The 72,089-nt window shown below is 43.6% G+C and overlaps 1 protein-coding gene across 1 annotated transcript; it reads left to right on the forward strand.

Moving 5' to 3' along the window:
* Positions 1-2,398: 2,398 nt before the first annotated feature.
* PTCHD1 (patched domain containing 1) lies at positions 2,399-57,160 on the forward strand. Its single transcript, XM_038587069.1, has 3 exons — positions 2,399-2,750; positions 39,254-39,914; positions 51,828-57,160. The coding sequence occupies exons 1-3, from the start codon at positions 2,400-2,402 to the stop codon at positions 53,480-53,482; spliced, it is 2,667 nt and encodes an 888-aa protein (XP_038442997.1). The 5' UTR covers position 2,399; the 3' UTR covers positions 53,483-57,160.
* Positions 57,161-72,089: the final 14,929 nt, after the last annotated feature.

Consider the following 72,089-nt stretch of genomic DNA (forward strand, 5'->3'; position numbering starts at 1 on the left):
GTGGAGTGTTGCCGGAGAATTTCCAGCCCCTCCCAACATGTCCCTCTCTGGGACGAAGATATGGGGCGGGGGTGGGGGAGGTGTTGGCTGGATGCTGCCGGTTGAACCTAGGCGCCAGGGGGGAGCCTTTGGAAACAGAGACCCGTGTGGGGAATGGCAGGGGTGAGCCGACAAAGTGGACTAGAGTACGGATGGGTAGAAGGACCTAGGGAGCAGGGGGAGCTGAGCGGGTGCGCCCCCGGGGTGGGCAGCTCAGCAGTTGCAGGTGTTGCTGAGGGAATGTGGGAAGGAGGGTCTGGTGTGGGGGAAGGGAGGAGAAAAACCTAAAAAGGAGGATTTCCCAGCCCAAGACTTCCAGTTTCGAACATGCAAGTTCCCAAGTTCAGTTTGAGAAGTGAAGGGCCGCTTGGCATTGGGGAGTCTTGGAATGGGAACGTTAGGGGAATACCTCCCGGAATCGCGTTCTCCCACCCATTGCTGTCTCCCTCTCCTCTTCCTCCTCCTCCCCGTCCTCTTCCTCCTCTTCCTCTCCCCATTCCGCCTTCCTTCAGCTTCAGTACGCTTGTCCACGCTCTGTAGTGCGGACTCCCCTCCAGGGCCCGCGCCTCCAGTCGCCACCGCCTCTCCTTTGACCCTTGGCACTAGGAGGCCAAGCGGGACAGACGGGAGGCGCGGAACGGGAAAACCGAGCGCTCAGAGCGCAAAACCTCGGGACCCTTCACGGCGCACCGGTCCCCACCCCGTTAGCCGGACTGAGCGCCTCAGTGGCCCAGACTCCGAGATCCGGCTCGGTTTGAGTTGCAATGGATGGACCCCGGGGCTTAGAGCGCACAACGAAACGCGCTAAATTGTACCTGTGCGTGGCCGTTCCCGCCGCCGCCGCAGGTCTATCCCGGGCCCGAAGCCGGCGCCCGCCTTCTCGGGAAATTCTCTGGAGGGGGAGTGCGAGGGGAAACCACAGTGGCTGCCTGCTAGCTCAGGGCTGGCGCGCACACGCACACGCCCAACTTTGCCGAGACGTCGGCGCCCCCCGGGCTCCCCCGCGCCCCCTGCGGCTCGGCATGCTCGGAGACCAGGATCTCTCCAGGTCTGAGATAAGGTGTCCCCCACTCCCACACTTGCGTCTTTGAGAACGAGAGGGCGGGGTGTTGGAGAGAAGGGGAGTAACGCTACGGATTCCCGGTTCACAAACACTCTACGCCCTCCCGCAGGGGCGCCCGCTCCAGCCCCGCCGCACCAGGTCCCCCAGACCCGCCAGTGACGACACAGGGAGGAGGAGGAGGAGGCAGGGCGGAGAGCCGGGAGTCCGGGAGCTCCACCGACTGACCAGCAGTACCCGCACTTTTGTTACTGGGGGACCGGGGGGCGCGGGTTGAGGGGCGCGCAGCAGAACTGCCCAACCCCAATACACTCTGGAGCGACCCTAGATAAGGGCAAGAAGAAAGGTTCTCCACGGACGCCTTCTGGGTGGACGTGCCCCAGACGCACACTCGGACCCCGTGGTCCCGCAGCAGCTGCAGTGTTGGGGATAATTTAAATGGCTCTTACTTGAGAGGAGGCGTGATTTCCACGTTCGAGCGTCTTCGCTCCCCACCCCCTCTCCGCACCAGCCAGTGCGCGCCACCACCTGAGCCTGGCGAGAGCCGGGGCGCACGCAGTCTTCAGCCTCCTCCTTTCCGCCTCTGGGGGTACTTGGCTCTGAGCGGGTCCACCCGACGCCCCCCGGGAGAACTCTTTACTTTTTGTTTGGAAAATCAGGGCCATTTCTTTATTCATCTCTGGGTCTCCCCGGAGGAGGACAGGGGAGGGGAGGGCGTGCGAGGCGGGCCGGGCCGGGGGAGGGGAGCGCGGGGAGGGGAGGGGACTGGGTGTAGCCTGGAATTCTCCGTCCTCGTGTTCCTAGGCTGGCGCGCAGAGTCTCCCCGAGATAGCGCCGCCGCCGCTCCCCGCGCCACCCCGTCGTTGGCCTTGGGGGTCGGGTGAGTGGGGTCATGACGCGCCGCGGGGGCAGCTCCGGGCCCCTCCCGCGCTGAGCCGGGACGCGGCCCCGCCGCGCGGAGCCCCTCGGGCTGGGAGGCGGCGGGGGGTGGGGAGGGCGCACGGGGTAGGGCGGGGTGGGGGCGGCGCGGAGGCCGCCAGGCTGGGGGGCTCTCTGGGCCGGCGCGGCCGCGGGCAGGAGGGCGTGTCTCCGGCCCGAGGGGACCCTCCCGAGGCGCGGCGCGGGACTCCCCGATGGTGGTGCCGCGGCTCCGGGAGAGCTCCGGGTCTCGCCTCCGCCGCCGCCGCCGCCGCCGCCGTCGCCGCCGCGGGCGCCACCACCGCCGCCGCCGCCGCCGCCGCCGCCCGAGCCCGCGCCGAGCGTGCGCCTCGCCCTCCTCCCGCGCCCGCTCTGCTCTAGGATGCTGCGGCAGGTTCTGCACAGGGGCTTGAGGACGTGTTTCTCCCGGCTTGGCCACTTCATTGCCAGTCACCCGGTCTTCTTCGCCTCGGCGCCCGTGCTCATCTCCATCCTGCTCGGCGCCAGCTTCAGCCGCTACCAGGTCGAGGAGAGCGTGGAGCACCTGCTGGCGCCCCAGCACAGCCTCGCCAAGATCGAGCGCAACCTCGTCAACAGCCTCTTCCCGGTCAACCGCTCCAAGCACCGACTCTACTCGGACCTGCAGACCCCCGGGCGCTACGGCCGGGTCATCGTCACCTCCTTCCAGAAAGCCAACATGCTGGACCAGCATCACACCGACCTGATCTTAAAGGTGAGAGGGGGGCGGGCGCGGGCAGCCTCCACGGGCGCCGCTGCCGCGGCTGGGCTGGCTCCGCGCGGGGGTCCGAGCAGGGAGCGCCGCCTCTCCCATCCCAGGCGGCTGCCGCAGGGGCTCCCCTGCACCGCGCGCCCCTCGGAGGCCGCCCGGAGCCTCCTAGACTCCTGGGCGGGGAGCGTCCGGGTCCGGGCCCGGCCCTGCCCTCGCCACTGTCGCCGCCACCCCGGCAGCTGCTGCAACAGTTGGGGCGGCGGCAGCCACGGTGCTGTGGTCGGTGCGCTTGTTTTGGTTGCAGTGGTCTTGCGGGTGGGGAGGCTTGGGGGGTTACTGGGCCAGGAAGGAGCGCAACAAGAGAAGACATTCTAGAAAGTCCTGGTACTTGGAAACAAAATATTACGCTTGGGGGGGGGCGGTATTCAGACACCCTCCTCTCCCTTCTCCCCATTTCTTTACTCCCTTCCTGTGGCCTTTGGAGTGATTTCGGAAAGGCTGCTTTGAGGGGCCGTGAGGGGGCAAAGGAATGTGGGGCGGGATGGTGAGGAAGAGGCCTCATGCCCAGCCAGAAAGAAGTGTGGTCCCCGGCGAGGATGTGGGGCTGCCCCGCCGCCCTCTTCCCCAGAGCGAGGTGGCCATCTCTGTCTTCCCGGGGTAGGAAATGATGTCTGTCATTCGCAGTTATTTCGCCTTGCACAGTAGCTCCCTTCTTCTGAAATGCCCAAACTTCTTTGGGAAGACAGAGATTTGGTTAATCCACTTTTATTTGGGTGCATTTGGGCGTCAGGGTGAGGGGCAGAGCTAGAAGGGTGAGGACAGAAGCCAGGCTATGTGGCCCTACGGGGAGAGCACAAGAAACCAAGCAGCTGGTTAGAGGGTGACACTCTTGGAAACAGGTTGTGCCGTCAGCCCGAGGTGGAAATTTGATGTGAAAAGTGAGGCTAATGGTGATAACTTTCAAGAAGTTCCTTAGAAAAGCAGAGGAATGAGGACTAGAGATGGTAAAGTGGAGACCTTCAGAGAGGAAAGCAAAATTAGGTGAGAATGTTCCATCCAAGTCCCCAGTGGGAATTGTGGGGCTTGTTTACTCACGGTGCCCCTCTGCGGAGGACTGGTGAGAACCAGTCCCAGCTGGAGCCCTGGGGCAGAGGCACAAAAGGTGCTGGTTTTGTCAGGGTCTCAGTCCAGATATGGGATTAGACGACACTTAGACTTCTAGTCCGTTTGTGCCAAGGGGAGGCAGCCAGGGAACCTGGGGAACTGTCTCCTCTTTCCTCTACAGGTAACCCTCTATCCCTGGAGACATGCTCATTTTCCTGTGTTATTTCCTTGCCTCTCTCTGTTGAGGTGATACCAATCAGCAATTAGGAATGAGGGGAACCTGAAGAGGGACTCAGTGGAATTAGGACCTTCCCACGTCCAGGTGGCTTGTGGTATTTTCAGTGGCACACACATCATCACAGAACCTTAGTAACAGTAGTCCGGAAATACTTGCTTTTCTCATGATTATGCTTCTAACCTCGAAGTGTTTTTTTTTTTTGGGGGGGGGGGGTCCCAATACTTCAGTGAACATATTCTGACACACAGTAAAATACTGCCCCAAATGCTTCCTCAAGAAAACACGTAGTAGTTTCATCACAGGCTTAAGGAAACTATAATTTAGCCAGTCCTGACAGTTGGAAAGCTGCCCCATGTTTTGATAGATGATCTACTAAATGATGTTTCTCTTTGTATTTTTTTTCCCCGAGGTGATGTTTCCACTGGCTTTTTTTCCCCCCTAACAAACCGTCACGCCACTGTGACGGGCAGTCACCAGTTACATTCACTCTCAAGGTTAATGAGACATCAACAGGCACATCAGACCTCTTTTCAACATGACTGTTTCTCTCCTATTTGATTTGGATCTGTCCAGGACACAAAACCATATTATCAGAGAAAGTTGGGTCTGGAGAGAGGGAGGCTGTCTTTGCCTCCATGGCTAAAGGGCAACTTTAAAGGACAGCGGTCTTGTCAGTAAATTGTTTTCAGATTTGAGATGGTTTTTCATGTGCGAGGTGTCTGGGGAAAATCAAAAGCAAGTCAAATAGTGGTCAGAAGCCATTTCAAGCTGATGGCTCTCTGGTCAAATGAATTCATACAGTTTATAAAAACTCAGACCTAGGAAACTGAGGGAATTGCCTCAATTTCACATATCCATTTTGCCTTTCCACTTCCAACTCCTATATCTGGTGGGTGTGGAGCTGGGGTCCAGGAAAACTCCAGCAGTCATGGTGATTTAATTGGGGGGTGGGGTGGAGAGCACTTATCATTATTTTCCTTTCTTTCCATTAGATGAAGATTTGTCCTTTATAAAAGGTGTTTGTAGTCAAACAGTCCCTGTTTCTGCCCGTACTAGTGTTATACTGATACTCTGCTGCTGGCATCGAGGATGGCCCTGACAGCTAACACTGCACACAGCACCATCCGGCTCCTGCCCATTTGATGGCATCACATTTGAAACAAGGTGGACAGAGCATAAGCAGGGTTTTATAAGGCTTCCTCAGGCCCCGTTACGAAACCAGAGGAAGGACCTTGCAGGGCTGTGTCATTTACTCCTCCCAGTGCTCTGCAGTTGTACCCATTTTATGAAGGAGATCCTTCTTGGGACATTAGTCCAGGTACTTTCTGAGCAAAAATAGACTGGGAAGCGATGACGACAAAACCCAGGTAGATTATTTTTTTAATATAATTGAGTATCACAAAGAAAAAAAAATGTCCACATTTGAAAATCCAGCTGATCTCACTTGGAGAAGCTTTCTCAGATTTGTGCAAGTGACATAGTTGCCATCCTCAGACTCTGCAGCATAGATTTCCACCCCAAACTATGAGGGGGTGACTGTCCTTAGCAGTGGTTTCCTCTGAAGTCTGTGGGACAAAGATGTAATTTGGGGTGAAGGTGGGTGAGACACGATGGTGCTGGTGAAGGATCAACGATTAATTTCTGGACATCCTTAAAAGTCTTCGTTTCACTAGAAGATTAAATTTAGTTCATTATTGTATTTTAGCAGAAAATCCATGATGTTCATCCCAGAGCAAATTTCAGAGCAGCGCCTAATGAGCTTTTATAAATATGTTTCTTCTTGATCACCGAAAATGAAGTGTAAGAAGGTCTTATTGGTAATTGATCAGGGCTGTGACCAAGACAATACTTGATATATCCCAGAATCATCCGTGTAGAATGAAGAACCAGTTTAGCCCAGTCCTTATAATAACGATATCACCTTTATGCCACTCTGTAAGTTAGAAACACATAGTATGTTTAAATACAGCAAGAGCCTCAGGGTAAAAGTGCTGTGATCCCATTTTACAGATGAGAAGTCTGCTCCTTAGAAATTAACTGATTTGTCCATGAAAAGAAGATGAGGACAGAAACAGGACCTGACAGGGTTCTGACACCCAGTCCAGTACTCTTCACTATAATTTACTGCCTCCCATTTGATAAACTACTCGAATAACTTAAAATGTACATTTTCTAAGTCCAAATGAAATATATTTGACTGAAGTCTCATTCTGATCTCATAATGTTGTCTTAACAGTGGTAACTGAGCCATGAGGACATTTTCTTGACTGATTCTGTCCAGTGTCAGTGAAAATCCACATAGAGAAACTCTAAATGCCCAAAGTGAAGTGTAAGATATCTGGAATTAGCAATACACAAGAGAGAAAGATAGATAAAATTTTCCTGGAAAAATCTCTGGGTGAAGCTGTTTCCTCTTTGAGCCCTGCTCACCGTCCAGGTGGATTTGACTCCAGCGCCTGACACAGTCCCTGGCACATTGTAAACCCTCAATAAATACTTGTCAGATGGACCTGCCCTAGTTTATTCAGACATTTTTGTGATGGGTGAAGACAACTCCATAGAAACTACTTTGAAATGTATTTTCAAAATGACATGTCCTTATTTTTGCAGCTTTACAGGCAGTTTCTAGGCTTCTCTTTTGCCATGATACCATTCTTCCTTCCTTGATATCCTCTGTTATCCTATTAAAACATCTTTCAGTTTTGAAATTGTGTGTGGGGGGTGCATTTCCTTTATACAACTTCTTCTTCTTCGAAGGAACCTCATAGGATATTGTATTCCAAACCAGTGGAAGGACACATCCTCACTATGCAGACATTCTTCCACTTACAGGAGAATCTCATTTTGTTCAAATATTGAGTTCCTATTTTTTTTTACTTTTTATGTTTGAATACATTAAATAGAACTAAGTTGTAAAACAAGATTAACAGAATTTAACTTGGAACTAATTAATTCAGGCTTTCCAAGAAGGGCAGCAGAACTGCTAGCTCACGGTCCTAGAGACTTGGTAGCTGGATCCAGATCCCAGGCGTTTCCAGATACTGTCTCAGCACTTGTAGTCACTGCAGGAAGGGCCATCACTCCTCTCTCTATAGGCTGAGGATGGGCCCATTCCAGCCTACTTTTTGAGTTCAGGGGATGTTTTTATATTTTTTTAAATATTGTAACAAAAAGAAACAAAAACAAAGAATATGAGGCAGAGATAGCATGTGGCTCTCAAAGCCTAAAAATGTTACTCTCTGGTCCTTTACATCAAGAAGTTCCCATACTGTCTTCCAACCCCCTTTACTGGAGCAGTTTCTGGACGAGAACACTGTTAAATAACCTGGAGGGCAGCGGTTCTCACCAAGGGGTGGTTTTGGCCCCCAGGGGACACTTGGCAATATTTTTCACCATCACAACCTGGGGTGGGCTGCTGCTGGCATCTGGTGGGTGGAGGTCATGGATGCTGTTAAACATCCCACGGGCATAGGACAGCGCCCTGTGGAAAAGAATAATCTGGCCCCAAACCCTGCTGGAAAGGGGTTCCTTTGTGTTCTCTGGTTTTATTAGGGTTTTTTTTTTCCAGCTGCATTGATTACGTAAAATGAAAAAATGCCAAAGAGAAGTTCACATCTTATAGAACTTTGGCTGAAGACAAATACTATGACCTCTGAGGAGATGCTTTTTTGGGCGGTTGGGCAGAGATCTGATTCTCCGTAATCCTCCCCAAGATGGAGTTCTCTTGCTTTCTCTCACACCTCTGTCCTTTATAGTCTAAACCCTGCTGGAGAGGAACCCAAGAAACCGAATGCAGTCTAGTTGCCTGCACGGCAGAGCTGCTCAATGCACCCTGGGCTTGAGACTTGTCAGAGCATCACCAGCAGGCCTGACCCTCAGTCTGTAGCAGTCACCCACTATGCTAGGCTTCTCCTGACAGCAGGTAAGACCCCACTGTGAGCGGCAACCTGCACAGGAGGCAGGAGGCAGTGCTTTGTTGCCTGGTCCAACTGCTTGCCTTTTCTGAACACGAAATGAAAAAAGAAAGAGCCCACATCCAAGGAACAGTGGACCAAAGACTCCTGGGTTTGGAGGCCATCGTAAAGATCCTCTCTGCAGATGCTGACACTGGAATCTGCTCTTAGTATCTGAGGGTGCTTTTTCTGGTGACAAGTACTATGGTGACTGGAGCGGCCCAGTCCCTTCGGTGAATGATCTGAGTGGCAGATACTCTTAGAAAAGATTAAGCACGAGCCTGAGAGGGCAGCATCTATGCATCTCCTGGGCCAGCCAATTGCCTTTTGCATTTTCATTTTGCACTAGGGGAAAATCACGGAAAGACTGAGATCACTATTCGTTGTCCTTTCATGTCATAGGAGGAGCATCACAATAATCCAAGTACGGTGTCATCCTGGGGTTGTCTGACTTCTAAGCATATTTCTGTGGTGTGAGGAGTATCCTCAAATACCCACCCTGCCTGTCTCATTTAGATTTGGGGAGCAATCTCTCACTTCCCCATGCAGGTGAGCACTGGGGACAAATCTGGATAAACTGCTCATTTAAACTGAAATGTAAAAATAAAGCTATAGTGCTAGAGGAAGCCAACCTTTCTAATGACTCATAGTATCTTAATAGATGCCCCATTTGAGTAAGAGAAACATGATTTTGAAAAATTAACACAAAAACTGAACCTCTCAGGACTCACCAGACTTGCAAGCCTCACAGAACAGCTGAGCATCTGACTGGTGACTCCGTCCACTAGCTAGGAGATGGAGAAGTAAGCCAAAAGGAGTGATTTGTCTCCTGCCTGACAGGGTACAGCAACCTTCGGCACAGGAGCTAGGGAGGTGCAGGGTGCTGGGGAATCTGATCAACTTTGACTTTGTGAGATGTGCCATCTGGTAGCTGACTTTGGGGCTCAGTGTGAGCCCCAAGTGATACTTGAGATAGGCTCAAAGCAGACCTTTGAAGTCACCTGCTTGCTAGCACATCACAGCAAGCAGGGCTGTCTGCACACATGCCCGGAAGGCCACAGAACTTCCGAGGATTCCTGCCAGACTGATTTAATGACCAGCAGGGGAGGTGAGTAATCTCTAACCTTTAAAAGACAAAAAAAAAAGAAAAGAAAGAAAGAAAGAAAGAAAAGAAAGAAAGAAAGAAAGAAAGAAAGAAAGAAAGAAAGAAAGAAAGAAAGAAGAAAGAAAAGAAAAAAGGAAATCAACACAGTTGTTATTTGATATGGGAAGCCCTGAATAATATGTCATGCCTTCAACTTCAGAATTCATATTTTGAACAAAAGGAGGCAATGAGGGAAGAGGGAAGCTATTTTTATCTTCTTGCTCTCTAAGAAATCCTCTTGAGAATGTTGTCTCTGGTATTTTGAAAGATCCCCATTGTGAGGTCTTCCACTTTAAGTTTAACTTGCAGGTTCCAAGTATAGTCGAGATGAGGATTTTAATGTAGGCACATACGAAATCTTGGGAGGTGATAGCCAAAAATCCCTGTGAAAAAGTGGGGGCACGAAACAGGGAGTAGCAGGCAGCCAATCAGGGGAGCCAAGGGTCCACTGTGGGCACCTGGGGCTCAGTGTCCCTGGGGAACTCTGGGAGACCCTGTAGAATAGACGTCCAGATTAGCGCACCTGTGGGTGAAGAAGCTGGATATTTGTTCCTAACTGGCTAGCCACTGTCAATTGATTAGCTGCGGGGTGGGGGGAGGCACTAAAGAAGTTTCTGACCATTCCAGATGCTGTATGTGTCCCTAGAATCAGAATTGTTGCTCTAGAAAAGCCTCAGGCAAAGAGCTGCAGTGTTTACAGTAAGAGGACTTGGGATGTGGAGGTGAGAATGAGCTGAGAGAGTCTGGCCCAAGGGTCTTATGCCCATCTAGAGTTACAGGCCTCAGGAGCTGAGGGCTCACTTTCTAGGGGATGTTCATCCCTTCACTCAACAAAATGGCCTGTGACCCCATCTTAATGAAGCTTGTGGGCAAGAATGATCCAGCATAGCTGTTTTTTCTTGGATTTGAAAACCCAGTCATTTTCATTTTCAGTTCTGTCACTGGATGGTGATAAAGATGATTCCCAACAGGGCCTGGATGCCACCAGGACTTGGGGTTTTCTATGCCAAACCCCCAGGTCTGAGTGGCCCGGATCCAGCCCTTCTTCCCTTCATGAATACAAGAGAAGTCTGCAGGCCTCCTTCTCATAACCCCGTCTCCATACATCCACTTTTGTTGTTCTGCTCCCTAGAAATGCATTCACTCCTTACTTTGGGTCTAGCTCACATGCTTCCTACTTGAGGAGGACTTCCCACAGTCATTGCTCCTTCCTTCCCTTAAATCTATCTGGCTTACAGTCATGTCCATACTCCTTAATGCTTTATTATACATTATTATATAATCTGCTGTATTGTCACAGGATACTTTCTCTTAAACAAGATCATAAGCTCTTTAAGGGCAGGAACAATGTCTCATGCTCCCAAATTTCTCCTAGAACCTAACACAATGTGGAGTATGCAGCAGGTAGTTAATAAATTATTGCCAGTTGACAGTTTATAGGATGGGAAATGTGCTCTCCCTTCTCTATTGATTTATTTTGGTCACACTAGAACTGCTAATTTCTCAGCATTGAAGGTGAGATTCCTTTGCCCGTTTTCCCACGGGCCCCACGACTTTGCCAAATACCACAGCTGCGCCAAATCTTTCTAATTGTCTCAAGGAAAAAAAAATTCATCTCTGCTACAGAACGATCACTACAAGTGCTCAAAAAATCTTTATGATACCCAGTACTTCAATTTTGTGAGGTTTGCACTGGTGCCTTTTGTTCTCGTTCTTGTTTTGGTTTGGCATCTAAGCGAGTGGTTATGCTGAGTAAAAGATGAATTGTTCTTGGACTCTTTAATGTATCCACACATCACTTGGACACCTTGTGAAAAATAAAGACCCTGATTCAGCCCAGGATGGGAGGGACTCCCAACTCTAGATTTTTAACAGGCTCTCAGGTGATGCTGCTGGTCAGCGGAGCACACGTTGAGTAGCAAAGCTGAGACATAGCTGTTGTGGACGGAACACTGGATTTGGAGTCAGGAAAGCCCAGGTCAAGTCCCAGCTTCCCTATATGACTTTGAGTAACTTACCTCATCTGCCCAGGTTCCTCATCTGCCCCTGAGTGTAACAGCGTCCTCCACACACACTGATGATAGGAACGCACTAAGATCCGGTATCTGACAAACCCATGGTAACCACAGCTTTCTGTAGGGTGTGTTATCATTATTGCTCTTGGCCCTGAAAATGCCTGTTATTCCTCCATAAGTGCCAACTCCTCCAGAGCCACCATCGCCTGGTGAGTAAATAACGTGCAAGCATTTTTTTTTCTTTGACCCAGCAGGCCATAATGGGTGCTCAATCTACATTCTTAATACTCAGATTGGCCATTTGTTGGTTTTTAATGACTCCATTGCAGTCATGACAGACAACTGGACTGGATTCATGCTACTGCTGAACATGCAGCTCCTAAGCTCTTAGGCAGGCAGAGCTGTCAGTGGGCACGGGGGTGGGGGCTGCATTTTACCTCACCAAGGTGGTTTCTTGGGGTTCAGAACCTCATCTTCATGCTTGACGGGGCTTCACACACAAAGGAAGCCTTCCCTTCGGGCCGAGGAAGTGTCTGAGGAATCAAAAGCTCTGGGAGGCTGCAGGCTCCTGTTGCAAGGGTTCCTTCACCTCTCCTCACAGCATGCCAGACAGGGACTCTCCAGCTATGGAGGTGAGAGGGTTGCTAACTCTCCTCTCTCGCTTAATTTACATGACTACAGTGTCTCCCAGAGAAATCTTGCCGACATAAGTAGATCTGCAAGCACTTCAAAGGGAAAGTGTCCTCGGAATTGCTAGAGATCAGGAGAACCAGGCAAAGTGATCATTGTAAAGCCCTTTGAAACTGTGAAATGTAAAATTTTGCTGACTGGGGGTTTTAATCATATAGGTCAGTCCATTTCCCCTACCTTCCCCTTTCTAAAATTTCTTTTTGTGGGGTTATAAAAGAAATCTGTAATTATTTAGGATCAAAATCAAATCCACCAAAGAAAATTCCCCTGCCTACCTGGTTCTCTGTGCCTGAACTCTTCAAATGGAACTAACCTCAATGTAAGTGAGGATTAGCACTTCTCAAATTTGAATATGCTTTGGAATTCCCTGGGAATTTTATTAACATGCATATTCCGATTCAGTGTAGGTCTGGGACCACAATTCTAAGATCCTACACTTCTAACAAGCTCCCAGGGCTGCTGCTGCTGCTGGTTTGAGGACCACACTGACTGGAGCAGTGGCTTGGTAGATCCGAAGAATCTGTGTGCATCCTGACTAATTACTCAGTGCCATTTCGTTGCTTCCACGCTCTTCGGTAGTGGCCCTCCAGCTTGAGCGGGTATACCCTGGAGGGCTTGTCCAAATTCTGGGTCTCCCTCCGAGTTTCTGATCCTATAGGCCTGAGGTAGGACCTGAAAATTTGCATTTCTAACAGGTTCCCAAGGTGATGCTGTTCCTGTTGGTCCAGTGACTCTGAGAGCCACTTCTATTAAAGCAGCTCAGTAAGTAGCTGCCAGGTCTAATTTCAAAAATCCAGTCTCCCTCTCTGTAAGAACCTGGCCCACAGATATAAGTGGGGTGCAAAATATATTTGCTTAGCAGTTAATTCTGAAGGATGCTGCAAAAGCTACTGTGTGAAGGGTACTATGTAAGTCTGAAACTTTTAAGTTTGCAATTTAAGGCGAGTATATTGGACAGAAGGCCTTCTCTGCTGCCTGTCTCAGGGCTGGAGTTTAGGGGAAAGGGGCTGAGAAGAAGAAAAGACAGTCTGAGATGGGGCAGAGGGGAGACAGAAGCCCCCTACCCACACATACATACGCTGTGGATGTTGTTGCTACCGTCACCGTGTGATTACCCAAGTTTCCTTTTTCCAGAGACTTCCCACACAGGGCCACCTGCCATTTACCTTGGCAGAAACTTTCTTTATATCAAACCAGAAGGCATGGTGGGTACAAATAGGAGCTGCCTGTTGCATTTTTGAGGCAAGGACCCAGCTCTGTGGTTGCTAGAGGTGAGATGTCCACAAGGAGGGGCCCTGGAAGCTAATGTTCAGTCTCAACTACTGTATGACATCAGTGATGTTAAAGAGAAGTAAAGTAGAACTGGAGTGCAGTTCAGTAAATAGTGGTTTAGGCATAGTGGAATAAGCACTTCAGAGCCCCCAAAGGTCTGTTTGAAGCTGTGAACCATTAATGTGTCCTTCATCAAGTCACTTAAGCTCTCTAGGGTCTCAATTTCCTCACCTGGAAAGTGGGATCAGCAACATCATCATCACAGGGTTGGAAAATAAAAGGGGATACATGTGTGAACAAAATCATAAAGTGAAATGTGCCTAAAGCCACACTAATCTCAAAATACCTACACCAAATACACACGTTTGTCCAGTGGAAGAGAACAAGCCTCTGGGTATTCCCAGGGGAAAAGACTACCTTGTATTCCCAGGGGAAAAGACTACCTTCTTCGGCTGACATGTTTCACATCACCCATCTCCTTTTGTAAAAAGTACCTGTAGAGTCAGTGACTACCTTTTATGAAGCAGAAGCTTTGCTGACATGGTCTCAAACTCCCAGATAGTATAATATTGCACGCATCTATATTTTTACTTTGAAAGACCCAATGAGAATAAAAAATAGGATATCTCCTCATCTGCTGTTTACACTTCTTCCGTCCATTTCAGAAGCTACTAGCCACATGTGGCTATTGGCCTTAAATTTAAATTAATAAAATTAGAAATTCATTCCCTCAGCTGCAGTAGCCACTTTCCAAATACTCCATAGCCACATGTACCTGTAATGGACAGAACAGGTAAAGAATGTTTTCATCATCAGAGAAAGTTCTATTGAACACTGCTGCTGATAAAATACTGATACATCCTATGGCTTAACTAATAAGCAGTGGAATCAAGATGCAAACACAGGACTGATTTCTAAAGCATCATTTAAAAAGAACTACACCAGATTGTCACCACGAAATACAGAAATAGATGAGTGAGGCATCAGGCCCTGGTGTCTGATGGCCTTGAGGCAGTATTTCAGTTGGTAACAGAGGAAGGGGGAGAACCTTCAGTTTCCACTTCAACATGTAAAGAGTTTGGAAGTTGTCACTCCCATCTGTACACTAAGAAAAACATGGACAAAATCAATGACTCCTCTTGGACACATCAGAGAACTGAGGTCACAGAGAAACTCACCCCAAAACCTGTAGAAGCAGGAACATCCATACAGACATAGACATAATCTGCTTAACTGAAGCATAATGCTCTGATAGAAATGCTTAAATGGTACTTTTGACAAACAGATGGAGCCTGAGTGTGGAATAGCATGAGAGTGAGAGACTCCTGGGAGCTACAGTCACTCTCTTTCAAGGGAGAGGAATCAGGAGGCTCATGTTTTCTTGGCTTTCATCTCCAGGAATCCTAACAGATTCCCAAGGTGAAGCTCTGACAGGGAGAGGTGGAAGAGCAACCACTGTGAAATCCACCCAGTCTTCTCCATACCAGAGGCCTACTTTCTAAAGAAGAGGATTTAGCTAGAGCACAATTCTGAAACTTTTGTCCTAGGTTCCTTGCCACTGAAGCCCCCATCAGCCTTTCTGTCTCACCTAAGTGTTGGGGGAGGGGGAGAGTACACAGGTGTCAAGACTTTAAGGAAATAGACTAAAAGTGCTACATCCAGGGAAGGAAGTAGGGGAGGGGGTAAAAACTACCCCTGGAGAAATATTTGTGAAAGTCGTAGCCTCAAAACACAGGGCCATTTAAAGACTGAAATTTCATCAGATTATTATATAGCATTTCCCCTCTCTAAATCTCACTACCAGGTCAATAAGGTTCCAGTATAATAATAGTGGATTACAGCTGCAAGACAAACTCTCTCTGTGAAAGAGTACTTAGGGAAGCCCAAGGTCAAGAGGACAAACAAAAATAATGACAATGGAGGAATTTGAAGCTTCTGGTATATACAGCCACAACAAACATTAAATACATCCCAACTCCTAGAGTAACATAAATCCTCACTGTAAAGGCCTCAGTTGGTATTAACTGATACAACATGTCCAGTTTTGGAAAAGGAAATTACATGGATGCCAAAAAGAAAAAAAATATAGTCTGAAGGGACAAAGGAAGCTTCGGTACCACACTCAGATATGACACAGATGTTAGAATTATCAGACAGGAAATTTAAAATAACTACGATTAATACATTATGGCCAAGAACTTTCCAAAATTAATGATGCACACAAAATTACAGATCCAGGTAGCTCAGAGAACAGGAAGGAGGGTAAGTACCCATAAAGCCACACTTAGACATATCATATTCAAACTAGAGGAAATCAAAGACAAAAAGGAAATCTAGAAAGAAGCCTGGTGTAGGGCCAGAGGAGGGGACACTGTACACATAGAGAAACAAAGATAAGAATTAGGGATGCCTGGGTAGCTCAGTGGTTTAGTGCCTGCCTTAGGCCCAGGGCGTGATCCTGGAGTCCCAGGACTGAATTCCCGTTTGGGCTCCCTGCAGGGAGCCTGCTTCTCCCTCTGCCTTTGTCTCTGCATCTCTGTCTCTGAGTCTCTCATGAATAAATAAACAAATACAATCTTAAAAAATTTTTAAAAGATAAGAATTATATCAGAATTCTCATCAGAAACCACACAAGCAGGAAGATAGTGGAATGAAATATTTATAAAGAGTTAAAAGGAAAAAAATCTCACCAATCTAAAATTCTAGATTCAGCAAAACTATGCTTAAACTATTTCTCAGACAAAAATTGAGAGAATTCACTGCTTGCAGACCTCTCCTGCAAGAAATGTTCTTCAGCCAGAAGAAAAATTATATGGGTCAAAACCTCAGATCTATCAATGGAGTGTGTTAGAGAAGGAATAAAAAGTGAAATAAAGCCCTTTTAATTTTCTTATTCTTAATTGATCTAAAAGATAACTTTTAAAAGCAATAATAGTAACAACGTATTTAGGTGATTATAACATATAGATTAAGTGGAATGAATGTCAGCTATGTCACCAGGGAGAGGAGAGAGGAACTAGAAATACTCCACTATATCCCAAGTGTATTACACATGAGGAAATTACAGTATTATTTAAAGATAAACTTAGATTAGGTGTAAATATATATTGTAAGTACTAGAGCAGCCACTAAAATTTTTGGAAAGAAGTAAAATTTTTGTAAAGTTTTAAAAAAAGATTTTATTTATTTATTCATGAGATAGAGAGAGAGAGAGAGGCAGGGACACAGGCAGAGGGAGAAGCAGGCTCTCTGCAGGAGCCCGATGTGGGACTTGATCCCGGACCATGGGATCACACCCTGAGTCAAAGGCAGATGCTCAACCACTGAGCCACCCAGGCGTCCTGAGGAAAGAAGTAAAATTGATATACCAAGGGAAGAGATAAAATGTAATAACTTAAAATTCTCAGTTAAAACCAGATAAGGCAGAAAAAGAAGAGGAAAAGAAAGAACAAATGAAATAGCAGTTACAACCACTGTAGATATTGATCCAACTGTATCAGTAGTTACTTTAAATGTGAATGGTGTAAATATACTAATTAAAAGACAGTGACTGTCAGAGGGGACCAAGAACAAACAAGATCCAACTCTATCTTATCTATAAGAAACCCACTTTAAATATAAAGACGGAGGGGATCCCTGGGTGGCTCAGCGGTTTAGCGCCTGCCTTCAGCCCAGGGTGTGATCCTGGAGCCCTGGGATCAAGTCCCTCATCGGGCTCCCTGCATGGAGCCTGCTTCTCCCTCTGTCTGGTCTCCACCTCTGTGTGTGTGTGTGTGTGTGTGTGTGTGTGTGTGTGTGTGTCTCGTGAATAAAATAAATAAATAAAATTATAAATAAATAAATAAATAAATAAATAAATAAATAAATAAATAAAAAGACGGATAGAGGAAGCTATACCATGTTAACACTAGACAAAACAAAGATGGATAGCTATATTAATTTCAGATGTGGCTGACTTTGGAACAAGAAAAATTATCAGGAATAAAGAGAGCATTACATAATGATAAAGGGATTCGATTCTCCAAGAAGACCTTAAATCCTAAACATGTATGCACCTAACAACAGAGCATTAAAATACATGAGGCAAAAACTGATAGAACTGAAAGAAAGAGACAGACCCATATTATAGTTGGAGACTTCAACATTCCTCTGTGAGTAATTGACAGGCCAGGCAGGCAGAAAATCAGTAAGGGCAGAAGGAAGGGGAAGGATGTCTAATAATCCGAGGAGAGTCATGATTCAATTTTTATAAGGATAGCTCTTATAGAAGTGTAGGGGTTAAGTTGGAGAAGCAAGATATTGGAGACAGGGAGATTCCCTCCTCCACCCAGAGAACTGCTTTAAGTCTGTAAGCAAGAGGCTTTGAATAGGATAGCTATAGGAGAAAAAAGGAGATAGATTAGACCACCATTTTCCAAAATGTGTTTTAGGGCAGTTTCCTTTGATGTTGAAAAAAAGAAAAAAACTGGGTTCTGTGATGAAATAACACTGGGAAACAATGTTTAGGGTATCTCCATGTCAGATCCCCCATACTGAATGCACATTAGCATATCACATTAGCATATCAAAGGCTTTCAAAGGAAATCTATTTAACTGTCCAGTTCAGCAGTTCTTAAGTTTATTTGGTCGTGTATACTCTTTATTTTTTTGGTGACCCCTAATGACAAACCACCAAGGAACTGATAGGCTTCAAAACACATGGAAAATACTACCCCTAAAATAGGGAAGTGGAATAAATAGGACTTGAGGTTATTGGATGTGCAAGTAAACAAAGGGAAAGGGGTGACAGTGGCCTAGAGTTTTCCCACCTAGGTAAGCAGAAAAAGGACGCTGTTGACCATAATAGGAAACAGGTGGGAGAAAAATCTAGAGGAAAAGATTCTGCTGTTGGATATATACCAGTTGAAACAGTGCCATAATATGGATTTGCAAATCTTTAGGAGACAGCTGGAAATTCAGATCTGCAGTCTGGAAGAGAGGTGAGGTACTGATGTGAACCAGTGATTGGACAGCATAAAGGTAACAAGCCAAACCTTGGCAGTGGAATTCATTGCCTAAGAGGAGTGCATTTGCATTGAAAAGATCAGAAGTACCAGAGACAGAATCTTGAGTACTATCAGGTTTACAAGGTAGGCAAAGGTAGAGGAGTCAGAAAGACACTAGAAAGCCAGGTGAAGAGGTAGGAGGAGAGGAGAAAATCGTGTCAAGGGATTCATCATGGCAGAGAGGGAGGGTTTAGGTCAAACCCCACATATTTATTGAGCACCTCTGCTTGCCAGGCACATAGTAGAGGATGCAGCAGTGAAGAAAGCACACCCACACTTCAATGGAGCCGACTGGATTCCTTTTGAAAAGCTCAACATGCTTAACCACCTTAGATATTTTTAAAGTGCTACTTTGACCCCACATTATTGCCCTAACTGTAAGTATCTGCTGGGAGTTTAGGGAAGTGAGGACTGAAAAGTAGCCATTAGTGCATGCTTAGAAGTCATTGTTGAGTTTTGGTTGAGTGCTGGGGTAAAGTCTAGTCTGGAGTGGTTTGAGAAATGAGTGGGAGGTGAGGAAATGAAGTTAGCAAGCATGAATCACTCTCTGAAGTGTAGCTGGAGACAGAAAATGTAAAGAGCTCCTTACAGAAGGGGAGATATGGCAGAAGCTGGAAGTGAAGTGGGGTCACTGAGGCCTTTATATATTTTTTTTAACTTGAGAGAGGCATGAGCATATTTCAAAGCTCTTGGGAAGGAACTAGTAGAAACAGAGGAGATTAACCGGACTAGAAGAAGGAAAGGAAAGCCAGAACCCAATGGAAGAAATGGATCTTAGAGGGAGGGTCATGGCCTGATTTCCACAGATGAGAGGACAGAAACAGATGGATGTGGATATTTGCATGGATGTGGTGGCAGCAATTTGAAGGTAATTTCTAACTGATGGCTTGGGATTTTCTCTGCAGGACAGAAAACAAGGTTGGTAGCTGAAAGTACATCTTGTCAAATGCTAAAGAAAGTGAGCATGTGTCTAATATCTGTGGGCTTCAAGGGCAACTGACAAGGGAATGAAAAGAGATTAGGTGGTAAATCGGAAGCCATCCCTTTAGTAGAATTTGAGTTTGAAAACAAAGAGTCTCACCTTCCCTTTGCCTACCTTCTCAAGGTGGGCAAAGTATAGCGAAGAAATTGAAGTGGAAGTGAAAGGCAAGTTGAGAGAGTTCACACTGGGTACTTTTGAATTTCAGAAAAACTGAGTGGGTTATGTAGAAAGAAGGATTTCTTAACTCTAAAAGCTGGTTAGCATTTGGATGGCTCATCAGAGGAGATGGACATGACCTAAAATGGTTCTATGTGACCTCCAACGGTGACATAGGCTTTAGATTCCATCATGTACCTAAGCAGTTCTCAACCCTGACTACATGGTTAGAATCATGAGAGGAATCCACACATACTGGGTCTAGGACTCACTCCCATAGATTCTCATTCTGTGTGTCTGGGAACAGGGTGGCCTCCTCCACATGTGGTCCACAGACTGGCAGCAACAGCAGCCACATCCCCTGGCACCGTGTTAGAATCTCCAGCTCCACTGAGACCTACTAGATCAGAGCCTGTACTTGTAAAAGATCCCTAATTGATTTGTGTACACATGAAAATCTGATAAATGCTGGACTTAAAAAGCATAGTCTAGAGTGGGGCCAGACATGGTTACTTTTTTAAAGGTCCCCTAGCAACTAATACTGTGGGAACCCTGGTTAAGAACCACTGCTACATTTTAAAAAGATACTTTTTAAACTGTATTTAGCCCCAGGGATAAAATGTCATAGCATTCTAAGTGCATGCCCACACATACAAACCTAGAGAAATCCAAGTAAGACCTGTAGTTAGTAGTATTGTACCAAAGTCGGTTTCGTGGTTTTGATCATGTGCTATGGTTATGTAAGAAGTTATCATCGGGGAAGCCGGGTGATGGATACACGGGAACTCTGATCTATATTTACCTCTTCTTGTGAGTCTTAAATTATTTTAAAATAAAAAGTTAAAAAGAAGGCACTTGAAGCCAAGAGAGAGCCTGCTGCCTAGGATGAGGAGCAGCTGTTCTCCATCATCATCTAAGAAATAAACAGGCTCCGTCATTCATTCGTAAGGGAGCCATTGGAGGATTTAAAGCAGAAGGATGACAAGTTTGAATTTGTGTTTTAGAAAAATAAATCTGGTGGCAGTTGGGAAGACTGACAGTTTCCGTCGGTCCAGGTAGATTACCAGGGCCAGAAGCAAATCAAGAGCAATGGAAATGGAACACAAGAGGATGGATCTGAGAGATTCTGGAGGTGAAATCAACAGGATTTGTTGAGTGATTCAGGGATTGTCAACGTTGGCTGTGTGTCGAGGTCCCAGAGAAGCTTTTTACCATACAGATGCCTGAGCCCTCGCCAAGAGCCTGGGATTCCAAGGGGTGAGGCCGGGCCCAGGCATCTGAGTTTGCAGCGCTCTACAGGTGGTTCAAATGAGCAGGGTTGAGAGCAGCTGGCTCCGGCTGAGGAGGCGGGAAGTGCAGGGTAAACCTCACAGGTTTTCCATCCAGTCGTGCTGCTAACCAGCAGAGGAGGAGGAGGAGGCAGCAAAGAGACAGCCAGGATAAATTAGGGAGGTAGCCCTTCCTCTTCCACTTGTTTTATGTTGAGTAAAATTGTAAAAACTTGGGAGTGAAAAATGTATAAATCCATAATCATTGCAACCTCGCTGTCTTCCCGTGGCTCATCTAAACAAATAGATTTTTAAATGAAAATAAAACCTTAGTTCAATTGTTCGTGTCATCTAAACATCACCTTGGCTTATTAAAAACAACTGTTAGCCCCCAACTTTGAAATATTTATACAAACAAAGAAATCTTCAGGAGGCTGCGCTGAATGCTTTGGGAACAAGGGGGAGTTGCTTCTTTCTGACTGCTGCTCTCTCCACAGATTCCAGAAAGCCACTCCTGACCTCTCTCCTAAACCCACCCAGATACTCTTTCATGTCAGGCGGGGTGGGTTTTGCTCCTTTGAGGCTGTGTTTTGGAATCCATCCAAACTCTGCAAAGAAGTGTGGAGTGTGGTCACTGGCCCCACTCTCCTGGGGCAGCAGGGCAGCAGGCACATGGAGTCTCTGAAGTCAGCACTCTCTGCTAATAAGCCCCCAGGTTCCACAGAAGGTGTTCTGGGAGCATGTACCAGGCCTTCAGAGCCGCAAGTGGGAAGCAGCCGATGGCTAACGGATTGTCTTTTACAGGGTAACCTGCCAAAGCCACCAGTCTCCACTCATAAAAACAATCTGGGGTTTCCCTACTGAGAGTTGCTTGGTGCCTATTGGGAGCTGTCTTTATAAAGTTGTGTGCAAAGCACCGTGAAAATGCTTCCATTTCAAAATGGTCTGCTCTTTAGTATTTGAGTTTCCCCCCCTTTAAGGGCATTTCTGCCCATTTGTTAACTTAAAAGGAGAAGTTACAAAACCCACTCGTTTCCACTATGATAACACATAAGCACATCGCAGGGTTTAACGATTCTTTTAAATGGTTGATGTAAAAAAAATGTTAAGGTGGCATTTACAGGGATACTTCTGTGTTCCAGGTTCTTCTATTCCATCTCAGCTTTCTACTCACTATGTTATTTGCAAGGTAACAGAGTAACACCTAAGCTCATCCATTTCTTAAATGAATCTAAACTTAGTTGGAGATCTGCAGGCTTGTTTATATTGATTCTGATAAAGCTACTAAAGCTTGGAAAAAGGAGAGAGGAAATGATAGACTGAGAGTTTAAAAATCTCTTTATTCCTAATTCTAATGTCTTATTCTTTCAGGAGCTGCATATATTAATATCTGGCTGTGTATTCCCCTGAGGGCTGGGCTGGAAAAGCACTGCTATGCTACTTAGTTTTGTGTGTCAATTGCCAGAACACCTTTACCTTCAGACATAAAAAGTACATATACTGATTGTAACAGTCATCTTCCAATGTGTTCAGTTCCCCTTGTTGGTTTGCCTTTTTGTTTGTTCTGTGTTTTTCTGGGAGTCTCCACAAACTAGCTAGTACTTCTGCTCAGTCCAATCAGTCATAGTCTTTAACTAGGTCTCAGGACACCGATATGAAAGCTGTTTAATGCATGCTGGTGATGCCAAGGCAACTGAACAAAAATTTGTTGGCTTGTCCAGAATGTTTCAGTCTTGAGTACTGTGTGCCTGCACTGTGCTGGGAGTAGGCATGTAACAAAGAATAATATTCAAAAGTGCTGAAAGACAATGTCCTTATATTATGGCAAGTGATGACAGATACAGGGAACCAGGGAAGACCTCATCTGCTTTCCCAGGGCAGGCTTCCTGGAGGAGGCGACATGAGAGCCAGGCCCATTACTCCTCCCAAGTCCAAACTCCTGGAAGGGAGGGCTGGGGACTGGGGCTTGACTGCTCACTAGGCAGCCCTTTCCAGAGCCGTCTGCCTCTTACAGCTGCTGCCCTGCAGCCGCTTCTCCCTCATAGAGGATGGGGCTCTAAAAAGTGCCCTGTAGATCCTCCCTTCCTCACATCAAATGAGGCATGCAGAATCTCGTGATATCAACCCTTGCCATCGTGCCTCCCACAAAGAGACACATGCCACTTCTCACAAAGAATGAAACTCTCACTTCAAGAGACAGGCAGTAGCTCTATGACAAGAACACCACTAAGTCGGCCAGGAAGAACATGGGATTTCCAGGCATCAAATGAAAACTATCATGTGTTTCATGAATAGCAAGCAACCCATGGGCAAAAGTGCCAGCTATGCTTTCTGACTGAGGTGGGGAGAGGTTCCAACATTTACTAAGAACCTGTGATGTGCTCCTCTGCCAGGCACTCTCACTCCATTGTCCCATTCAGAAGGAAACCACACTTCTAGATAGTGATCCCATTTTGATGACGAGGAAACAGGCTCAAGAAGGGGAATCTGCTCAAGACTATCAGGTGGTCACTAACTTAGTTTCTTAACACACAAGTCTGTATGATCCCAATGTCAGGTTCTTTCTAGCATGCCAGGCAGCCTCTGGAGCAATTGTCTTGATTTAGATATCCTACAAATCCTACAAATCAATAATGAAAAGACAAAACCACCCAATATCCGAAGGGGCAAAATTCTCAAACAGGCTCTTTGGAAATGAGAACAGCCACAGGACTAATGTGCATGGGCAAGGGTGCTCAGCTTCAGGCATCATGAAAATGAAAATTAAAACCAAAAGGAGACACCCGTGACTGCTCACCAGAATGGTAAAAATTTCAGACTGATAAATACTAAGCACTGCTGAGGATATGGGGCAACTAGGACTTTCACCCATTGCTGGTGGGAATGTAAAATGGTACAATCACTTTGGAGAACTTTAAATATATGCTTACTTTCTGATCCCCAAATTCCACCCCTGGGTCTGTCTATCCACCCAGCGGTATCCTGAGGCTGGCTCCCCCTACTGGCCCCTGAAAGCTGCTTTGCCATATCTCTTCCTAACTGACATCCCCTAGGTAGCTTGAAATTGGCCACAGTGGAGATATTTACAAATGCTTAGGAATCAGAGCTGTTTTTGTGAGAGAATTTACTGTTAAACACGTAGCAATGCGCCACTATATATACCTGAAAGAAAAGACTGCGTATGTCCACCAAAGGATTTGCACAAGAATGTTCACGGCAGTTTTATTTATAAAAACCCCAAACTGGAAACAAACCAAAACGTCCTCCAGCAGGAGAGAAAAATAAATTCTGCTATCTTCATGCAGTGAAATACTACACAACAAAAATAAATGACAGCCTACTGATAAACACGACATGGATGAATATCACAAGCTGTGGGTTGAGTAAAAGGCGGCAGACGCAAAACAGTACATGCGGCATGGTTCGATTTATCAGAAGCTCAGGAATAAGCAAAGCTCATCAATGTTGACAGAAATCAGAATGATTTTGCCCTGGGGGTTGTGGGGGTATCGACTGGGAAGGGGAATGATGGAGCCTTCTGGGGGCTGTAGTTAACCTGTCTTGATCTGAGCAATACTTATGTATAGGTATGTACTTGTGAAATTCACTGAGCTCTACACTTGAGATTTGCATCCTTTACTATAGAAATGTTATACCTCAATAATGAAGAGTATACACACACACATTCTCTTCAGTGATCCTGTTAATAAGGTGCAAGAGTGAGACTACCATCCCAGCAGTGCAGAACATCTAGTGATGGTGAGGAACGACAAGAAAGACGGCCTGAATCTTGGCAGACAAGTCGGCTCAGTTTTCCTGACATCCGACACACTGCCATCATGGAGCCTTTCCACACCTGAACCGGCAGCAGGGCCGACGCATGAAGAATCTGCCTCCACCAGCACGTACTCCCCAGGCACATCACTGCCTGGGAAGGAATCCAGTGAACACATCAGCTGTCTCTCCCACACACCGACCGCCATAACAGCAGAAATCCAGAAATGTAAAGATAGGGACTCTCATCCAACTTGGGCAACATTCCAGCATTTGCTGTCAACAGAGAACACCGAAGCCTGAGACCTTACCTGCTGACATACTCCAGAAGGATGCAAAGAGGCTGCTGTGTCTCTGAGTGTTTTTTTTTTTTTTCCAAATAAAGTAAAAGCCAAAGAAATGCTTGCTTTATCATCAGCAAGAAGAAAGAGGAGAGATCATGTCACTTCGCAGTTCCCTGTTCCCGGCAGGATGCAGGCCTAAGCCATTCTTGATGAGTTATGGTGCCTTCTGGTCATCCGTATACCCTGGACCCAACATGTGATTAGCTTTAAACCTTAATGAAAAGATTGGACTATATCCCAAATGAGGGGGAAGTGCAGCTGACAGCATCGGCATCTACATTCATGAACTTAGCAGAGCCACTGGAGAAATTTCTGTTGTGTACCTACTGTATGTAGTTGGGCATCATCCCCAAAAATGTGTCCACCATCAAAAGACTGAGTATGAAGAAGAGCTCGAAAGATATTAACTTTACTCCCTAAGGGTTGTTTTATTTTGACATGACCATATTGGTGTTTGGGGGGGGGTTGTGGTGGGGGGCTCTAAATACTTTTTTTTTAAGTTCTTATTTAAATTCCAGTTACTTGACATACAGGGCAGTATTAGTTTCAGGTATACAACATAGCGATTCAGTACTTCCATACAACACCCGGTGCTCATCAGAACAAGTGCCTTCCTTCATCCTCATCACCTTTTTCACCCGTCCCCCACCCCCTCCCCTCTGCTGACCAGCAGTGTATTCTCCAGTTAGGAGTCTGCTGCATTTGACTAAATAACTGTATTTGAATACACAGGAAATTAGCACTTGGTTTTAGAATGCTTTAGTGTTTTAGTGAGAACAATAGAAAACTCTAATTCCAGAGGCACTGACCATTGTTAGACATTATCTCAGTTTGGGATCCCCCAGGCGCAGACCTTGAAACAAGAAATTAAGTAAAGGTAGTTAGTTTGTTTGGGAGGTGAAGGGCAACCAGAAACAGGGGGCGGGGGAGGAGGGGAGCACAGGGTAGCAAGACAGGAGGGGGAAGGAGCCTCAAAGGCTGTGTGATCAGGTAGGCCAAGGCTGGAAGCAAGTGGAGCACCCCCCCCCGCCCTCCCCCCAAGCTCTGGGAAGCGATTTCAAACACACTCACCCATGAATAGTCCCACCCATGGGGAGGGAAACCAGGTATTTCTATGCCAACTCCCATCTGTCATTGGTTGAAGTCTGTTCCCAGGGGGTGTTAATGCCCCAGAACTTCTGGTCTGCCGAGCAGATGGCAAAGTGGGCTCTCTGACAAAGAAGCATGGGTGCTGGCATTTGCAGTCAGGCAGGTGTGCTCTCAAGAGGTAAGCACTAGAGGATATGAACAGGATGCCAAGTGCATCTGCTACAGAAGAACTTGAAGCAATTGGCCAAGAACTTCTGTACTTGTGTGGTCTGTGACTGCACTTTAGCAGCGTACATGCAGACAAGTCCAAGGCCACATGACAGCTAGGTCTGCACATTTATAAACCGACAACTGATAGATGGCACATTAAGACCCAGACCTAGGAAATGCAGCTCAAATGTTTAATCGGTACCATGGAGCTAAACGTTGTCATCAGATTTGACTACCTGGCTTACTCCCCAGGCTAAGCTGTCCAGATCTCTGGAAAGGTAGAGACACCCATGTTCTTCCTGTTTCATGCCAGTATGTCCACTGTGGTTCAGATCTTTTCCGTCTCCCTGCCTCTGCTCTCCAACCTTCCCAGTCTCCCACACTGCAGATAGAGTCATCTCCCACAGTTCTGATCATCTCGTCCCCTGCTTGAAACTCTTCATTGGCCCCCAGCGACCTGCAGGACGAAGTCTGTCTCTCACGTTTAGCAAACAAGGCCCTGTGTGATTTGGACTCAGCCTCCAGCTCTCCTGTTTTCTCTCACCAGCCTGAACCACTTCCATTTCCCCTGATACCCATTTTGTGCCTCTCAGACTTTGCCCATAGTGTCTCCACCAGTTCCATACTCCCATGCCAAGCTTCTGCCTGCGGTTAATTTCTCTTCATTCTTCAGGTGCCAATTTATAAGTCACTTCCTCCAACAAGTCTTCCCTGGTGCCTGAGAGGTTGCCACAGGTGCTCTTCCCTTACCATCTAGCACTTCTCCCATATTAGAACTCCATGCAAATCTTGAAATTGCCTTGCTGTTGTCTGTATCTCTTAGAGTTTGAATGTTCTGTGAAGGCAGAGCCCTATCTGTCTTGTTCACGCAGCTTGACGTCAGATTAACTAATAGCTACTAATAAGTATTCACTGAATGGGTGAATAGGAAGATCTTCCCTCAACTGGTCCCACTTCCTCTCCAACTTTGTATTTCATTGTGCCCCTCCCACTGCTACACACATGCTGTGCACTTGTACATGCACACACTCGAACATATACTAGTCTCTCTGTAGCCCCATTACACCCCCTAGCTACGTCTATCATGGAATTGCAACACTCCATTTTGTGGTTTGCATGTGCTAACCAATTCTGAGACTCTGCCTGAAGTCCTTCTGCTAGACTCTAAGTTTCTTGAGGGTAAAACTACGTCTTGATGTTCTTTATCTTCCCAGGGTTTTTTTTTTCCCCCAGGGTTTATATTAATATCCTACATAGTGTAGGCAATACAGGTTGAGTAAATGGTTCATTGCCATAATTGGTAATGAAATAGAGACAGCTTTCTCCCAACAAAGCAGAAATGCTCTGGTCTCCCACCTGCTGCCTATCTGAGGCCCATCACAGACTTTACATGTGCAAGCCTTGAAAAATTTAATCAGCCAAATTTGTGAGCCACTGCCAGCATTAAACCAAGACAGAATCACCCAGAGTGGCATCTTTGGGCACGAAAGCAATCTTTGCTCCTTCCTGGGTGAAGCCACATCACTGAGAAAACCAAGTGGAAGCCATCTGCCTATTCCAGCATGGCTGGTGCTGGTGTCCTTAGGGCAGGTATATGGAATGTTCTGAGGATGCTAAAGATGCACTTCACCTCTGCATTAGAGAGCAGAACTGGGCTACATGAAAGCCAAATTCTGCAAAACATCAGAGCCTTACCATGGAGGGAAGTTGCAGTGGTGGGAGAAGGGGAAGTAGTCAGAAATGGAAGTAGTTTTCCCAGATGCCTTTTCCTGGAGGACTGTGATTACAGGTTAGTGTCACCTACAGTAAAAGTCTAGGTTCCATCAGCAGTGATGGGTCTGCAAACCAAAGGATTTCCATCGCATGCCCACAGTGAGGCATAAATAGATGAAGTCATATCAGTAGTCACATCCTCTGAGACACTCATAGGTAAGGAGAACATCCTGTTTTGCTTGTGATGGTCCCACATTATGCCTGGTGTTTCCATGAAATTAACAGTGCCCTCCTGCACTCTCAATGTTCTCAGTGTTCCAATCTGGATGATAAATTATATGATCACCCTGCCCACTGACAGCATTAACATGGGGTGGGGACACAGAATCTTCAAATAGACATGACATTGGACATAGGTACATGAGAATTTTTATATTCATCTCTAAACTTTTCTGTATTTAAAAAGAATTCCCCTCCAAAAATATAAATCCAACAAATACACAATAAAAATTCAAGCTACTCTATAATTAAGTATAATAATTATTTCAGTACCCAATCTCCTACCTAAATTGTTTCTCTGCTCTTATATTTTTTAGATTATACTCTAACCATATCCATTTATCTAATGAGATCAGCCATTTGTCTGCAGTGTGTAAGCGACAGGACTAAATTCAATGTCATCTGTTTATTTAAGATGGAAATGATATGCATGTAGCACAGTAGCCTTTGGGTACAAATGAAGTATCATTCAATGTCACCAGAGAAAATATAAATCAGCAAGAAGGAACAAACACAGAAGGTGCAGTCAATATATCTTTGTTGGGCTTCCAGTATGTGCCAGGGATACAGGATGGAGAAAACAGAGCCCTTGCCCTCATGAAGAGTATATATCCTGGTGTTAAACAGCCTTTGGGGAGGGGTGATACCCACATCCTGTAGTATCCCCAACTTCAATCCAGAATTTTGCAATAAATTCCCAAATTGCCAGTCCTTTCTACTAGTATGTTCTGTAGAGTATTGTTTTTTCTCTTTTCCTTCTGCATGTGCGTGGGGCAGGAGGCGGACAGTGACACAGGAAACATTCAAGACAGAAAGGATGCTATTCAGACTGATGAAAGTCTCCTCTCTTTACACATCTGTCTTCTTCATCTCCAGTCGTGCATGCCTGTCATTGGTAACGGGGTTGTGGCTTCTCCCTGAGGTTTGTGTTGTCAATGTCCAGCATTTGCTGGGCCTCGGTGTTCAGTACTTGAGTCTTGCAGCTTCCGCAAGGATGCTTTGTCATGTTCTACCCCTTGACTTTGCTACATCACCACCACTTTCAATTCAAGATTGCTGCTAAACATCTGACACTGTGGCTGGACTGTGCTGAAGCCTAATACCCAAACACAAGTTCATCAGTATCCAAATGGCCAAGGCACAGAAATTAGGTGTGAAGTCTTTACCAAAGGAACTCCCACGAGGGAACAATGTTTCAAGCCCAGGATTTACATGTGGGCTGATCCACATACTAAATCTGTGACCAGGGGCAAGTTATTTAAGCTCATTGAAGCTCAGTTTCCCCACACGCAGATATGGATGTACCATCAACCTGCCTGAGTTGCAACGAGGATTAAATGAGGTAACAGATGCTGCATTCTCTGCACAAAACCCAGCACATAGTAGGCACTTCAAACCTTTTAGTTTCCTCCTTTTGCCCCACCACGGTTCCCTGCCTGGTCTGATGTGCACCATAATCTCAGTAGGCAGTTCACCTGGAAAAGGCGAGACGGCGTGCCCAAGCCAGCATTCGAGCCCAGGCAGACCAAGTCCACCAGGCCAAAATAGGCCACCAACATTAGCACTTCCCAGAAGGGTCAGGGCCAGGGCAAGCTGAATCACACAAACCATCACAGCCTTCACCATCTACTCCACAAGGCCTCTTTTCAGATCCAGAAAAGGAGGGCAGTAGCTGGGGTCACTCCTGTGATTCTTAAAGGCAGTAGTTTTGTTAGAGAAGCTTGATAACAAAACAAAAAAATATTTCCAGTGAAAAATGCACTATCACATGATACACTCATTTATGAACTACATCATGTGCTCAGTCTCGTAAAGCTCATGGTCCATCATTCAGGAGTGTCATGACCATGTCATTAGGTGGGAATTTTTTTCTTAGTTCTTTTATCAGCCATAATTTACACAGTTCTCAAGTTCAGTGCTTATTAGAAACTTAGTAAATCATTGGAAGGAAAAAAAAATGCCAAAGGAGTTCATTCGATAGAGACACTTTTTCATAATTTTGTAGATTGAACATCGTTATTAATTATTGGCAGTTTCAAGTATTTCAAGGATGTGGGTTCTATGGCATTTGACTTTTCTTAAACCAAAACTGCTAAAAGTGTGAATTCTGATTGCATGCAGGCTTTGCATGCTCATCATGCAGTCTTATTTGTGGATGTGTGAGATCTTTCCCAGCACAGAACTGTTGTCTTTTTCCTAAAAGCCTGTCCTGGTACCACCAAACTGTACCTTGAAAGCCTAATAAACTTGTCTGGTACTCCAATGAGGGGAGCCCCAGTTCTGTTAGGACTCTTGGAAAGGAAGAGGGGCCAGGAAGGGGCAAGAATAGACCCTCACCGGAGGTCAGTTGTTAACTACATACAATTGCCAATACTAAACCACTCTGTTACCTACAGAAATGGCCATTCCATATGGCTTAATCCAATCATAAATTCCCAGGTAGACACCTTTTAGATCTTACCACACTTGACCCTCATAGTGACCCTATGACCCCACTTTACAGATAACGAAACTGAATTAAATGCCTAGTCATTGTTTTAGTTTGGGTTCCTCTAAAAGTTGACCCAGAGTCAAGGACTCAAAACAAGTAGTATATCTGGAAGACAATCCCAGGAAGCACCGATAAGAGAATGGCAACATATAGCAGGGAAGGCGAGCAGTAAGTTATAGGGCCCTTGTCAAGCTATTTACCCTCTGTCCAATGGTAGCCTAATCCTGCTGAGGAACTCTGAGAATCCATGAGGAACACGTGCCACAGACTCACCCAACCTTGGGGACAGGGAGCCGGGGTATTTATACAAACTGTTTTTAGTCCTAGCTCCAGGCTGCTTGGGACTAAGATAGCATGTTAATGCCCCAGGACTTTCACATCAGGCTGAAAGTAGGGCCAGTGTATGCTGAAGTCGTGAGAAGACAGGGCCCAGTCGTGCCTGCAATGGTCCCTTAGGTAGAACTGACAGAGGAAGAATTTGAACTTGGGGCATTCTGACCTCAGAACCCATGTCTTTCCCACTAAAGCGCAAAATATCCTCAAAACCCAGGAAAGATCAGGGCCTACAGAACTATTCAGGAACCAACTCTAGGTCATATGTGGACAGCTCTTTTTTTTTTGGCAGAAAAAAGAGCACTGCATGCTTCCCTGCTGTACAATAACTGCAGTCACCTTCATTGCCCTCTAGAATTTACCAAATGCACACATTCTATCACTTCCTTTGGCCCGCCTCTTGCCCATGAGACAGACTAAAATCCACTGAGTCACAAGATTATTATATTCATATATTTACTCCATAACTACTGAGTACATGTAGTAGGAACTGTCCTTTGCAGTGAAGATGTAGACCAAATGGACAAATACACCAGCATGGTATAACTCCTGTTCTAGTGGGGGCAGCGGAATAAAGAAACAGAGATGCGTAATGTAACATCCTATCACAGTGCAGTAAAAAACTCTTTTTTTTAAAGATTTTATTTATTTATTCATGATAGACATAGAGGGAGAAAGAGGCAGAGACACAGGCAGAGGGAGAAGCAGGCTCCATGCAGGCAGCCTGATGTGGGACTTGATCCCGGGACTCCAGGATCGCGTCCTGGGCCATAGGCAGGCGCTAAACCATTGAGCCAACCAGGGATCCCGTAAAAAACTCTTAAGAGAAAAAATGATGGTGATGACGAAGGATACTATTCTTTTTAATTGAGGGTGGGAAGCCAATTACATCGGAGCAGGGAAGTGAAAGAAGCAAGGCTGTGTGGAGAAAGGACATTCCCTACAGAGTTAAGAGATGGTGAGACATGAGTCCCAAGATGTCAGCAAGGACAGTGTACCATCTTGTTGGCTACAGTCAGGACTTAGGTGTTGGTTCTCAGTGCCATGAGGAACCATTGGAGGATTTAGAGCAGGGAAGTGCCATGATATATATCCTTAAAGGCTCATTTTTTAAAAATTTATCTGTAAGTCATGTGGTCAGCAAGCCACAAAACCAGGATTTAAATTCAAGTCTTCTGACTCCTGATCCAGTGCTCTTCCCACTCAGGTTTCACGGTCATTTTCCAGACCTGGGTGTCCTTGGTACTGTTTTTCCTGTCCCTTAAAGACTTATTTGTGCTCTCCTGACCAAATCTTAAAACTGCTGTTGCATATTCCCCAGGCATATGGCTCTTTGGGACTTCTCTTTGCCTCTTGGCCAATCAGCTTTAACATTCTCCCATTTCTGAGAGCATCCTGTCATCTTACAGATAGTCAGCAAAACTCATGACCTACAAAATTGCTCCACCAGAGCCCAATCCTGACCATGAAAGTGAAGTGAGGACAATGGGATTAAAAGATAACCACCCTGGGCAGCCCAGGTGGCTCAGCGGTTTAGCACCTGCCTTCAACCCAGGGCATGATCCTGGAGACCGGGGATCGAGTCCCACACTGGGCTCCCTCCAGGGAGCCTGCTTCTCCCTCTGCCTCTCTCTCTCTCTCTCGCTCTCTCTCTCTCTGTGTGTGTGTGTCTCATGAATAAATAAATAAAATCTTTAAAAAAAAAAAACCACCCTAATCAGAAAGTTTAACATAGCACATTTCCAAGGGTCTTTTCATGGTATCAATGGATTTTTTTTAGTTAAGACCACATGAAAATTTGCCCCAGACTATGGAAATAGAGGTTACCCAATCTCTGCTTCAACACATTGTCTTTCTCCTCCAGACCAATGTGGAATTGGGCCAAAGTTGCAAGGAGATTTTATACTTGCCTTTTCCTTCATCATCACTGTTTTTGGTTTCTAAAATCCCAGATTTATTCACTTCAGATCGAAAGCTGGATTGCTTTTTCAGCCAAGGCTGCAAAGACAAACAGCCTGTTTGAGGAATTACAATGTGGGGCTCTCTCTTGGCTGCTTTTTAGTGTCAACATCAGCAACAACAGTGTTTACCCCCCGGTGGTAAAGCAAGGAGAACAGACACATCCCACTCTCCCAGAGCTCCACTGACTCTATGGTATTGACAGAAGTAACCATTTTCTCTTGTCACTCGGAGCAGGTCAGCCTGACACTGGGCACACATGTATAGAAGAAGCGTGTAGACAGATAGTCACTTGTTTGGCTACATCCACAGCTTAAATTTGGTGTCCTCCAAACATGTAATGTTTCAAAGGCAGAATGATATTTCTGTTCACTTATTAAGGGATGACTAACTTGCTTTTGGCTGCGCTACAAATGAATCACGGTAACAATCCCCAACTTGCGACTTCTGGTGTTCTGATGTAATGCTCTTCTATTAAAAGAAGAGGAAAGAGAGTGGGTGAGAGTGAGATCATGCAAAGACAGGACATAACACTGAGGGAGCTAGCGTAATTGCTGAACTGCGGAGACCAGGTCCATCCACTTCAAGCTGTTTTCTCGTGTCCTGGGTGAGGATCCCTTGCCAGTCAGTTCTTACCCATCTACAGTTGCAGAATATAGGCCCAGATCATGACGTGGAATTTGGAACGATTCGACGAAGAAAATATTTCATTTGGGGGTGAAAACCAGATATTCCTTGAAAGCAGTTTTAAAGCCATTTTGATTTAGTGCCACTTTGAAGGTAGTTATTTGGGGACAAATGATAGAAGTTAGAAAAGCTAACTAACCAACCTCCCTTTTTAAAGTGTTTTAATGGGGGTGCCTGGCTGGCTGGCTGGCTGAGCGGGTAGAGCAGGTGACTCTTGATCTTAAGGTTGTAAAGTTCAAGCTCCACCTTGGGTGTAGAGATTACTTAAAAATCAAAACCTTTAAAAAAATTTTTTTTTCATGAATGCAGCTTATGTGTGACAGGCAGAAGGAGGGGGTAGGAAGTCAAGGAAAGGAAGGCAGCTGCTAAAGGTGGATCATCAGACCGATTCCCTCTGGGGAGCTGGGGACCCTCACCTCCTACCAATCTTGCCTCCCAGGCCGGGGGAGAAGTGGGGGGTTGGACAGCTTGTGGCTGCTCCCAGAGCCTGTTAATTGCCCTGCCTGGCAGAGTGGCCCTCTGGTCTTGACTCTCCACCTTTGCAATAAAAAAAAGAATACAAAGACGAGCCGAAAGGTGTGAAAGATCCCGACAGTGCACGGGGATTTTTCCTGTGTTAATCACTACTCACTCGGGAGCAGACACTTCCTTCCTCCCAGACCCCTTCTGTACTCTCTACAAGGTGCCCCTGCTGTCTTCTGAGGAAGATCTGAGTGTGCCAAGGAGAAGCAGAGAGGAAATTAAACTCTGGCCTGTCGTGACCAGCAGCCCACACTGGCTTTGTCCCAGGCTCTGGCAGAAGGGGATTAGAAGAGCCAGTGCTTCCCCAGAACGGGAAATCACTCAGAGGAGGGAGTCTTTTTTTTTTTCTTCAGTAAACCTATTTTCCCTACTCTGTGGTTTTCTTTCTGGGTTTCATCTACCATCAGATCTGTCATTGACCTAGAAAGAACTTCAGTGTGTTGGAAAAGCATACTTCAAGCAGCTATAATAAATCTCAAATTGATATTTATGAAGTTAACTTTCACTCAGCATCTGATCATGTAGTATGTGGATGTCACTCATCTTAGAATTATGTCGTGTGAGAACCAAAAGGGTCTGTCCGTAAAGATTAGCTAAACCAACCTCCTGTTTTTTTACTGATAAATCCGAGACCTGAAGGAATGACATTCTTTAGGGTCTCTGACACTCCCACGTAAGTAGCGGAAGCCAGACTTGAAGACAAAACTCCTTATTACTGGATTCCATTGTGTCCCACAGCATTTCTGCCTAGTAAGCCTGTCTATGAAAAGTTTTATTTGGCAACCACAGAGGCTGCATGGAGAACAAGAAAAGTCAGTAAGCTCAAAACCCATCCCCTTCGCTACCTGTTGATATTGTCACCTATAGATACTGCCATCTATAGATGAGCTTTGGCTGTCTGGATTATGTCTGGTCTCTTCTTAATGGGCCCCAGATCCCCAAGTATGGCCATCCCACAGCTTGGTCACAGCCATGGCCAATCATCTGAACTGGGCGAGCTGACGGAGCACCTCTCCCCAAATCCTCTCTGTCCCCACCCAAAGTTGTGCTGGGCTAGGGCCACATGGCCTGCCGCTTGCCATCCACAAGATCCCACCCCTGCCCTTCATTCACTGGGTCAGCATAGGTGGGCTTCTGACATTCTTTAGATCTCAATTGCTCCAGCTATAAAATGAGGATAATCATTTAATCATTTCCATAGAGTCTTGTATCAAATAAAATATTAGAACTTTGAAGAAAGTACTTAGCAGACTACTTACTGTTACTGTTATCATTCCTAACCTGAAGGGTGATGAGGGCAAAGAAGCTAACAATTTAAACTGTATGTTCAGAGCCTGGGAATGAATCTCCATTTAACATTCAGTCCTGGCCTCTTTGGCAGCAAATACAGAACAGAAAATATTGTGATCGGGATTGACATTGGATTAGACTTTACTAGCACAAAATGCTTGGCATTGTCTACTGTTAGAATATTCTTTTTGTTTTGAATGTTGTATCTCTTCTGTGATTTCCCATGTGTGAGCACAGGCTTACTACATTCAGAGAAATTATCCTATTATTGACAACAATATCCTATTATGGTAAATTTGATGAGTATTTACTGAATGTGTGTTGAGTGAATTATCTAGAACCTATACACAGTTATGGAAACATGGATTATGTGTAGATTCACATGATAGATTCCAACTATACTAAGGTCAGGACTACTACTTTGTGTCACTTGCGCTTGTTTTTTTCTGAGGGCCTCTTCCTGAGCTCACCAATAAGCTTGTGTAGCTAGAGGTTGTCCATTTTGTAGATGGAGGTGTCTCCGTCACCATTTCACTATCATGGTTTGATCTTTCCCCGGCTTGCTTTCCCCCTTCTGGCTCCAAGAAAAGACATTAATTTAAAGACAAAAATGAAGTCACTATAAACTAACAACTAACCTGTTATCATTTTCACTTTCATTTTCCAGTGCAGAAATTTCAAGTAAGTATACAGAAAAACAAAACAAAACAAAACAAAACAAACAAACAAAAAAAACAGCAACACAGCTTCAATCTCTGGCTTCCTTTTTTTCCCCAGGGAATATATCTAAGAACGCCTACTAATGTCTCTGTTGTCTTAAGTGGGGCTCCTTTAGGAGGTTAAATCAGAGCACTCTAAAACCCTACACAGGCTGACACCCAGGTAGCATGTCAATGTACCTGCCAATGGCAAAGTGGATGGCCAAGACTAGATTGTGTGTGTACTTGACATGTAGTCATAAGAACCAAAGATCAGAACTGAGGACTCTCAGAAGCCACAGAAGGGAGTCTCAGTTCTCCATGCCTCTTATTATCCTCTCACCTCTTATCCCACAGTAGAAACCCACAGACACCTCCTGCCAGGTAGGCGGCCTCAGCCAACACCCCCTCTCTGGATGCTTTGTCACTCAGCATCTCCCTGCCACTCAGAAGCAAGAGTGACACATGTTCTACCCACCTCTCCATTGGAAATTCAAAGCAGCTGCATCTCACAGAAGCTCTGGTACTGAGAATTAAGAAACATTCCTTCTCAAACTTCACTAAGAACTCCTTTCTCCCAAGTCTCCATCCTATGATCTGGTGTACAGGAGTTAACATGGTGCATGCTTTCTTTGGCCTATGGTCTCAGGGATCATAGCAGCAGACCTTCAGAGTTGGCACATCATTAAATAGTTTAAAACTCCCCACCCAGCAGTGCATGGTCGCCTTAGAGAATGGATGGAAACTATCCCTTTGCTATAACTGGGTTCAGCCCTGTGGCTTAACACCATCTTATTTGGCAATCTTTTTCTCTTGACATATTTAGTAATCACTCTAAGGGAGATTTATTAGACTGCTCATAGGAACAAACAATGCACTAAATATTACACATATGCATGCTTTCAATACCACTCCTTTTCTAGCCTATTCTGAATCTTTCCCCAAAGTGTTTCTTTGAACACTTATCAAAACTCTCTCTTGTCTTTAAATTCCTCTTGGCTCTTCCCTCCCCTAAAATAACTTTATATTTCAGATTTATTTTTGTAGTTAGAAGTTCTTTTAATCAAAATTTACTGGGCCATGCTTAGAGAAGAATGGATAAAATGGATACACTCAGTTTAAGATCATTGAAGATATCGTGCCCATCATTAATCCCAAAGCACCAAAACAAAAATTTAGCATATGGTAAGGGTTTTGTGAAAATAATCCCTTAGGTATCTCTGGGAGATCAAAAGTGTGTGTGTGTGTGTGTGTGTGTGTGTGTGTGTGTGTAGGAAAGAACTCAAAATTTTCAGCCAAACATAATATAGTGAAGCATTTCCTGAACCTGAGGGCTGATGCCCATGAGGAGATATGGGGGAGGGTGCGCTGAAAATTAGGATTAGCAACTCATGCTCTGTGCTAACTAGAGGACTTTGACAGCTGGTACCCCTCCGACATTTTCAAAAAGCATAATAAATATCCCACTCACCCTGGCACACGCACAGCAAAATGTCTTCACAAATAATCCATCCAGAGCAGATTTAAGAGAAAATATATCAGGGTCACAGAGATGCTCAGAAGGTTATGAGTAATAATGGCACAGTCACGGTGTGGCAACTGGATGTTAAACTTTATTCCCACTACATATGAAATGTTCTTCTTCACTAGAAGAAGATACACAGTGAGTATCTCTGTGCCTTTGAGAACCCACTCAGTGCTAGCCACAGGCATAATCATTTACTTAACACTCAATTACATGTCTACCACTGGCCTCATTTTGCTGACTGGGCACATTTTACAGAGATAAGGCCTTATTTTCTCACCTTAGACTGTAGAGTACATATACTCCTACATATCTGAACTTGAGCAACTGCGATTTTTTAGGCAACCTTAGCACTTGGCCAGTGAAAGCACCAATTTAAGCATTAGTTGCTAGCAAGAACTTTGATTCAACTACCAGCGTTATTAACCTAGAGGTGTGTGGTGAGGGGCCAGGAGCACAGGTTCCAGAGCCAGGCTACCTGGGTTAGCCTATGTGTCCTTACTATGTGTGGGACCCTGGGCAAGCAACTGTGTCTCACTTTCCTCATTTGTAAAATGAGGCTTTTACTTGTACCTACATCATAGTTTCTTGTAAGGACAAAATGAGTTGATCTGCGTAAAAGGCCTAGAACTGTGCCTGGCATAAAGGAGGAGCTGTTAAATGAGTGCTTGTACTCCCACTGTCCACTGTGACCACAGGTGTATAGAGCTTGGACATGGCAAGTCTGACTTGGGGAGGGGTGTGTAGAATACATCCCACTGTGCTTCTTTAGCATGACCACCATGTATCCCAGCCAGTCTCTCGCTCTTCCGTTTCCCTTCCCATATAAGCAGACAAGGAAAGCCAGAGAATATGAGGTCTCTCAAGGTGAGCCTCCTGCCTTTTATGGCACCGAGTGACAGAATTGGATGGGGAAGTCATTTAGGGGCCCTAGAAGTTGGCAGCAGGGGATGGGCCTACCGAAGACCTCTGCACTTGAAACTGTACCCTAGTTCACTTTGTACATTATATCTTCTAGATGGTGGACGTATGTGAGATTTTCAGACATTTATAGACCAGTTTGGTCACAAATAAAGAAGAGAACCTGTGGAAATAATGCTGTGCCTTAACCCAGCACTGCGCAAACAGTACCTTTATCAGAATCTTCCAGAGAGCTTGTGAAAACCCAGATTCCCAGGCCCCACCCCAGAGCTTTCTGATTTAGCAGGTCTGACATGGAGCCTGACAGTTTTCATCTCTGACAAGTTCTCAGCCTCTGCTGATGCTGCTGGTTTTGCATCCTTACTACCTAGTTTCTTTTTATTTATTTATTTTTATTTATTTTTATTTTTTTTAATTTTTATTTATTTATGATAGTCACACACACACACACAGAGAGAGAGAGAGAGAGAGAGAGAGAGAGAGAGAGAGAGAGAGAGGCAGAGACACAGGCAGAGAGAGAAGCAGGCTCCATGCACCGGGAGCCCGATGTGGGATTCGATCCCGGGTCTCCAGGATCGCGCCCTGGGCCAAAGGCAGGCGCCAAACCGCTGTGCCACCCAGGGATCCCCACTACCTAGTTTCTAACCTAAGGTTATAACATTTAATTTGAACTCTTTACCTTAGAGAGGACACAAGTGACTCTGTCACTCCCAAAAAGAGAGATCTGAATCCACAGAGCTAATGCCATGTATTAATGTCTTATTTTTTGGAAATAAACACTGACTTTCATTTTTTCTCCCATAGTTGCATGCTGCTGTGACCAGGATCCAGGTTCCAAGGCCTGGTTTTAATTACACGTTTGCCCACATATGTATCCTGAATAACGATAAGACTTGCATCGTGGATGACATAGTGCATGTTCTGGAGGAGCTAAAGAATGCTCGGGCCACCAACCGGACCAATTTTGCTATCACATACCCGATCACTCACTTAAAGGATGGGAGGGCAGTGTACAACGGACACCAGCTTGGAGGCGTCACTGTGCACAGCAAGGACCGGGTAAAATCCGCAGAGGCTGTCCAGCTCACCTACTACCTGCAGTCAATCAACAGTCTCAATGACATGGTGGCTGAGAGGTGGGAGTCCAGCTTCTGCGACACTGTCCGACTGTTCCAGAAATCCAACAGCAAAGTCAAAATGTACCCTTACACGTCCTCCTCACTGAGGGAAGATTTCCAGAAGACCAGCCGTGTATCAGAACGTTACCTGGTCACCAGCCTGATCCTGGTGGTCACCATGGCCATCCTGTGCTGCTCTATGCAGGACTGCGTCCGCAGCAAACCCTGGCTAGGCCTGCTCGGGTTGGTGACCATAACCCTGGCCACTCTCACCGCGGCCGGGATCATCAATCTTACTGGTGGGAAATACAATTCCACCTTCCTGGGAGTCCCTTTCGTCATGCTAGGTAACTACTGCCCTTCCTTTCTTTTATTTCCTCCTTCTGGTGGTGGTGACTGGGTTCCTAAAAGACAGGGAGTAGCCATCTAACAACTTCGTTTTGTTGATAGTGTCTTCCTTTTGCCCAAAAGCCCTGGAACTGATTCTATAATGTGCTGGCCATTGGCAAGGGGCAACCTTATTTAGTATTTACCAAAATAACTTATGCCACAAGTCTAAAGCCCTGAGTCTCAGCCTTGGTTCTCTGTTAAGTAGCTGTGTGGCAATTAGCAGATATTTATCTTCTCTGGCACCCCATTGTCTTAGGTGGGGCTTCCCCAGAAGCAGACCCTGAAACAAGGATTTAGAGAGAAGAAGTTTATTTGGGAGGTGAGCCCAGGAAGCACCAGCGTGGGAGTGAGAATATGAGTCACAGAAGGAAGAAAATTCAGACTATGTTAATGGGCAGGTTACTGCTTTAGGCACCTGTAGCTCAATCCCACTGGGGGCCTTTGGGAGACTTAACAGAACATACCTGAGAGAGGTCTTCCATGAGGGGTGAGGAAGCCACAATCTGGGCCATGTACCCAGAAACCCTGTGTGATTCATGGACGGCTCTCCCCAAGGAAGACTGAGTACATTCCTGCAGCCACAGAAACCCTCAGGTGGATGGCATGTGTAGTGAGAAGCCTTCTGTGAGCTCAGGAACAGTGAATCGGAGGGCACATGGGTTGGGCACTGACAGGGTCTGCTCCCCTCAGCGTCCCCACCCTATGGATGGAATGGATGGGAGTATCACAAAAGGGGGTGTGATAAATGTACAAGAACTCTGAAAGCAACAAGTGAGACATAAATGAGAAGGTACCTCTTTCTTTGTCCTTGCTGTATAAACTCAGGAGAATGCTTAAAAATGACGGTATGAGAGTCCCAGTATATTTTCTCTCGGGGCTGCAGGAATTTCCTGATAGAGGTAACGATTAAAACAAAGCCAGAGTGATTACAATACAACATCAGTTGCTCTGTTCATCTGGTCCTGAATGTGGCATATCCAGCAAGCCTGACGGCAGGGTTCTTGTGGACCAAGGGTTCCAGGGGCTCACTTCTCCTTTTTTTTTTTTTTAATTTTTATTTATTTATGATAGTCACAGAGAGAGAGAGAGAGAGAGAGAGAGAGAGAGAGGCAGAGACTCAGGCAGAGGGAGAAGCAGGCTCCATGCACCGGGAGCCCGATGTGGGATTCGATCCCGGGTCTCCAGGATCGCGCCCTGGGCCAAAGGCAGGCGCCAAACCGCTGCGCCACCCAGGGATCCCCCTCCCTTTTTGTGACCATTTCTCATTGGTTCCTTTAGCAAAATTAAAATGTCATTGGGAATCAGATACTGACATGACAAATGAAGTGACACTTTTCATTGAATGAGAAAGAACTATGGTTGAGTTCATTAGAATGCCTAATGCCCTGTTTGGGGGGAGCGGAAGGAAAGAAAATAATTTACTTAGGAATCTCAGCTGCATTATGGTTACATTATAAGCAGGGTGGTGGAGTTGCAAGGTCGCGGAATGCGTGCTGCCCTCCATGCTCTGAGGCCTGTGGGAATGCAGACTTAGGCAGTAAAACATACATGGTAGCTCCTGGCAAAGGGGGCGCTGCGGAGACCAAGCAAGTTGCACATTCATCAGATGGCTTGCTTATCGCCGCCAAATACGAGAGAAGGAGGCTGCCATACTTCCTCCCTAATTCAGTCCGTGAAGAAGGCAGCATAACTTGCCTCTTGAACCCCAAGACGTCATGCACCGATGATGGGATCCACGGTGGTTCCTTGAAGACTCAGTGTACCTGGGTAGTAGCTTCCTTGGAGGTTTGAGTCAAGGCTTCTTTAAATGAAGAGGTTTTGCCCATGACTAATTCCATGCTTGGGTTTTATTTTTTGGCTTTTCATTTTAAAAATGCAGCACTTTTATTCTGATTGTTTTTGGGGCAAGAAGAAAAACAGGAATAAGGAAAGAGTGGGGAACTGATGGGAGACAGTGGGTTTTTAAGATCATGAAGAAAGAATGTCAGGGCTAGAAAAAGGATTATTGGCCCAGGTTTGATGACACTCCAAGATGTGACCAGTGAGCCCAAAGTATGATATGCTATTTACAACTTCCTAAAAACTAATTGCATAAAGTAAAATAAAACTTCAATATTTAAAGCTTCCTAAAAATATTTTTTAAGTAAAATAACATAGCAATAGTCAAAACTTCTTAAAACTAATTTCACCAAGTAAAATGAAATGGAATATTAGAAACTTCTCTTAATTAATTTTATTAAGTAAACTAAGTTATGATATTTAAGATTTCTTAAAACTTATTTTTGTACTTCCTAAAGAAGTTTTAAGCATCATAAATAAAAGCACAAAAAGGAACATACCAGCTAGTTATCGGTGCAAAGATGTAAGAGATTGGATGCTGTTAGCTGAGAAGTGGCTTCAGAAAAGTCCACAAATAGTAATGCCACAACTCCACAGAGACTGGCTATCACTGAACTTGACGTCAGAGTTCAATTCAGAAAAATCTGGCATTTGTGGTGAAAGAGAGCAAGCGCTGCAGGTACCCAATGCTTCCTTGTTTGCAATTTGAGAGGAAAGTTACACGCATTGATTTGATGGCAGTTTTCCCTGCTGACAATCAGTATGCAACCTTTCTGTACACTTTCAGCCCAAAGAGATCTCAAATTACTTAGTCACAACATGAAAGGAAGCTATGCATTTTAGTAGCTAAAGGCCCATTTGCAATAAATATTTTGCACCATGTAATGGGTGCTTAATATGCTCATAAAACCAACAGTGCCTGGATTTAGGATGGTCACTTTTCTGTGTTTCGCAGATAAACTTCATTCTCAGAATGTTATTGTGAAATGAAATACAAGCAAAAACATGTTCGTAAATGTTGCAGTTATGGCCAATGTTTAATTCCGGATTTTTGATGACCAGCCCTAAAATGCCACTAAATATTTCAAATGACCAAGGAACAATGCAGTGCTAAGGGTTTTGCAGTATGAGTCCATAAACTGTCCAGTTTTAAATTTTGTCTGTCTATAACATAGAATGTCTATACTTAAACTAAGATTTAAGCAAAACTTCTTGATTTTCTATGTTATATAAATACAGTATCAAATAAAAACTTAAAACTATATGGCCTCATTTAAAAGGAAAAGTATCTTAGAAAAAGTCTTTAATACAGAGATTTCCTTGGCCAACAACAGGTCTATAATGTGATAAACACTATATTTAAAATTCAGCAAACTAAACATTCTCAGTGTGATGCCGGTCACATAAGGCCAGATCCAGCCAAATGCCAAAATGGCAGTAGATTTAGAATGGAAAATTTTAAGACCACGTGTGTCAAGCAGTATTAACCTGACAAAATTCCAGAATAGGAAAGAATTTGGATAAACTCTGAGAGTTCGCCATAATGGGATGTGACTGTGTGTTTCTAGCCAAGATGATACGTGACATCTCTGGCAATAAGAATATATCCTACACAGATGAATCATTTTGGCAATGATGTAAGCATAGATACATCATGATTTAGAATGTTTTTAATCAGTGTCATGCATATTAGACAATCCTACTTCTGCCAAAACCCCTGTCCATATGAGTCAGATCAGTTTATTTAGAGCTGAAGTCCTTAAAGGTCTATAGCATTATAAATGCCCATTGACATTTTTTAGTTACTATAAACTTGAGGAAGAGTTTATCTCATCCATACCTGTTATGCATAAAGTAATATCCTTTCTTTCCAAACTATATTAATATCAGGTACTGAAGTACTTGAACTGCCAATGTAAACATATGACACTCATCATTTTAATCCATTATGGAACTTCCTTTAAAGGATGAGGATTTACACCATTGTCCTCCAGTTGGCTATGATTTAAGAAATTGGCAAAGATTCTATGCATGCAAGCTCTCCTCACAGGCTTACCATTTCCACAGCTTTCCTGGTCAGACACAAATCAGGAAGGGAATGGAATGTTGGAGAATGTAGAAGGGAATGGAAGGAAGGTCTCTTCCTTCATTTGGAAGGTTTGTGGCTTCACGTACATTCTGACCACCTGAAAGGGCAGAACTGAAGTTGTGGTGAAAAATAGTTTTGATATTAGTTTGTACATTATAAGGGTTGCTTTGCATTTATCAAGATACAAGAGGCACGGAGATAAGATGAGACAAAAAATATCATTCAAGAAAAATATTCTTCAAGCCCTTTCACAACAGACTGCTAACCACTATATGATCACAGTGACCTACTAAGGAGTCACAGCCCTTTCAAATGTTTGGGACTTTGAGAAGGTCAAATGCCACGTCCAGGGTGCTCTTTTCCTTCTGAATTATCAAGCCAGGCAACTCAAATTCAAGAATGGGAAAGGAAGAAAGGATGTAATTAAGTTCTAGGAGGAGAATAATAGCAGGGGCGTTTGGTTCCTTTCAGGTATATTCTAAGATTATCTGTATTTAGCAGAAACCAGAAGATCAGGTTCAGTTCTCCAAGAATTTGTCCTCATTTGATGCCACCTGGAATGTGATGCAGTGTATGGAGCTCAGGCTTATAAAGAGGTGAAAGTTCCTGTGCAGGAAAGTCAGTTCTGGGAAATCAGAACTCTTAATTATTTTTGCTCTAAACTCAAGTAAACCTGAAAGGTTTTGCTTTCCTGGTGAGTATTCTGCTATATCTCTTTTTAAAAAAGTAATCTCTATACCCATTTTGGGGCTCGAAACTCAGGACCCCCAAGATCAAGAGTACCATGCTCTACTGACTGAACCAGCCAGGTGCCCCTTTCTGGTATATTTCTAAAGTCATGAGACATGTGTGTGTGTGGGGGGGGGGATAATAATAAAGTTCAAACCATAGGAAATTGCCAATATTCAACTATTTTTGACCTACAAAATTGGTATCATTTTTGAACTACAAAGCAGTAATTTCTTATGGTTCAACCTAATACATTATTGTAGAAGTCCATTATTCGCAACAATATGACAGTCTACATGATGGAGTAGAATGCTGTGGAAATACTCTGCTTGGATATAAATCACTAATTGGTTCAGTAATTTCTGGAGAAAAAAAACCCTAATTTATAAGGGCTTTATTGTTTCCGGTTTTGTTTACATCTCATGGAGTTTTTTTCCCTGGATATCTTTTTCATAATGTCTGATGGTCATTTGGGGCCTACTTACAAGGAGATTGTGCAGTCTACTTTTGTGGGTAGTTCTCACCTTCTTGTTATGCTCCACCCATCATATAACAGCAAGGGGTGGGTGGGGAGAAATAGGTCTGGGAAGATGGAACAAAACATGTTTGATGTTCTATTCGTAACCATAAAGGAGGGCAAGAATAGGACAGAGAGGCAGGTCCAGGAACTCAGAGCTCAGTTAGGCAGAGGAATGCAGTGACACTTCTTCTTTGACCCTGGTCTCCTGGTACAATCTGGGTGGGCTTGCCCCACCTAGTCTAGGGAGTGGGGGATTGGCAGATTTTACACAGGCCAGGCAGCAGGAGGCAACATCACAACACTGAGCTGGTAAAAACAGACCATGAAGAAAAATACCTAGTTTGCTGTTGCATTTGGACCAGCACCTCAGAAAGTCATTGCCGGGGCCAAGTAGTATTGACCAAATGGGTCTACAGGAGCTCACAATGCAAGCAGATGCACAGTCATTGTCAAGGAAGCCCTGCATTTCACCTAGGCTACTTCAGCAGCCAAGACCCAAAACATAGATGGAACATAAGAGAAGGATTCTAGCCTCTTCTCTGCCATCAATAGTATAATAGCACTAGCATTTCTCTTCCTCAGCAGTAAAATACCTTTCAAATCAGCCTACAATTCATCCTTTGTGTGTGTGCACAGTATATATTACATATCACATGAGCTATATTATATGTCATATGTAATTTGATGTGTTATGCAATAAGTTCATGTGCATATATATGTATTTCATGTGTTTATAACATATCATGTGGCATATACTGTTTAAATATTTGAATATAAATACTATGTATTTCCCTATTATATAGTATATATTCACACATTTTATGTGTAAATATATAAGATGTTTGAATAGGATATGATATATATACATATATTTATATATTACATATGTCTTCTATATGTAAAGATATTATACAATGACCAGAGCATATACTCTGGGCCCCATTTACAGACACTGATTTTATGTAGCACGCATACACACACACACACACACACACACACACACTCAGTATCTAAATACCTTTCTTTTGACAAGGAAGAGCTATTAGCATATTCATTTCTTGGACTCTTATTTGCAACTCTCTAATGAAGGAAAAGCATTTCTCAGGTTAAAATCCACTGCTGTGATTAGAATGCCAAACTGTGACAAGTCTCTGGTAGAAAGCATAAGATGTGTGTATCCGTCTTAACTTAGGCAGAGTACACCTTCCTTTACTCTCACTCTTAACTGTGACACAAAGCAGGCTGTGATAAACCAAACAATTCAGCATAGAGAGTAAATGTTTATAACTGGCAAAGTGTAAATGTAACCCAATTAATGAACTTCTCCCTGAAAATAGATGTTACTCAACCCAGACATTCATATACTTTAAATTTCTTCTCGAAAAAACAAAAATCATGAATTTATGGGGATGTCACTGAAAGAAAAGCATTTTATGAACATGAGCTACTTAGTGAAGCTCATCTAAGAGTAAAATATGTTTTAAGCAGATTTTGCTCATGCATTCATTATACTCTGGGTCTTCTAGAAGAATGTAGTCATTTTCATTTTATTTCCACATAAGAAATTTGGCATTGTGCAGGCATGCTATAAATGGCTTCATTGTCTCCTAATACTAAATGTTTTTGCACTGAAACTAAAAGACCATCCATCAGCAAGCCATCCCATTTCACCTCCTCATCTTCTCAGCTACTCCTTGTGTTCTAAAAGTTCAGATGAGGAAATCCTGCTAGTAGGGAAAGGATGAAAATGTGAGCAGTGCCCAAAGGCATCAGCCTGTGTCCGTGTGTGCTGGGGAAAGCAGAAAAGTCTGAATCCGGAGAAAAATCTGCCTTACAGAATCCAGATGCACAAAATAGATCAATTAGCTTGTGAATTATCCATTGACAAAAAGGTAAACAAATCACCAGACTGCCTTTGATAGCAAAACCATTCAATACCTTGAAAATATGATTTGTTTTATGAATAGCTTTCCAGAAGCACATCTACTGGGTAAAGCTGGGTTAACACTCAGCTATTCGTTGGTGGATTCTTGCATTAGTGGATTATAAACAACCCTGAAGGCTTTGGTCAGGCCCCAGAAAAGGGTCTGAGTGAGGGTGAGATTTAATCTGTGAGTGTTCCTGAGACTCACCCTAAGTGACTGGAGGATTAGCCAGTTGAGGTTTTTCCACCATTAGTGCTATTTATCACCCATGCTGCTTTTTCTCTTCATGGCCCCAAAGCCTGAAAGTCATGTGCATGCACAGATATAAAATCACTTGGAAAAGAAGAAAAATTATTAGCCTAAATCCCCTAGTATTTACTTTTACTAGATGACAGTCCCAAACTCTACTGCTAATAAAATGTAAATTGTGTGCCTAGCACCAGCTGTATCTGAACGCTGGTGGAGAGCTCCACTGTTCTTATCCCAGGACCTGGCTAAAAGCCCCCACTGCCTCCAAGTGTTCACTCATGAATAATTAAAACTTGGGCCTGTATGTATGTCCTGACACATACTGATATGCACGTAACTTCATAGACAAGCAATGTACCAAAACAGAAACAAACATCTTGCATGTGCTTTTAAAAGACCAGTGAATACTTTAAAAGCATCTTTATCTTAAGAATTTGATAGAATCAATATGTGGTGTTTAGCAGTTCCCTCTGGCAACTCTTCAGCCTTAAAACACTGTGACTGTAAGAGAGGGAATGCCTGGGAATATTGGTTGGTCCCTGGCATGCTCACCAGGATAGTCTTTACTTTCAAGTCCCAGGCTATGGACCTGCCATTGTGATGCTGAGCCCCAGCTCCTATTATCACCACAGGGCTTCTGGTCACCAAAAGCTAAATCTGTTTGGAACTTGAGGTTTAGATAGCTCCCTATGTGGGTGCTGCTGCGAGGAGAGTGCTCGTGAACAGGCTTGCAACACCAGAGACGGATAATGGTCCCTTGCCAAAATGATGCTTTGCACAAATGACATACATCTCTTGGTTAGATTTAATAGAGAGGCTTCTAGAGTTCCAACTTCATAGAGAAAATTTAAAAACTAGAGAGCAGAGAAGACAGCAATATTTCTGCTCTTTTTTTTAAAAGATTTTTAAATTCATTTATTCATGAGAGAGAGAGAAAGCAGGCTCCCTGTGGGGAGCCTGATGCAGGACTCGATTCCAGGACCCCAGGATCATGACTGGAGCCAAAGGCAGACGCTCAACCACTGAACCACCCAGGTGTCCCAATATTTTTGCTTTTAAAGCACCTTTCAAAAATAGGGAAAAAGACAGCCAAACCTCTGCAAAGTATCTTCAATCCACATGCGGTATCTGTTTGCCAACATCTGTGAGACTTGGCCTCAAAGTCCTGCTTGCTGGACCCCAGCCCCAAAGCTAAGAGGATGATGGATGATGGTGACACTGAAGAAGGGAGGCACCTGCTGAGACATGAAAGTGGAGAGGAACGGAAGCTACCAAAACCATTCTTCCCTGCATTTCCTGGGTTTCACTGGCCCGTTTCTCAAGTAGCTACAAAAGATAAGGCCAGGGCTGGCTGGAGGAAAAAATGCAAAGGATTCAGTCTCTGTGAAATCCACCTACCTCTAATTTCCTCTTCACTGCCTTCCCATCTCCAGGCTCCATCCCACCCCCAGACCTAAGGGAAGCTGCTTCAGTAGACCACTGTCCCAGAAGCCTTTGCACCTATAAGAGCACCCTCGAAGGCCAGAACCAAAGGGAATTTGGCTGTAATTGTGGGCATAGTAGGCATTCTGGGGGATTGCAGGACCAGGCAGGATATTCCTAGGGCTCCTGGAATATGACTCCCCTTGAGTCTCGGCCAGGAAACAGAAACTCCATGGCTCAGCTTTCCTTTAGGGGAACAGACTGACCTCTTCGATCTAAGTACTCAGCTGTGAATCAGGTGCAGTGCCAGCTAGGTGCTCCAGGCTGTTAATCCCTGGGAGGCACCTACAGCTATGCTGGCACTCAGCCTTCTCTGGATTGACTAAAAATCAGGAGGGAGGCCCAGGTATGATGTCCACAATTGTCCCTGAAATCCAAAGAGCTCTTTAAAGACACCACACACCTCCGATTTAGCATTTAGGGTGTAGGCATCCACCAGAAAGGTATGGTTTGAGAAACAAGAACCTGGTATATTAGGAAGGATGGTGGGGGTCCTTGGAGGCAAGATCAACAATGACTAGCAACAAATTCTGAGTGATGAGGTAGGACAGATTCTTTCTCAGGGCCATCTCTTCTTGCCTCCATGATTGGTCTACATGTGCACACCACTGTAGCGAGAGAAAGAGGGAAAGGCATAGTTTCCAAAGGCCCCTAAGAATAAAACAAAAATTCTCTCTGGAGCTGTCCCCAAAACCAAGAGCATATGCAAAGAGAGTCGGGACTCCATAAAAATGACCAAACTGTAGAAGGACAAGGCATTTAAAATGCAGCAACAGAACTTGGGAGACAAGCTCACAGCCTATTTCCACCTTTCCTTGAGTTTGATTATTTTCATTCTGGACCCTTGAGCCTCACTCTTTTCACCTAACACCTCTGTTAATTCCAATTCCTTTCCCTCACTTAGCCTATAAGACTACTCAACAGCGTGGTAAGAAATGGATTCTTACAGTATTTTCCAACAAGAGTCAGGGTCAGATAATGTTGGAAAACATCAATCACATTGACTTAAAAAAAGGACTTGCAGAACAGATTTAATTTAAATTCTACTATATGACTAATTCTAATCCTGCTATATGCATTCTTATATTCTTACCATATTTAATGACTCAGTACTAAAGCCCTGTTTTAAAACATTTTCCTTGTCTCTAGCATGTAAATACTATTTTTAAAAAATCTCCACTTGCTATTTCCAGTGAAACTCTAAAGTGTGTTTTAGCCAAGAGAACTTAGTCTACATGGCCCCAGATGAAACGGTCAGTATCATTTCCCCAGGGTGCAGATGCCTTGGACGTACCAATCCTCTTTTTATTCTCATTGTCCGGGGATCGGTTACTAATTTTAATCAAAGGTCAGTCTGTCCTTCCTGAGGACAGCGTGGAAACAGACTTAATAAATAGGCCTCCCTTCTGAGACTAGACGTTAACTTTCTAAAACATAATTAACAGGATGCCAGTCAATGAGTGCACTTTTCCCTTCATGTCTGGGGAGTTTAGGTGACTCCAATTTAACAGGGGCCACAGTGCCAGTTATCAAATTGACAGTCTTGACCTTACTTCTAAAAGTGGCTGCAGAATGATGCCTCGTAAATTAAGATAAACACCAAATCCTTCCGAGGAAACAGGTCTATATCACAACTATGAAATGGGCATTCAGGTTGGAGACCCAGCAAGACTTCACAATAAGGATATAAATACCAGCCTGGGAACAAGGGAAGATGTTCACCCAGTTACTGTACATACAAGATAACAGTGACTCACTTCACTCAGCATTACGCTTGGCCAGAGATTTTAAATTCCTTTTTAAAAACAAGACTATTGTACCACCGGGTAAAGATTTTATTATCCTCGATAATGGGACTGAATATGCCAAGGCATAGAAGCAGAAAATTAGATCTGCTGATCCTAGGGCCAAGAGAGGGGTTACTGAAAGCCACAACGGGGCACTTGCGGTGGGCTTTTCAGTGTTTCAGTGGCCTGAAAACCCAGGGAGAGCCATCGGGCAAGTGTCTGCCTCCAGCCAGGAGAAGTGGGAGAAATCCAAGCTAGATCCAGCCTCAAGCAGTAGAATTGAGTCAAAACATGGGCACCTGCCCTGCTTCTGCTATTCCAGTGTTACTGGAATACTAACCAAGGGTGGCAACGCACAAAGTAGTTAAGGAAAGAGGTTACTGATCTGGCTCTCTTCCTCAGAGGCCATTGCCAAATAGTGCAGAGAAGCCGGCAGAGTCACCCTCTGCTTGATACGTCATCAACAAACAAGCAAAATTGGTCAAACAGGTCCCCGAAGACAAAATGCAAGCTATACACCTGCAAGCAGAATTTTAATTTTTAAGAATTGTAGGGAGAGTTCATGTGAATCGTGTTCCATCTTTCATGTTTCCTATTCACTCAAACTCACTGCTATTTACTGTGCTTCCCTCTATGTCTCAGATTTATTGCTTCCTGGACAGATACTTGGGTGGGGGGTGGGGGAAGAGGCTGTGATTTAGGTTCCTGTCAAAGCTCTAATTAAATACAGTGACTCTTTGTCACTAAAGCCCTCCACTTGGCCAAACTTAGATGAGATGATGAGACTAACTCAGAACCCTCTGCCCACTGCCTTCCTCTGTGCTGACCTCCAGCCAGACCTGTGGGGATGACAAGCCAAGTCATGAGTGGCCAAGAACCTTCTCTGGAGTGTTCTATCAACCACGGGAAACAAAAACTCTGCAAGCTGCACTAACAACCCTGAGCTTTCGCTGTATTTAATCCCCAAGAGGCTCAGCTTTCCACAGGCAAAAGTCCATCCGGCATTCTTAAGCCAGAAGGGAGCACGAAGATCTTAGCTCCTCTGTCTTCTCTTTCGCTTGCCATTCACATTCAGGATTCATTAAAGTACAGGTCTGTCTTCCACAAGAGAAACTCTTGGCATTGACCTGTCATCACCAAGGCTGGTTGTATTTCCCTTGGCCTGGTAGTTCCCCATGACCAAGGTGGTTCCTCTCTTTAAAGAGGTTAGTCTTTTCAACTTCTGATCTGGTCTTTTTCTGCCCCCTCAGGTCATGGATTATATGGGACTTTTGAAATGTTATCCTCCTGGAGGAAAACTAGAGAAGACCAACATGTGAAAGAGAGAACTGCAGCTGTCTATGCAGACTCCATGCTCTCCTTTTCTCTCACCACTGCCATGTACCTGGTCACCTTTGGCATAGGGGCCAGCCCTTTCACGAACATTGAGGCAGCCAGGATTTTCTGCTGCAATTCCTGTATTGCAATCTTCTTCAACTACCTCTATGTACTCTCGTTTTACGGTTCCAGCCTGGTATTCACTGGCTACATAGAAAACAATTACCAGCATAGTATCTTCTGTAGAAAAGTCCCAAAGCCCGAGGCATTGCAGGAGAAGCCGGCATGGTACAGGTTTCTCCTGACAGCCAGATTCAGCGAGGACACAACCGACGGCGAGGAAGCGAACACTTACGAGAGTCACCTATTGGTATGTTTCCTCAAACGCTATTACTGTGACTGGATAACCAACACCTATGTCAAGCCTTTTGTAGTTCTCTTTTACCTTATTTATATTTCCTTTGCCTTAATGGGCTATCTGCAGGTCAGTGAAGGGTCAGACCTTAGTAACATCGTAGCAACTGCGACGCAAACCATTGAGTACACTACTGCCCAGCAAAAGTACTTTAGTAACTACAGTCCAGTGATTGGGTTTTACATATACGAGTCCATAGAATACTGGAACACCAGTGTCCAAGAAGACGTGCTAGAATACACCAAGGGGTTTGTGCGGATATCCTGGTTTGAGAGCTATTTAAATTACCTTCGGAAACTCAATGTGTCCACTGGCTTGCCCAAGAAAAACTTCACAGACATGTTGAGGAATTCCTTCCTGAAAGCTCCCCAATTTTCACATTTTCAAGAGGACATCATCTTCTCTAAAAAGTACAATGACGAGGTTGATGTAGTGGCCTCCAGAATGTTTTTGGTGGCCAAGACCATGGAAACTAACAGAGAAGAACTCTATGATCTCCTGGAGACCCTCAGGAGACTTTCTGTCACCTCCAAGGTGAAGTTCATTGTCTTCAACCCGTCCTTCGTGTATATGGATCGATATGCCTCCTCTCTGGGAGCCCCCCTGCACAACTCCTGCATCAGTGCTTTGTTCCTGCTCTTCTTCTCGGCATTCCTGGTGGCAGATTCTCTGATCAATGTCTGGCTCACTCTAACGGTTGTGTCCGTGGAGTTTGGCGTTATAGGTTTCATGACATTATGGAAAGTCGAACTGGACTGCATTTCTGTGCTATGCTTAATTTACGGAATTAACTACACAATTGACAATTGTGCTCCACTGTTATCCACCTTTGTTCTGGGCAAGGATTTCACAAGAACTAAATGGGTAAAAAATGCCCTGGAAGTGCATGGGGTAGCTATTTTACAGAGCTACCTCTGCTATATTGTTGGTCTGATTCCTCTCGCAGCTGTGCCTTCAAATCTGACCTGTACACTGTTCAGGTGCTTGTTTTTAATAGCATTTGTCACCTTCTTTCACTGCTTTGCCATTTTACCTGTGATACTGACTTTCCTGCCACCCTCTAAGAAAAAAAGGAAAGAGAAGAAAAATCCTGAAAACCGCGAGGAAATTGAATGTGTGGAAATGGTGGATATTGATAGTACCCGAGTGGTTGACCAAATTACAACAGTGTGATGGAGTCTGCTTGTTATATTTTCACCCTAGGTCTTATGGAGAGCAAAGAGATTATGTTAATGAAACAAATTCAAAGTTGTTCTTTCTTTTTCAGAAACAGACATTGCCAAAGTAAAGGACAAGGGGGGGACATGGGCATTGCATATTTTCAGTCTTTAAAACAAAAGGATTGCTACCAGAAAGAATTTACACACACACACACACACACACACACACACACACAGTCTCTTAAACTAAGATCTAATAGAAGAAAGCTTATTAGCAAGCAGAATCCTATTTTATTCACACTGCAGATGTTGCTGGTATTGTGACAGAAACCTACTGATTGAAAGGTCAGCTGCCAAGGCAGAAATAGCTTTAAGCATTGTTCAAACAATAAAGCTTCCAGAACTTCTGCAGAGCAGTAGCTCCAGGCAGAGTCTGTGGTTTGAGGTCTTAGCCGTCTCATCTAGCTCCCCAGCACCCCAAGGAGATGCTTTCAAAAGTTCTAGCCAGCAAAAGCAAGCCAGAACCTTGGAAGTGACACATGGTAGAGTGGCCAGCATCCATGGAATGAAATTGAGTGATCCCTAAATTCACCCAGGTGAGGCAGTTTTGTTGTCTAGAATGAATAAATCATATCCCCCCCCATCAGTATACTTTTAACATTTGTATGATTTGGCTAATACACCTTTAAACCAATGACAGCTCCAGCACTGCAGTGTTGGAGCGATTCTATTTTGGAATATCTTGTTGCTTGTCACCAATGGATCTGCTTTATTAGTTACAGCTCTTGGCAGAAGGCTCTGAGTCCCCAAAACTGCAGAGCCAAACCCAAATACCTGGCATCATGGAGGAAAAGCAAGTGTCTACTTGAACACAGAGGCAGTGTCTCCATTTTAACAAAAAAATATGGCCAGCTGGTACAGCTGTTTGTGGTTTGACCCTACATGCTGTTTTTGCACGGATACCCAGAAGCAACATCTGCCTATGCATAGCTGAGGAAGGAGAAATGAACACTGAAATGGTTACCTGCCATAGCTTTCAACTGGTAGAGCCAGTCTGCCTTCGCTATGAGACATGGCCGCTCAGAGACACAGAGGAGAAAAGGAAGTTGTCTGGTGAGTGTAAGTCCTGACACTGAGAAACCTCATAGAAGTGCAGACAGGGAGATGAAGGACGGAAGGGGAGACAGACGGATGTAATCGCCAAGACAAACTGATCAATGATGATGGTCAAATGTTCCTGCTGAGCTGGCTGGACTTTCATCTTCCTGGTTCCCCCCTACACCAACACACACACACACACACACACACACACACACCCGCTGCCGGTGCCCCTCCAAAGCACTGCATGGCCCTTCTGTACATTAACGAGCCTAGATGTTTATACTGTTGACTGCAGTCTCTACAGGCTCTAAACAGAAACACTCTGATTGGAAGAGGCTGTGTATGTCGCCCCAGACTCCAGCGTTTCTTTACGTCTATAAAAATGAAGCTAAATCCTGGTCACATTTGAGGCAAATGTCTACAGTATTTTTCCCTTTTAGAAATGTAGCTTATTTAGACATCTATAGTGGTAAGCATTTCCCAAAAGCACCTTTGCTCTCTGGACCTTAGCGGATGTACTGTGCAACTTCCCCCATCCTCCGCAGAGGAGGAAACTGAGACCTAGGAGAATAAAGCGACTCAGCCAAGGTCACACCACTAGAGGGTTTCCATCTTTTCAGCATGCCTAAGACAGGGCAGGCCACTTTTAGATTTTCCCTTAAGAGGGCTATTACTCCCTTCAAAGTACACTTCCAAGGAAAGAACATAGGACTTTATGGGCCACAAGGCAGACTCTTTTTTTTTGTTTTGTTTTTAAATGTCTGGGTAATGTTTGGGATTTAGGTTTGCCATTGTCTTTCCAAACAGCAAAAATGCCCAAATGATTCAGATGTAACTGCACCAAGTGCAAACCTGTGCTTTCTATTTCATGTACTGTTGTTCACACAGTTCTAACTACGTAGCTAGTGCATTACACACTTGTTCAGTCTCTCCTGCAGACACACTAAGCGATCATACCAACGTGTTATGCACTCAACTAGAAGATAATGAGCTTTAATCTGGGGACAAGTACAGTCCTCGAAAAAGGGCAAGTTCGCATAATAGATCTGCGATCAATTCTCTCTCCAAGGGGCCTGCAATGAGGCTATTATTTATAAAACACAGCTGAAGAGGGGATTGGTTTTATTCTTAAATCATATGTTGCTAAATCATTTTCCGAACAGTGTGTTCTAAATCAGCCATTGATTTAGTGTCGGCCACGTGGAGCACCTCGGGTTAAAGCGACTCCACAAAACTGATGCGACACACACGCCAATTAAATGGATTTTGTTGAGAATTTAATCATTCAATTTGGTCAACCAGAATGACTTGCTGTGGAACTTTGTTTTATGACAGATAGTAGTTTTCCAACTTGATTGAGTCTCTGTATACCTTGGAATATTGTATTTTTAAACGAAGGGCATTTTCAACCTTGTCAACTTCCCTTTTCAGCACTTGAAATCGAGGCTTATGGAATTCTGACCATGGAATGAATTTTTTTTCTACTAGGGGGCTCTGCATGCCAAGATTTATTATTTATTGTTAGATCATGATTATTTATTCGTTAATGATTATTGCTCCGACAGCACTGGTTTAGCCCCACCACGGAGAAGACACTTTAGAAGCAACTCCGAATCACATCCCCATAAAATTTAAGTCTTGACTTCATGAAGTTTTACTTTTTTAATTGCTATAAAGAGGGAAGGAACGATCCTTAGCAAACACTTGCAAAAGTTTTCTTTTTCAATGAACTCCAACCAAGACATTAATGTTCACTTTACCAAAGAAACTTATTTGGTTGGTTTTGAGTTGGTGTTTGTTTACCAAAGAAAACATTCCATTCATCAAAAATATTTCTCCTGGTCAACTAAAAAAAAACTGTGATACTTAGGCATTCTTGGCCAGTTGTAAGGAAAAAAACAAAAGAAAAGTCAGGGTCAGGGTGATATTCTTTATTGAATAGAACTCAGCAGAAAGTGTAAATTCACAAGAAACTTGGGGTTTGCAAGAAAGAAAATGATACTACAACAGGGCATTATTGTTTAGCCCTATGCCAATGGTCCAGCAAGTAGCATGAGGCCTCCTTGGGCTAAAAGGAGTACATTTTCTCCACAGAAAAAATAAGACAAACCCTCGTGAAGCTCCCTCTTCATTGTTCCAGCTCCTAAGTTTTGGTTTGGTTGGGTTATGGGGTTTGGGGTTTTGTTCTGCTTTGGTTTGGTTTGTAGTGTGTGTTGTTGGTGTTTGCTCATTTGGCTTCCGTCTTTCCTACCATATTTGCCCCCTCAATTTTCACTCAGAAGGGAGATAATCAGATGGCATCCTCCATGGCTACAGTTATTTATGCAAAATACTGCTCTAAATGAGGCCCTTCATAACCCTGTTATTCTAACTAACCACCGCTCAATTGTTCTAAGTGGCACTCCAGGACCATGGCACCACGTGCCCCCAGCCTGAGCAGTGGAGCTTGGCTGTGTCTATCTCAAGAACAGGTGGGTTGGGCAGCCACCCTGGGGGTGTGGCAGAGGCAGAGCCTCTTGAACACAAATGGTATCCTCCTCATAATGGCTTTATTCCTTTGGATCCTATTAAAGTAGCCCTGCAGCTTGTAGTAGTGTTTGAACTTTGTGAATCTCTGTTTTCTCATCTGTAAAATGGGGATAACTATCTCTAAATTCATCAAATATACTGAGTGCCTAATATCACCCAGATACCATTCTAGAGACTGGAGACAGAGCAGCGAACAGATCAGATAAAATATACCTGCCCTCGGAGAGTCTACATTGGAGCGATGTTGCAGATTTACCATGAGGACCAAGGGAGAGGATGTTCAGAAAGCACTCACAGCAAGGGCTGGTATAGAGAAGAAACTCAAGACATTATTTGTAATTTCTCTATCCCACACAGTAGCACTAGGTAGGGCCCATGAGGTCAAGCTACAGAGAAGTACATTTTTGCAGATTTGGGCACAGAATTAGGGCTACATGAATATGCGATGGGTTCTCCTGTTCATTTCAGGGTATTCAGAATTCGCCTGGATGACCAATTTGTTGGGGCAACTGTCAAGAGGGCACAAGCTCTGGATGTTGGGGCTGGACTGTAATCCTTGAAAAAATAGGATATAGGCACTTGGGGATGAGAGTCAGGAGGGAAGGGCACTTGCTATTTAATTACTATGCCTGACTTGATTGAAGATATTTGAACACTCCTGCTGGGTAATTTGCTTTTAAGTTTGTGCTACACAAAAAGCACCAGGTATCTGAACACAAAGGTTCTCACTTCTTAAAAGCATGATAAAGCTGCAACACGGAGGAAAGTATTAAATTAGTACTAGTGGATTCTCTGGCAAAGACCTGACGATGGCTGCAGCCAGCACATGGCAGAGTTCCTCCCTGTGGTGGTTACAACTGTTTCTTTCTGTTTCATGCCAGTCCAGGAGAAAGCAAAGAGGAAAGTGAATGAGCTAGAATCGGTTCACCTGAATAGGCAGTGTCAGGATGTCTTCCCCAGCCTTGCCTCTCCCCTGCCCCCCTTCTGCCCAGGTGATCTGTTTCAAGTCCTCTTTGATATCTACAAGCATACCATGCAAGGAAGAAGAAGGGAGGCAACCAGAGAGCTATGGCCTCTGTGCAGATTTTCAAGTTAGATTAAAATTAGCAGGGCAAGCATTCAGAGGAGCCTGCCTGATAGGGAAAGAAGGCTTCTTTTCAAAGTACATTCCTGTGGAATGTGCCAGCCTCTTCTCCCTCCAGAATGTTGACATCAGATGAATCTCTGGATAGAATGAAGCTTACTCCCTCATTTTCCATGTGAGATAACTGAAACCTGGATCAGTGAAATCACATGCACAGAGCTAGTTTGAAGCAGATACAGGACTACAAATTCAAGTCTCCTGGCCTCAGTCCTTCCTCCATTCTGCCACTTTACTGCCAAATTCTATGTATCTAAATTATGGGATCTTAACCTGGGGGCCATGAATGACTTGGTGGGAGGGTGGGACTCTGAACTCCCTAAAACTATATGCAAACGTGTGTGTATGTTTAATATGTGCATTTTCCTAAAAAGAGAGTTCATAGTTGTCATCAGATTCTAAGAGAGGTCTGTGACCCAAAAAGGGTGAAGAACCACTGTCTGAAATTAATAAAGACCTCACTGGGAGTGTGATTCTGGTGTCCTCATTTTGGCTAATGGGCAGTCAAGAGTTTCTCAACCACATTTTTCCCAAGAAGCCAAAACTGCTTCCAAATATTGGTCCCTCATGCCCAGCCAAGTGCCTACTTCCATTCGTTTACTCCACATTCATTCATCTATTCATTTATCTTTATGTTTATGTTCCAGCACCAGCTAAACCTACTCTCCAGGGTAGAACTGGGGAAAGGACACCTCTGCACTGTGCTCTTCTTGGCAGAAAGAGTGCCAGGCTGCTACCACATTCTCACTGTTGCAACAAAGTATATGTAGCCTCAACATTACAGTGAGCACACCCCACACACAGAGGGGGCATCCAGCAAAGCCAGCACATGAAAGTGGGCTCTGTTAAAGAACCAGGGTCAGAAGAGCCTACTTCCAAGTTATACAGGTACATGCTGTGTGGCAGCAATATACCACATGCTCGGAAGGGCTGCTCCCAGGCTATGCTAGATGTCTACACGAGGCATGTGTGCACACACTTGCAGCAGCTGACTCACCAACAAATGGGGAGAGGCTGTGTCTCATTCATCTTGATAATATTTGTAGTAGGCAAATAGGAAATCATGGCCGTGGACATATGGTTACATCTAAGGACAGGTGTGTCTTGGACACAGATATGCAAATAGAAGCCCAGTTTTCTTGACTCCTAGCCATAAGCTAGCTATGGTGTACACTGACGGAGGAAGCTGGAAAAGAATCGACTTATTTGTACCTGTTGCTTGTGCTTTTTCTGGTATAACTTTAGGCACAATGGAATGTATGTGGATTGTCCTAACGGCATTGCTGGCGGAACCACTGCTTGGTCTTCCCTGAAGCACAAAGAAGGCACTGGCAGCCAAATAGTGCCATTTATATGACACTCTGCCCAGCCATGGCAAGGAGGGCCTTCTACTGAGATAGAAGAATATTAATTCCACTTTGTAGCATCTGTTGTGAAGTTAGAAGACTATTCATTGAGATCTATTAAGTGCTTTGTTTACTTTCTACAAAATGGCAAAGATTCAGCCCATTTCCATTACCCATTCCAGGCTGGGAAAACCCATGATTCTCTTTGGCAAAACAATGTACTTAATTTCCAGGGTGAGCCCTCAACATGTTTAACTCAGACTTTCAGACCTTTATTCTTTAAATTAACATCCTGCCAAAATTGACTTTGCTCTCTGTCCAGAATCACCAAGTCAGATCCTATAATGCCTTTCAGGGCCATGGATGACTAGTCAAAATTGGTAATGACCTGTTGACTCTGTTTCTCTCTCTCTCTCTATCTATCTATCTCTCTCTCACACACACACAATGTATGTACACTTAACATACCCATAACACAAGTACAACACATAGACATACATACATGCATGCACACACATAATACATGTACACTGCCTTTTACAACATATCTGACACATCTTAAGGCACATTAAATGCTTTAGCAGCCCCAGCCCTGTGGTTCTGTGGGGTTTGGCAGGCCAAGGACTTCAGCTATCTGCAGGGAACCATAAAAAATATTACCTTCCCATTCTAGTTGTTTCCTGTATGAGATGTTTGAGACCAGCCAGTACACTTTAGAAAAAGAAACCAGAGAAGTGAATGTTTCTTGAAATTTACAAATTGCTAACAGTTCTATAGCAGGAAACAGTTGATGGAGTTTCCTAAGTCATAGGTGACAATAGCAGAGACCCAAAACCACAGACATCACTCTCAAGGTCTGGAATTGTGGAAATTCATCTAAAATTTTTCTTTGTGATTGAGACAACAGAAAAAGGAGTGGGGAGGAAAGAGGAAGGACATGCCAGATGGTCAGTCCATCTTACCAATTCCCAGTCTTAAGAAGGACTGGGCATCATTCATTTATTCCCAGCACTAATTTGGTAGGTAAGCCAGTACCTTTCATCCACCTCAAGGAAAGAAGGTGTCTTCCTGGGAAACCTGGTAATAGGAAACATCAGTTTGGGAGAAAGGTCACCCAGGTAACAGAAAGAACTATTCAAGACCAAAAACTTATAGCACACACATCCATGTGCGCGCGCGCGCGCGCGCGCACACACACACACACACACACACACACACACACACACACACTTGGGAAGTGGACATTAAGAGGAATTAGGGAGACGAACCCTGGAAGAGTTCCTAAAATTTAGACAGTGTGGAAGGAAAAAAATAATGATTGGGAAGATGAAGCAAATCAAATTTGTGCAGAAGGGCTGAAATTATGAGCTGCAAATAGTGGAGTTGTTCAGGAATCTCTAGAAGATAAAAATAGGGAGCCTGAATCTATACTTTTTGAATAAAGTCAAAGGACTCCACATTTTCTTTTGCATTCTCAGCCCATAACTCCTGCTTAGTAACTTGGTGAGAACACATTCAGGTTCTATTTCTATTGTCTATGATCCCATGTTCAACCGCCCACTCTTGCTTGTATATTCACACTTCAGCTTAGAGCCTGTGAACAGAATTATTGAATGCCAGGCCCAAACAAGGAAAGTTTCAGCTTAGGTTTAATAACTCTTTGGTCAGATCTCTCTCATTCCTCTGAATGTGCAAATGTTTCAAAGCTCTAAAAAGTTGTGTCTAGATATAGCCGGGAGCATTTAACTTTTTTAACATTAAAGATATTCCCTGCCCATAATTGTTAACAATGACATAGTCATAACACTTATATGTTCCTTTAGTCCAATTTTAGTGAGTGACAAAAGGGAAGAAAGTCCATATCAAATATTTAGTGATGTTAGAAATGATCCTCACCTTTGACTTAAAATAGTTTAAATAGTAAAATGTGGTCCCTCTCTTACTGTCATCACTAAAGAAAGAAGTCCCGGGAATTAGGTATTAATTTGTACAGTTTTAAGCTAAATCACAATGAATTTTTAAGTTGTATCCATGGCAATTAGTCATAAAATCACATCTTGTCAATCAGATTAATCACTAATGCAGCATTCAATAGTCTCTTTTTCTCCAAAAGCAACCCCAGCATTATGTTGTGTTTCGCAGGATTCTAATTGTGTTTCTTCCCATAGGCAAGTAGGTGATTCTGGGAGTAATAACCTGTTTTCAAACTAAGAAAGAATTTCCAAATTCTAGAGTACATAATTAATTCAGGTTGGTCAGTTTGGAGACAGATAAGCATTAAAACCTATTGGGAAAAATATCACAGTTACATCCCAACCCTGACAAAGAGTGGGTCACACCACCTTTGATTCATGACAGGCAGGACTTGCTTGGGTGGAATCAACTGAAAACTTGCCTAGAAAAATTTCCCACAAAGAGTTAAAACACTTGTCTAACAAGTAGCAGTAATAAACAATACTTTTTTCTTAAAGTCAAGACATTTTAAAGATGTTTAAGGAAAGTCAATGTAACCAACTCTTTCAGGAAAAAAATGGTGTCCTATATTTTGTACCACTTGAGTTTCTCTGGCACCTAAAATATGTATTTACATCATCCCACAGCTACACAAAAACAAAATCAGCAGGGAAAAACCGCCCCACTGGTGATTGGCAATCCCACAGCTCCTCTCCATCTGACCAGCTTTCACCAGAGGGCAATATTTCAGGCTTGCACATGGGAATTAGAGACTGCAGAAACCCCTAAGCCACTTAGCATATTAAGCCTTGAAAATGGCTCATGACAAATACATTGAGTTTTTAGCTGACCATCCTTTCATATTAAAATTTCATCTTCCAATGAAGCATCCTGTTTCAAATCTTGATATCTAATTCCAAGTATAAAAGAAGATTTCACATTTACCGCTTTCACTTTTTCATACATGTTTCTAATTCTCTGATAGACACACACCAAAGAGTGAAATGGCAATGAGCCAGCAGAATATCTTCACTTTCCCTTTTTTCCTTTTCTTTCTTTTTTACATCCAGATTATTTCAATATTCTTTAATAGCAAGCAGTATGTGTTTTTTGTTGTATTTTTTCTTTTTTGTATTTTTTATTGGAGTTCGATTCAAATGAACGGTCAAAAAGTTATATGACTTAATGTAGTACAGATAAAGATTTGTGGGTTTTTTAAAAGGTTTTATTTATTTATTATTTTAAAGAGAGAGCACAAGCAGGGAGGAGGAGCAGAGGGAGAGGGGGAAGCAGACTCCCTGCTGAGCAGGGGACCTGATTCAGGGGTTGGTCCCAGGGCCCTGAGACCAAGACCTGAGAGGAAGGCAGACAGGCAGACACTCAATGCATGGAGTCACCCAGGCACCTCAAGGTTTGGTTTTTTGTTTGTTTAACAAGCAGGCATCTTTTTTTTTAAGATTTTATTTATTTATTTATGAGAGACACAGAAAGAGGCAGGCAGAGACATAGGCAGAGGGAGAAGCAGGCTCCATGCAGGGAGCCTGATGTGGGATTCGATCCTGGGTCTCCAGGATCACGCCCTGGGCTGAAGGCAGATGCTCAACCGCTGAGCCACCCAGGCATCCCAAGCAGGCATCTTTTTATACAACTTTACATATCTGCTTAATGGTCACAATGTTATGCCTCTGTCTCTAGAGAAAGAAAAGTCCATTTCCTGGCCTTAGTTTAATATATGATCATAACCGAAAAAAATATATATGTATCATAACTGCACAAAACTCATAGCAGGAAGCATCCTATATACCTACATGCCTGAGCTTACAGGATGTCAATAGAGGCCTAAGAAAATATGTTTAGCTTTACTCTTCTGCAGCATTCTGGTCTTCTATAGGCATTCAGAGTTGAAGAGAGAGGATATGCTCTATGTAATAGTTATAGGTCAACACTTATACAGAGAGGGAAGAGAAAAGCCTGAGACAGGGTAACAAAGCAGTATATATGAATGGGGTGTCAAATCAATTGTTGGCAGGAGTAGTGGGTGGGTTTTCATGTTTAGTTTATTTCACAGGGTTAACTAAATAGATGCATGATAATCACTACGACAAAGAAAATTTGAATCCAAAATTACATGTCCCAGGTACCAAACTATGCTATTGATTTCCCAATGTAAAGGAATGGAATGATTTCATATTTTGTCTCAATAGTTCTGAGCTGGGAATAGCAAAGAAGTTGCACTCATACTCCTGTCTGTTAAAATCCTTATTTAGCCCATTTCCATGGAAACTGAAATCAGATATCTCTCTCTCTCTTTCTCTCTCTCTCTCTCTCTCTCTCTCTCTCTCTCTCTCACACACACACACACACACATACACATATACACAGAAAAAAACTGTATAAAGTTTGGTATGTGTGCACATGTGCATGTGTGTGTGTGTGTAGCGTGTCCATGAATGTAAGCTTCCACAGGATAATTTCAGTGAGAACACCCTCTTATTAGTGGTAACTCTCACAAATGGAAGAAATGCCAGCAATGGAAGAAAGGCCAGACTGACTTCCTTTTTCAGAAGCCAATCTGTAATGTAGATAAAAATCCCAGGTCAGAAAAAGAAGCGTATCACACCAGGCCTTTTCTACAATTCCTTGGAGAATTCCATTTCATAACTGCATGTTCATTTAATTTAGTTAACTAACTTGGAAATATTTTATGGTAGAAAGTCATCCACAGGAACTAAATTTAATCCCTTGGATTTTTGCCCACTTTGCTTTACTCTCAAACATTGACATTTCCCTAAATAGCCTAGAAAAATAAAGGCCAAGGGAAAAGAGAAAATGAATGAGTTCATTTTAATATTTCAACATATACTTGGTTAAGTTTCCATCCTAATGACAAAATAACATGCACATTCCAGATTTATGGAGATATTTAGCCAATTATTCCATCATTGTCCACAATTCCCTTGAAGATACACCAACATTCAAATTACTGCCTATTAAAGGGCACTGCTAAAACCTATAGTAAGGCTTGAAAAAGAATGAATACTGCCCCACTCTGTATTTCTTGAATGATGTCATCAGGCAACCTGCATACCTTCTATACACAGAGGGAAATATTTTACTTTCTATTTCTGTTCCTTTTTTCCATAAGAAAAGATAAAGATAAAATGGGATTTCTTTTAAAAGAATTTCATTTTAAAACGAATTGTAGATGATGATTTTGGATCTTAAATTGGATTTTCTTACCATACCCTTCAGCAATGTTGGTGAATTTTGCAACTCATGTATTTAGCTTTTGCTAAAATCCAAAACAGAATGAAGAGCTATACATTTCAGCTGGCAAAGATCAACAGGGCAACAGGACAAAACTCATGTTTGATCTTAAACATGAGATTTTTGTTTTAAACATCACTGCAGCGTATTCTCCTTTGTGCTTCATACTTGGATGGGTAGGCTTACACAGGATTGAGGGTACAGACAGTCTGTATTCAACCCCTGGATAGTGGCAATGATTTTACTTTATAAAATAGGAAAGTCATCTCTGAGCACTAAAAAAAATATTCAAGAATGCAAAGTAAGGGGTGGAAAAACTAAAATTTTTTAAATTTAAATTCAATTAGCCAATATATCATTAGTTTCAGATGTAGAGTCTAATAACCTATCAGTTGTTTACAATACCCAGTGCTCATCACATCACATGCCCTCCTTAATGTCCATCACTCAGTTACCCCATGCCCCCACCCGCCTCCCCTCCAGTGACCCTCAGTTTGTTTCCTATAGTTAAGAGTCTCATAGTTTATCTCTGTCTCTGATTTCTTCCCATTCCATTTTCCCTCCCTTCCCCCATGATCCTCTGCACTGTTTCTTATATTCCACATGTGAGTGAAACTATATGATTGTCTTTCTCTGACTGACTTATTTGCTTAGTATAATACCCTCCTCCAGTTCCATCCATGTCAATGTAAATGGTAAGTATTCATCTTCTCTGATGGCTGAGTAATATTCCAGTGTGTGTGTGTGTGTGTGTGTGTGTGTGTGTGTGTCCCACATCTTCTTTATCCATTCATCTGGGCTCTTTCCATAGTTCAGCTATTGTGGGCATTGCTGCTGTGAACATTGGGGTGCATGTGCCTCTTCAGATCACTACATTTGTATCTTTGGGGTAAATATAGCAGTGAAATTTCTAGGTCATATGGTAGCTCTATTTTTAACTTCTTGAGGAACCTTTATACTGCTTTCCAGAGTGGCTGCACCAGCTTGCATTCTTACCAAGAGCACAAGAGGAGTTCCCCTTTTTCCACATCCTCACCAACATTTGTTGTTTCCTGACTTGTCAATTTTAGCCATTCTGATTGGTGTGAGGTGATATGTCATTGTGGTTTTGATTTATTACCCTGATGCCAAGTGATGTGGAGCATTTTTCGTGTGTCCGTTGGCCATTTGTATGTTTTCTTTGGAGAAATGTCTGCTCATGTCTTCTGCCCAACACTTGACTGGATTATTTTTCTTGGGTGTTGAATTTGAGAAGTTCTTTATAGATCTTGGATACTAGCCCTTTATCTGATATGTCACTTGCAAATATCTTCTCCCATTTTGTAGGTTGCCTTTTAGTATTGTTGGCTGTTTCCTTTGCTGTGCAGAAGCTTTTTATCTTTTATCTTGATGAAGTCCCAATAGTTCATTTTTGCTTTTGTTTCCCTTGTCTTTGGAGATGTGTCTAGCAAGAAGTTGCTGCAGCTGAGGTCACAGAGGTTGCTGCCAGTGCTCTCCTCTGAGATTTTAATGGATTCCTGTCTCACATTTAGGTCTTTCATCCATTTGAGTTTGTCTTTGTGCATAGTGTAATAAAATGGCCCAGTTTCATTCTTCTACATGTGGCTTTCCAATTTTTCCAACACCATTTGTTGAAAAGACTGTTCTTTTTCCATTGGATATTCTTTCCTTTGTCAAATATTAGTTGACCATAGAGTTGAGGGTCCATTTCTGGGTTTTCTATCCTGTTCCATTTATGTGTGTCTGTTTTTGTGCCAGTACCAAGCTGTCTTGATGATTACAGCTTTGTAATATAGCTTGAAGTCCAGCATTGTGATGCCACCCACTTTGGTTTTCTTTATCAACATTTCTCTGGCTATTTGGGGTCTGTTCTGATTCCATACAAATTTTAGGATTATTTGTTCCAGTTCTGTGAAAAATGTCGATGGTATTTTAATAGGGATTGCACTGAATGTGTAAATTGCTCTGGGTAGCATAGACATTTTAACATTTATTCTTCCAATCCATGAGTATGGAATATTTTCCATTTCTTTGTGTCTTTCTCAATTTCTTCCATCAGTATTCTGTAGTTTTTAGAGTAGGGTGATATAAGGAGCATAGCCTTCAGATCCTTTATCTCTTTGGTTAGGTTTATTCCTAGGTATCTTATGGTTTTTGGTGCAACTGTAAATGGAATTGATTCCTTAATTTCTCTTTCTTCTGTCTCATTGTTAGCATAGAAATGCAGCTGATTTCTGTGCATTGATTTTGTATCCTGCCACACTGCTGAATGCCTGTATGAGTTCTAGCAATTTTGGGTGGAATCTTTTGGTTTTCCACATAAAGTATCATGTCATCTGCGAAGAGTGAGAGTTTCACTTCATGTTTTCCAATTTGAATGCCTTTTATTTCTTTTTGTTGTCTGGATTGCTGAGGCTAGGATTTCTACTGCTACGTTGAACAACAGTGGTGAGAGTGGGCATCCTTGTCATGTTCCTGACCTTAGGGGAAAAGCTCTGTTTTCCCCTTTGAGAATGATCCTTGCTATGGGCTTTTCAAAATTAAAATTTCTTATCACAAAGGCATGGCTCAAGATGCCAGGCTTTTCCCTCTCAGGTGCAAGTGTTATTTTATCTTCCCAAGGGTATTACATTGAGATGACATTTCATCATCTACATGAAAATCTTCATTTCTGCAGGGAGGATCACTGGTTCACAAGAACATAAAAAGCAGAAATTCCCTTGAGTTAAAGGTTTAAGTCACCAAATTAAAAGCATCATTTAGGAGAAGGAGTCCTAAAATGTGTAATAAATACCCATCACAACAGCTTGAACAGGAATACAGATACTGAATCTGTAAGAATGTTAAGTCTCATGAACTGGAGGCCATCAAACAAAAGATCCCATCCTGTCTGCATTTATATGATTAAAAAATGTAAGGCTGTTAGCAAAAGGGCACACTTTTTCTACTTCAATTGACCTCGTATTGTAGAAAATGATAAAAAAAGAAACCCACTCCAAAACCCTGGAAGTAGTACTGAATGTTGTCAGGCCATGGCAACTGACCTTCCATGGTTAAAAAGTAAGTTTTAGAATCAGTGCTACCGAATAATTTTTACAAATAAACATACTGAGTCCAATGCTTAAACTTGAAATAACTATAGTTATGGTGTTCTGAGATCCCTGCATGCCTTTTACAAATGTGAAAAAGAAAATCCTCTTCATCCCTTTTACTTTTACTGTTTTAGATGTTTCCAAAAATATCCCTAGACTTCAGCCAGTGTGGCTCAGAAGCTCTCCAAACAAACTTTTGCAAGTGTAAGCATGCAAGGGTTCCACAAAAGGGTGGCTGCTACAGCTTCCAAATGAACTGTATCTCAAAAGTTATAGAATTATGTAGCAACAACTGAAGGACACAATTACAAACTGAAATACTGTGACACATTCTGTAATGTCATACAATCATATGCAATGTTTAGTAAACATACACTTTTGTCATTTTGTATTTATTTATACAGAATTAAAAATAAAGCACAGGACTAAAAACAAATATATATGTGTTCTTTTTGCATTACTTTTATGATAGTGAAGGGAAAACACAACAAGCACAATTATAAAATGTTTGGCTATCACACAGCATTAAAAATAAAGTAGATACCAAGCTGAACATTTATTAGTATGTGATCTGCCAACTAAGAATCTTCTTATTCAGGTTTTAGAACTCAAGTGTTTTTCAGAATGTGGCTCATTAAGTGTCTTCCAGTTTGTTATGGCATGAAAATGACAGTGATGAATATCTTAGGTCGGGTCTCCCTCAGAACCAGATCCAGAGACAAGGACTGCATGTGCAAGTAGTTTATTTAGGAGGTGATCCCAGGAGCACCCACAGGGGACAGGAAAAATGAACGTGGACAGGAAGGAAGACAATAGGGGCAGTGTGAATAAAAACATAAAAACGTTATCTCTGAACAACCAGGGCCCAATCCCACTGGAGACTTGTGGGAGATGACTGTGGGCATTAACTTGCTAGCCCCTCCACCCTGTTCCATCTGTGACCTGAGGAACAAATAGCCTTCAGGGAGAGAACTGCAGGTATTATGTAGGTGTTGTTGGCATATGCTAAAATGGTGAGTGCCAAAGGATATGGAGAGAGCACCAGCAGCATCTACTGCAATTAGAAATATTCTTCAAGATATATACAGATAATGAACAGAATCTAATTTAATTCTCTGAGATATCATGGGTGTTGTGGCTCCAGGGCCATGCCAGGACTGAGGGCAATTAAGGTGAAGGTCTGTAGTAGAAGAATGCCACTAAGAGAAAACTAAAAACTGATTAAGGATACAGAAGAACTAAAGCTATGGGTATGCTCAGTATAGATTAAAAAAAATGATGGCCCATCAGGTGCTCTGGAAGCTAGGTCATTCTGAGGTATGAACAGGATTAAGAAACCGAATGATTCCCGAAAACCAGGTCTATTGTTAGAACTAAGAAGAGTTCCAATTCTAGGTTCATCTTAGGGGTTTATTTTGTTGTTTTTTTAAGATTTTATTTATTTATTTTATTTGAGAGAGAGAGAGCAGGGGAGAGATAGAGGGAGACAGAAAGAGAAAATCTCAAGCAGACTCTGCACTGGGCACAGAGCCTGACATGGGCTCCATCTCCCAACCCTGAAATCATGACCTGAGCTGAAACCAAGAGTCAGACACTTAACCAACTGAGCCACCCAGGTGCCCCTAGGTTTGTCTTTGTATATTCAGGAAGCTTTGTGTCCAGCAGTGTGCTTATAAGCTTTAACAACTGGCTTTCTGGGTAAGAGGGGGCATAGCCAATTCCAAACTATTTACAGTTTAATAACTGGCTCATAAAATTGCTAAATAATTTTAACAATTGTCTCTCACAAACCAGCATGACCTGGCTCCAGTACACCACTGCCAGTAGCTCTCCACTCAACATTCAGCTACTTTTTTTGAGGTTTGAAGGGCTTGTGGCTAACTACTCAAATATATCCAGTTCCTAATGTCAGAGGTCATGCCTGTAATGACCTCAGTACTGGATGGGTGGATGATACTGTTGATTTGGGTCTTGGGGATACCCAGTAGAGGCTGTGGCCTCTTGACACCCTCTGAGTCTCCTTCACTATCATCTTCCTGAGAACCTTTGAAGCCCTTTGTGTCTGGACTTGAGAATCTGGCAGAAGTGTCTCTGGGTCAGACTTTGTCAGTCCTTTTCTTCCACTTGCATGATGGCAGACATGTATAATGTGTCTACTGCATTCCATGTCTTCTCCAATAACATATGTACTAATATTTGCATCACGTGCATACAAGTAAAATCAAACTATACTTGTACCCAAAAGCAGAAGAATCTGGAACTGTCACGAGTACTTAAATTAATGAATATTTATTATACCAAAGCCCTGTGGCTCAACCTTCTTCTGGATATTGCATTTAATGCAGGTTTTCTCTGCCCCAACCATGAACAAAGAGTTACACATGCAATTCAATAGAGAGGCATGTTCAGTTCATACAATATCTAGCTTCCTTCCCACTCAGAGTTCAGGGATCCCTTTCTCTTCCCATCATATACTAACAGAGTCACTGTCAACCACAGCTATCAGAAGCCACCTCTTTTCTGCAAGAAATGGTTCAAATATCTGTACACCACTAACTGGCATTCACCATAACCTTCCTATTTTTAAAATAATTATTGCCTTCCAAGTCATTTATATCACCTAAGCCCTATGTGTCTTTAACTATTAAGTTCTACATTTTTATAATTCCCTGATAGCTACATAAGTTCTACTCTGGATTCATGCTGAATTGTGTCCCAATTTCTTGGTTATTTCTTGTGTTCAAAAAGAAATATAGATCTATTTTCAAAGTAAATATTTCCTTCCCTGTCTTTCTCTGGTCTTATGTAAGTTCAAAGTTACTAAGACACCTCTCATGTACTCTTTAGATTTCTTTGCACCCCAGTCAATTCTCCCTACATCTCTTTGCTGCTAAGGCAGCAAACTGGACTTGAATTCTTTCGTTACCATGTTTTATGGCAAAAAAACTCTCTTAATTATGTCCATTGGAATATTAGAGGATAATAAAGTACAAAGTTCCAATTATTTGGCTGGTCTGCATGTCCTAGTGTTCAGAAGGCATCTACAGGAAGGCCGGGAAAGGAAGGAACTAACCAGAAGCTCACAATTCTTTATCTTTCTAGGGCTTCTTTTCATGGTAGCTGCCCCTAGGGTCTGATCAAGGCTATGATTTTAAAGTCCCTTGTATAGGGACACCTGGATGGTTCAGTGGTTGCATGCCTGCCTTAGGCCCAGGGCGTGATCCTGGAGTCCTGGGATCAAGTCCCACATCGGGCTCCCTGCATGGAGCTTGCTTGTCCCTCTGCCTGTGTCTCTACCTCTCTCTCTCTCTCTCTCTCTCTCTCTCTCTCTGTGTGTGTATCTTTCATGAATGAATAATTAAAAGCTTTTTTTAAAAAAAGTCCCTTGTATACTTTTCTGCCTAGCTACAGAAAACAGCAATGTGAGTAACAAAAACTTTTTAATATAGTTCCAATATTTCCAATATTTCTATTCAAATAAGCAATTCTTTACTATTCTCTGGCAGATTTTCCTTTGGAGAAATTGTAATCTACAAAATATTTCATTTTCTACCACATCTCCCCTATCCTTCTGTCCACAGGAGCCAGATGGTATTTCTTATTAGTGGAAGAATTAATCAGACAAGAACAACTGGCTATCGAACAATTAGGAATACTGCCTGACACATGTTTTTCCAAGTACTCACTCTTGGATTATGGTAGCAAGAATGTGTGAGCTATAACATTTCCCAGCATCTTAAGTTCCAAGGCAACATTTCTAAACTCTCAGCTTCATCTCAAAACTAAACTGAGCTCCAGGGACAATGACAGGATACAAGATGGCAGGCTGTCACTTAGGAAGCACCACTGGATTAAAGACCTGGATAGGCAAGGTGGTGTGAGATACGGGGTGGGAGTGGGAAGAAGGAGAGTGGAGAGCCTAATCTAGATTTAAATAAAATTCACTTCTTTAACATAATATTTTTTTACAGTATTTCTTCTTATCAGGTGCTTGGCTGTTTGGACGTGTCATTTCTCGCTATCCTAGAACTGGTCAATGCTGGAAGTATACTATTTTTTAAAAATAATATTTTTAAAAAGATATCCAAAAGGATGTTTTCTTTTGAAACCCTACTTATTTATATTATTATTCCAGAAATTTTTTCTTAATTTCAAGTTAATTTTCAATTAAGTTACTCTTGGGTTTAAATT

This window comes from Canis lupus, chromosome X (genome assembly GCF_011100685.1).
Source record: "Canis lupus familiaris isolate Mischka breed German Shepherd chromosome X, alternate assembly UU_Cfam_GSD_1.0, whole genome shotgun sequence".
In the NCBI taxonomy this organism is placed as follows: domain Eukaryota; kingdom Metazoa; phylum Chordata; class Mammalia; order Carnivora; family Canidae; genus Canis; species Canis lupus.

Coding starts and splice junctions, on each gene's coding strand:
- PTCHD1 (XM_038587069.1), top strand. CDS start 2,400: ATGCTGCGGCAGGTTCTGCACAGGGGCTTGAGGACGTGTTTCTCCCGG. Junction 2,751..39,253: donor ACACCGACCTGATCTTAAAG/GTGAGAGGGGGG, acceptor TTTCTCCCATAG/TTGCATGCTGCTGTGACCAG. Junction 39,915..51,827: donor AGTCCCTTTCGTCATGCTAG/GTAACTACTGCC, acceptor CTGCCCCCTCAG/GTCATGGATTATATGGGACT.